General features: G+C 37.4%; 4 protein-coding genes across 6 annotated transcripts; 2 read left to right on the forward strand and 2 right to left on the reverse strand.

Annotated features, from left to right (window-relative positions):
* Positions 1–7,013: 7,013 nt before the first annotated feature.
* Positions 7,014–17,835, reverse strand: LOC123763607 (transmembrane protein 126A). 3 transcript variants are annotated; one of them, XM_045750824.2, is made up of 6 exons: positions 17,706–17,835; positions 16,578–16,699; positions 14,662–14,833; positions 13,112–13,240; positions 11,512–11,634; positions 7,014–7,270 (listed from the first exon to the last, which is right to left on the reverse strand). In XM_045750824.2, exons 1-6 carry the CDS (start codon positions 17,709–17,711, stop codon positions 7,163–7,165), a joined length of 660 nt encoding a protein of 219 aa, XP_045606780.2. In that variant the 5' UTR covers positions 17,712–17,835; the 3' UTR covers positions 7,014–7,162. The 3 variants fall into 3 exon arrangements, with proteins under 3 accessions (XP_045606780.2, XP_045606781.1, XP_045606779.2); XM_045750825.2 differs by having other exon boundaries at positions 17,660–17,798; XM_045750823.2 differs by having other exon boundaries at positions 17,688–17,726.
* Positions 17,836–20,095: 2,260 nt separating this feature from the next.
* Positions 20,096–34,347, forward strand: LOC123763609 (uncharacterized). The gene is made up of 5 exons (XM_045750826.2): positions 20,096–20,344; positions 23,763–23,928; positions 27,760–33,217; positions 33,339–33,446; positions 33,851–34,347. The coding sequence occupies exons 1-5, from the start codon at positions 20,319–20,321 to the stop codon at positions 34,000–34,002; spliced, it is 5,910 nt and encodes a 1,969-aa protein (XP_045606782.2). The 5' UTR covers positions 20,096–20,318; the 3' UTR covers positions 34,003–34,347.
* Positions 34,348–48,396: 14,049 nt separating this feature from the next.
* Positions 48,397–49,343, reverse strand: LOC138352209 (zinc finger protein 154-like). The gene is made up of 2 exons (XM_069304488.1): positions 48,650–49,343; positions 48,397–48,506 (listed from the first exon to the last, which is right to left on the reverse strand). Exons 1-2 carry the CDS (start codon positions 49,341–49,343, stop codon positions 48,397–48,399), a joined length of 804 nt encoding a protein of 267 aa, XP_069160589.1.
* A 2,004-nt stretch (positions 49,344–51,347) lies between these two features.
* On the forward strand, positions 51,348–67,081 carry Ufl1 (UFM1 specific ligase 1). The gene is made up of 12 exons (XM_045750827.2): positions 51,348–51,506; positions 52,178–52,323; positions 53,643–53,884; positions 55,668–55,857; positions 56,897–57,046; positions 58,618–58,793; positions 59,058–59,276; positions 61,906–62,403; positions 62,684–62,824; positions 63,710–63,876; positions 65,134–65,345; positions 66,575–67,081. Exons 1-12 carry the CDS (start codon positions 51,427–51,429, stop codon positions 66,727–66,729), a joined length of 2,376 nt encoding a protein of 791 aa, XP_045606783.2. The 5' UTR covers positions 51,348–51,426; the 3' UTR covers positions 66,730–67,081.
* Positions 67,082–72,089: the final 5,008 nt, after the last annotated feature.

Here is a 72,089-nt window from a genome sequence, read left to right on the forward strand (position 1 = left end):
TCCACACAGTACCTAGCGTACCGTTATATCCACACAGAACATCTCACTGTTGTATCCACACAGTACCTAGTTCCAAATACCAGCACTACACAAACGCACGCGACACCCACACTGGTACACGGCTGACTGATGCCTCCATTTCTACACAACCATCATCACCCCACACAACACTCCCCACCCCCCACACAACACCTCCCCACCCACCACACAACACTCCCCACCCCCACACAACACTCCCCACCCCCCACACAACACTCCCCACCCCCCACACAACACTCCCCACCCCCCACACAACACTCCCCACCACACCCAACACAAGAACACTGTGATTGAAATAAGTTTATTGTGGTATAAATACACACAAAGGGATGAGGTGGCTCAATCTATTCTCCTCCTCCCCCCGTTCAGTACAACGTGTTCCTAAACAATCAACATACAGTATTACCCAACATTCTGGTTGATAAACATATACATTATTCTTGAAGAAATTCACAAGGGCCGTGACGAGGGTTCGAACCTACGTCACGGCCCTTGTGGATTTGTTCATTTGATGCATGCGCTATTGTGATTTTTGTGTGTATATATACACTTCTTCCTTTACACATGCAGTATGATACGGTGATTGTATAGTGTGGCAGACTATTATGAAGACATGTTTGGTCGTAGTACTATGCTTTCTGGAATATAGACTAATGCACCAGGCTATCATTCAGTATAGATATTTTAAAATATAATGAGTGACCCGCTATACTGTAACTATCCCTCTCCCTTATGTCATCCGTCCGTCGGCTGCTCCAGTAAACCTAACCATATCATTTTGTTTACTAAAAACTATTCTTATGCTATACGCTACCAATCCTTATCCGCTCGGTTACTAAAATTATTATAATTATTATTAAAACTAGCCCAACAGGTCCTCACAATAATGTCATCATTTGGTAGCAATAATATAATACTTCAGCAAAACACGACAAAGAATTTAGTAATAATGAAGTGTTAAACCGTAAACCTCAAATTTATTTTTTTATATAGAAATGTAATTACAACTGATGGGAAGAAGGTAATCAAATGTTTACAAAGTTAATATATAAACCAAATGAATTACCATCATTTAAGAGTAAATATTAAGAAAATCGGCCCCTTAGGCCTTATAAACCCAACATAGCCTCATAAACAACAGACATTTAGACCTAAGGCCTTTAGTAACTTTTTAAAGTGGACACCCGCCTCAATTAAAATGTTTTAGAATAGTTATAATGTTTCATCGCTAATTTATTTTTCATTTTTTTAAGTGAGTAGAGAAGCTAAGTACTCCAATGTGGTGGTACACAGCCTACAACCTGCAGCTCAAAGAAAATTTCCCCTATTAAGGGTTCACGGCCAAGCGAATATTTTATAATATCATTGGACATCTGTATAATATGCATTTTGAAGGCTAACACACACACACACTTACATTGCATTAATGACATTATGTAATCATAACTTCAGTGGTAAGAGACAGTAAAGCTGCAGTCTTTAAGGTCCTCAGTGGCCGAATGGGCGCCAAATCTAGACAAATCGGAATATTAATAATACTCGATTGATCGTTATCATACCGCCAAACGTCATATTCTCATTTTTTTCATTTTTTATTGGCACTAATACACACTGTCAGGATAGATAAGATTAGCTTAGGTTAATTATATACATATAATCCTATTTCAGTAATGGGGCGGCTGGCAGCGCTGCACGAGACGTCACTATTAAGTCACCCAAGTCATTATTGTCGCTGCTTTCAGCCTTAATATATATACTCTGGTTACGTTGTGTCAGGCTATAACGTCACTGTATATTGTGTCCAAATTGTGGTGAGCTTAACAAACGGCAATTTCCTCACTGTCTGGTTAGCCCCTCCTCTGGAGGGTTTCACGTCACAAAAATGATGCACAAACTTGCCCGAACCTAACTTAACCGCGGACCTACTAATGGAAAACGCAACAGCCTGTCAATTTTAGCGAGCCGCTGTGATTTATAGTGCATCACATATTGGCCGTTGTGGATTTATACGTCAAAATGCGATGTATTATTCGAGAGGACAGCCCGGCCTCAACCAGTAAAACTGCTAATGCCTAAAAAAACATAACTTTGCACTCGTCATGCAATCAATAATTATATTTATTAGTACATTTCCAGTTATGTAGTTTAACTTAATCTAAATTACTGTAGATTTATTTATTAATACCAAGGAACTAACAACTTGTTAGCACCCCTAACACATCGTATGTTGACGTATAACTCCCCAGCGTCAATGTAAGGTGTATTAAAAATCATACCGGCTCGCAAAAATTGACGTGATGTCCCGTTTTCTATTCGTGGGTCCTCGGTTAGGTTAGGTTCGGGCAATGTAGTACATCATTCTGGTGACGTTGTGAGCGCTGGAGAGGACTGGCTGAACAAGTAGCAAGAACGCGGCCAACAGACACCAGGATTAGATACAGAATTGTCTCAGAACCGCTGACCATTCCCAAGATGTAACCCCACAATAGTGGCATAACTCCCGGATACCTGTTAGCATGCTAGGTGAACAAAGCCATTAGGTGAAAGAAGAATAGCATCAGTGAAAAGTTAACGCTCCCCGCTTAGGTGAAAGTTAACACGCCCAACCATTTCTGTCCCGCCCGGGAATCGAACCCGGGACCCCTGATTGTAAGTTGAAAACGAAGTCAACTGTACTAAGATTGAGACCCTAGATCAAAGTTGAACCCTTGAACTGAGATAAGTCATAATTACGAGAACATACTAAATAAAATTGAACTTCATTTCGACGAAGGAAAGAAAACTGAGCAGATATGATCAAAACTTAGAAAATAGAGAAAGTTAGACCGGTTAACAATAGAGAGACAAGAACAAGGGTACACAGGTGGATACTAACTGGCCAAAAAGGAGTTAACAAATGTGAGAACTTCAGCTTTTTGAAAGTGAAGAAATAAAAAGAGAGCCGACAGTGAAGTAATGCAGGCAACATACGTGACTTCCAGATTATATATATATACACCGGAACCCGAGGGGGTTAAGGAGCAAGTTCACAAATAGTGTAATAGAATAATGAACAAGATTGAGCGGCAAAATGACGTAGTTTGGACAAACACAGCCTGAGGATGCCTCACGCCCTGTTGGCCAAGGCTGCCACCCACACACACAAGAGCCGTTTTCGTTCAGTTTAGCGTTGTGTGTGTAACCAAAAAAAATATATTATCTGCAATATAAGTTTAAAGTAATGCTGTTTATTGTTGTTGTTTAAGATTTCGCTACCTGGAACAAAGTTCCAAGTAGCACGGGCTATGGTGAGCCCGCAGGTACTTAAAAAGTAATGCTTATTCAAATTGTATATATAATAAAGCCTAGGAAAGGTTAGATCATATTTTGTTTCCGTTGACAATTATCTGTACATAGATGAAGCATAGATTTTAGAGCGTGCGATTCGAACAGAAAGTTCAACTATAATTAGTTGTGCAACCCGTCCTCATCAACAGCTGTGAGTTAGTTGACCCAGTTGTGGTGTTGTTCATTCATAAACATGTGGATTGTTCTCTTTGTTTATAGGAAGGACGATAGATAAGATCCTTCCTAAGTAATAGGAAGTAGACAAGGATAAACTGGCCTGAAACTAAGAGATTAGATAAGCCAAACATAAGGATGTACAGAAACATTTGTTGAGTATAAAAGTTGTAAAAAACTGGAATGAGCTAAATAACAAGGTAGTCTGGAACCATTGCATTAGCTTGTAGACGACTAGCAATGCTGGGCCCAAGAGCTAAGTCCAGCATGCCCAATGAGGAAGTGTAATTAGGCGAGTACTATAGATGAGGGCCAAATATGGTAACGAGAACACCTGAATATCACATATGAGTATTATAACACCTGAATAGAACATTATGAGTATTATAACACATGAGTATTATAACATCAGAATATGATAGCATTTTAGCATGATAATTCCAAAATATAATAACATCAGACCATTATAACACCAGAATATAATAACGCCTGAGCATGATTACACCTGAGCCTTATAACACCTGAATATAATACCACATGAGTATGATTACACCTGAATATGATAACGTGATAACAGTACGTTTAGTACCGAGTACTCACTTCACCCTACTCCCTTCAGTAGTTCTCACTTCACCCTTCAGTAGTTCCCCCTACTCCCTCTCCTAAAGGAATACTTTACTCGCGCGAGATACTCCAAGACGGGTGAGGTTGTCGTTAAGACATGTCATATATATTCTCCGAATCATCCTCACCTCTTTGAATAAACTGAGGCACGAACTGCGAATTTTAATATAAATGTATAATTATTATTAGTTATTAATATACTGTGCATATCTCAGGAACTTATCATGCATGTTGGTTGTTACAATATCTCCATTTCATACAGGTAAAGATCCTCCTATAAATCAATATTCACCCTAACCATTTAAAACAAATTTATATATTAAATGTGAATCACTGTTAGGTTAAGCATGATTAGGTCTGGCCAGCAATTGGTTTGGTGACCGAGCGTACAGCCGTTGCGATGGCTACAGCTGGGACCTCGGTAAGCCTAATGCTTCCTGGTCCCCCCCCCCCCCGGCCAACGCAATAATACCAGAATTCCATATATATCTTGCACCAGTTGTACATCAAACAAAATATAACTCGCTTATATACTTCTGTTAACGTCAAATTTGTTAAAATGCTTTCAGACAATATAAATCAATGAAAACCTGTAACAATGTACACAATTTCGTCCTCATATTGTTATTTGTCCAGTCACATTGAAATTACTTAATTTGGCTCTGATTAAGCCTTTCTTTGTATCATAAATCTGAAATGTTATATTAGGCTTCAGACAACCATTGATTTTTATGTTGAACAACGTCGACTAACGTAAGTACTGTTATAACCAACGTCTTTACTTCAAAAGCATTAAAATCTATATAGGTCTTTTCACGGGTAATGTTCTCCTAGCACTGAAGGCTAAATTATGCCAGCAAAAGATTTCCTCTGCACCGGGAATTTTATTATTATTATTTTCTACCACAGACGTGGCCACACATTTACAATGCTAACCAGCATATATACATTTTCTTCTGTCCTCCATGGACAGGGTGAGAGATTTGTCAAACATACAGTTCAGAGATTTATTGAACAACCACAGAAGGTGATCGTAGTGGAGGAGGGGAGTTTTTTTCTTTAATCGTTTCGACTCAGTTGGCATTATACTATTTAATAATACGTAATACAGCAATTTGCAGGCACCGCCCGCAACCTGTTTGTAGGGCGGTGACTGTGTCTGATGCCCATCTGTGGAGTGTACACCTGTGGAGAGGTGCGGGGGGAGAACACCTGTGAGGGCGCTCCCCTCGGGAAGGAACCTTCACCCACATCTGGTGTGCACCTGTATACCGAGCTCATCCACTCAGGGCTGTGCCAGATGGAGCCCAGTCGAACAGTTAGAAAGGCTTCACAATCACATTCAAACTGTGACACATACGAGCGCACTCCCAATCACATGTTCGTAACTGGAACCTGGCACTACTTTTTGTATATAATCATTTTTCATGTCATATCCAATCATATGTTATTTCCACAATGTATCAACATCTTGGAGTTCATGCCGGTATATATATGCATCTTGTCTTGAATCCTTTAAAAATGTACTATATTTAAATCTATCCAACACTTCACAAACTTTTATGCTTGAAATTTGTATGTCTGCATTTATATGGAGGAAAAGAATGTGTATGAAGAAAAAAAGAAAATATACGATATCAACTTGTCCTCTAAATAAGAGCGTCGCATTTTGACGTATACTCTACTTAAGGCCAAAAATTGTCATACTAGAAAATAGTAGCGGCTCGCGAAATTGACGTAATGTCCCGTTTTCCGTTTTGGGCACCTCTGGTAGGCTAGAATAAGGGCACTTTAATACGACAGTTTCTTGACGTTGGGAAACCTTAGGAGGACGGGCTGCGTGTATATATAGGTTCGATGACTCGATCGACAGATCGACAGGTTTGCTCCAAAACAAAGGAATATTTCCCTTCACACTTGGTACAGCGGGATAGTACATTCCCAATAGTATACTGGGATAATACTCTCAGGGATGAATATAACAATGCTCAACTTAGATATTCCATCTACTGATTAGAGCACAGCACTCGTCATACATATTTTTGTTGTATTAACACATTTAGGTACATCTGCATTTGTGCAACTACCCTAGACTATATGAAGGGGAGTACGGAGTGTGTCAAAAACTAGCTACGTGACGCTAAAAATCCCATCACACAGGATGGAGCAAAAAAAAAAAAAAAAAAAAAAAAAAAAAAAAAAAAAAAAAAAAAAAAACAACACACAAAACAACTCTATGGACCCTCACACCATATTTCGCTTGCGAATGAGGTTTTAAATTCAGTATAGTAATGAGCTTTTTTTTTTTTAGTACAGTACTGTTAGTTATTCTTTTCAACTCTCAAGAAGTTTGTATCTTAGTTTTCCTTCCCTAAAGTGCCTGTTAGATATGCACAATTAAGTAATTTACCTGGCTTCTAAAACATTCCATTGTCTACTCTGTATGGAAGTAGGTTGGCTTCACTATGGGTAGATAGTTGGCTTCACCTCGAATATTATGGAAAGATGATTGGCTTCACCATGTATACTATGGAAAGGTGGTTGCCTATAGAAAGGCTATACTACAGAAAGGTGATTGTGGAAGTAATAAGGGATGCATTTTTTCTTGCAATGACTATTAAATGTACTGTATAGGCCAAGGAAAGATGCGACCTCCAGATTATTCACTTTTTATAGAACCAAGAACCACCTAAGTGGTTGCAAGGACAGGGTAATGGGGAATGGAACTATTAAAATAAGACCAAGTGAAAATTTAGTGGTAAAAAACTGGCAAAGTTACTGTTTAGCATATTATATTGGTTGAATGTTGTGGAGCTCAAATACGAATGATGAGGACAAGGAATTCCATCTTCATACAAAGAAATTTTATTTACATACACTGTACAGGAATTAATGCTAAATCACAATATATAAAGCCACACTATAAAAGCGTAAGTTAATTATCATTCACATTTCTCAAAGTTCACGACCATTTTAAAAATCAATATGAAATATTTGTCTACCCCTTTCGATGTCTTGCCACAGCCTCTTCCATCTTGGACAGTTTTGACATTACAGTGAAAATGTTGTGAGCTTCCCAATGTGTCCACGCTGTGCCAACTATAACCTGATCAAAATCAAATCAACAATATAAAACATGAAAAGTAGTACAAGAAATTTTAGAAATAACAATTCTGCATTAAAAGCTGCAGAAGAGTGAATGGAGCAAATCTTACCTACTGACTAGCATATAGGTGGACCATATATTGATAATGCATTCTAGTAATGCGCAACATTATTCAGCTTGACAATATATACAAGGTGATATGATTGGGATTAAAGATTGTACAGTACAGTACTTCATACATTCAATTTCACATGAAAGAAGAAGTAAAAATAATAAGCACAATGGAACAACTAGATATCTTTCCATTGCATGAGAGCAATTAAGAAAGATATCCTTGGGCTGATAAACATTAAGCACTGAATGTAGTGAAATGCCCTTTACTGGTAGGAACCCAGTAGCTCTAGTACTGCCTAGCTACACAAGACTTCTTGGACCCAAACATGCCTACCTGCATCAATGATGGAAAGTGTGGAGAAAGAAACTGCTCATGAAAGACAAAAGTGTGGGCAAAGAAAGGAATTGTTTACATTCCAAACCATACCATCTCATTTGTGAGACATGGTTGAGGTAGTATTATGACTTGGAAACATTTGGCTGCCACTGGAACTAGCTCACTTGTCTTTACTCATGATGTGACTGCTTACAGTAGCAGCAACATGTCTTTTGAGGTGTACATAAACAGCACATCTGCTCAGATTCAAGAATCTGTCTATAGACACTTGTTTTTCCCTACATTTTAACACTTGTCTGTAGTGAGACATCACATTATCTCACTATGAATGATCTCTTGTTTTTCCTCTATCGTCATCCTCACAACTATTTTCTTAGATTGAACATTACCACTGACTTTCTTGGAACCCATGACGTGATATATAATAACTTTTATGTTCAGAAACCAAAAAAAGCACAAAAACAATGAAATTCTTCACAAAGAATCCAAGCGCGATCATCACTAGGCGGGAGACACTGGTAAATAGAAGCGCCATGCTCGCAGTGGACCCGTATGTGCATAAACAAACTACGACCACCGAGGCAAGCTACGACTACCGAATCGAATTTCTCGTAGAAATTTACCATGAGAACCGAAAACTACGAGAACAGGGGCATACGAGAACCGAGGTTCCACTGCACTAAATATGATGACTACGAATATGTTAATGGGTTCAATTACTTTTGGTTGCCTAAAATGAAGAAACTATGCATAGAAAGGGCTGTAATTCCTACACACAAACCAACAGAAATTTATACAAATTCCCTTATATTAATATGGAAAGTCTGCATTTTAACCTCACGGACATTATATTATTTTGAATTCAATTTATTGGAGCACAGAGCCAAGAAAACCTTGTGTCACTGTTCAAATACTAATGGATTAACTTACACAAATAGGGAAAGGGGGGGGGGGAGAAGGAAACTATCAGGGGAGAGTGCTAAGCCATTGAAATTATATAGCACTTTGAAGGGATCAGGATAAGGATTTGAGATAAGATAAAGGGAAGGAATGGTACCCAATCACTTGGATAGTCGGGGATTGAACGGTGATCTGCATGAAGTGAGACCGTCACTCTACTGTCCAGTTCAAGTGGTTGGGAAGGAAGGGAAGAGAGCAAGTGTTTTTCTTGTCTGAAATTCAATAATTAAAAATTTAATTTGAGATTGTCATCACAAATGAAGAAAGTCTTCAGTTGAACATTCTGGATGTTCAGCGAGTGAAATTGTTGCAACAAACTATGTACACTAACGAGTTAGTGAATTCATGCACATTTTTTGCAAGAGTTCATGAATCCTGAACCATTTTGCAATGTGTAATGAAATTAACCAGGCACTCAAGAAGCTTCAAAATGAGATTTGTGTTTATAAGAGCAAATGCACAGCAGACTCTGCTTTGCAAGCCTGAAATGTTGTGGAATGCTAGAAGAATGTTCTACAAGCTGCAGCCACAAGATGTGAAAACAGAAATATAGTCAGTCTAAAATAGAACAGCAAGTACATGGAAATAATGAAATATGAAGATACTATAGTACAATACATGGATGTGGATATATATATATATATATATATATATATATATATATATACAGAGCACCACTTGGTTTCCGAACCCCTTGGGGACGAGACCCGTCGGTTAACATGTAAGTTCGTATACGAGAAATAGAGGGGAAAAAATAAACTAGAAATGTAAAAAGAAATTTTTCCGAAAAATTTATGAAAAAAACTCTAGGGGAAAAAATCGTCAGGTTCATGGCGTAAATGCGATCCGTGTTTTGTTTGTACTCATCAATAAGTGAAGTCCTGATCCGCTTTATAAAAGTCCTTAATTGTTCCTAACTGATTATTAAGACGTCTGGCAAACATCCTCTGGATGTTTCCTGCCAGCCTGCAGGCACATCCTGCCTAAAATATACGATGATGTACTGTACATTTAAGAAACAAATCTGGGTCACAGGTCTGTGGAGTGTGGCTAGGCTTACGGAGTCAGCCGGTCCCTCCCCCACCACCAACACACCTCCCCCTCTCCCCCCACCACCGACACACCTCCCCCTCTCCCCCCACCACCGACACACCTCCCCCTCTCCCCCCACCACCGACACACCTCCCCCTCTCCCCCCACCACCGACACACCTCCCCCTCTCCCCCCACCACCGACACACCTCCCCCTCTCCCCCCACCACCGACACACCACCCCCCACCCCCCACCCCAAACCCATACACACACACACACACACACTCTCAAAGGTCACGTGGTTCACAGTTCACTTCAACACCCATATATCGCTTCCTGCCTGCCTGCCTCCTTCCCAGCCTGCCAGCCTGCCTCCTTCCCAGCCTGCCTCCTTCCCAGCCTGCCAGCCTGCCAGCCTGCCTCCTTCCCAGCCTGCCTCCTTCCCAGCCTGCCTCCTTCCCAGCCTGCCTCCTTCCCAGCCTGCCTCCTTCCCAGCCTGCCTCCTTCCCAGCCTGCCTCCTTCCCAGCCTGCCTCCTTCCCAGCCTGCCAGCCTGCCTCCTTCCCAGCCTGCCAGCCTGCTTCCTTCCCAGCCTGCCTGCCTGCCTCCTTCCCAGCCTGCCAGCCTGCTTCCTTCCCAGCCTGCCTCCTTCCCAGCCTGCCTCCTTCCCAGCCTGCCAGCCTGCCTCCTTCCCAGCCTGCCAGCCAGCCTGCCTGCCAGCCTGCTTCCTTTCCAGCCAGCCTGCCTCCCCCCCTGCCATCATGCTAACGGGTAGTGTGTGTTAGGCTTATCTTCGGGAATGAGCCGGTCTCACCCCCACCACCAACAAACCACCCGCCCCCCCCTACATCCCATCTCTCAAGGTCACGCGGTTCAACCGCGTGACTACCACTCACTCCCTGCCTGCAAGCTAGCCTGCCTGCCTTCCTGCCTGTCTGCCTGCCTGTGCCTGCCTGCCTGCCTGTGCCTGCCAGCCTGCCTTTCCCTCCCTAATTCTCACTACTTCCATCCCTTCCTGCCTACCTCCTAGCATCTCTCCCTGCCTCCCCCTCCCTCTTAGCATCTCTCCCTACCTCCTAACATCTCTCCATACCTCCCCCTCCCTCCTAGCATCTCTCTCCCCCCCTCTCTCACTGATTCTCCCCCCCCCCCTCATTCATACTGCCTCCCACCTCAGCTCCATCGTCCATCCACCCACCAGTCAGCCATCACTGACGCAATGCGTGCATTTGGAGCCAACATGGTGCACAGATGTTTCTTGATTGTGCAGATATGTAAAACAAAAGCACAGAATGAACATTCCAGCCTTATGGCAATTCAAAATAATAGGAATAATAGGCCGTGAATCTGTGAAGTCACAGTGGGCAAACTGGACCATCGCCCACCCACCACCACAAGCCGGCGTGACGCTTGGTGGACCCCTTCCTACCCGAACTTTGTTCGGGTAGCATGACTCCCCAACCCCAATCGGGAAACTGGAAGTTTCGGATAACTAAAGTTCGGAAACCAAGTGGTGCTCTGTATATATATATATATATATATACACACACACACACACACACATACCATATTCAAAATATGGTACTTCATCTTAAAACAATAATTTACTAGAAAGCTGTAAATAATGTATCACAAACTGTTTAAAGTTTGCAATTCTTACCATAATAGATTTCATTCTTTTGCAAAAGTTGCCTAATAGGCTTTAAAGTAATTAAATACAATCAAATTAAAACCTAGAATATTACATATGATCAATAATATACTGAGTTACACATCTATCATATTATTACAGAACTTACTTGTAATCCAGCAAGAATATAAAGCTTTGAAAGTAATGGCCGGGTCATTCTGAATACTTCCTTCAACAGTGCTTTTGGTTCGAAGACACTCGGTAGGGCATATGTGTACAGTCTTGTGGCAAACTGTAATATACAAAATTAAAAGACAAGTAATTTGTGAGTGTAAAACTACTTGGAAATCATGCCATGTTGATCAAAGGAGCTTTTTAATCTTGGAATAAATTATATTCTTAAGGGGCTTGAAGCAATGAAATCAGCAAATTTTTTTAAAAAGTTAAAGATGATATAGTAAGACATACCAAGGAATGTGGCAGCACTTTGGTGCAAACTTATATCTTTATGATATATATATATGGTATATTGTATATACAGTACATTGAAAAGATATAATTATAAAATTATTAAGTCTATGTCTAAGTTTGTACGAGTGTGAATTATTGGACATACAAAATGCTGACCTTGGTAAACTTAATTGCACTCATTGCAATCACCTACCTAGCCTGATGTTCACACCTACACTAGATGAAATAATCCCCTAACGAATGATATCCTTTTGTCTGAAGGGAATCACTCATCCAGCAAACCCAATCAACTTTTTTGTTGTTTTTCAGGCACTCAACTTTTCCAGAAATATCAACTTAAGAATGAGTGATGAATATAATGGTACAGCATGTCTGCAAGATATAATAAAACAACTCATCAGCAGAGAAAGCAAAGACCCTTCCAACTCAATATTTGAAATTATAAAGGAACTACTGTCATAAAGAGATGGCTTAATAACAGGCATGTTGAGTCCTATTGATGCCAGATCTATGTTGCATGAACTGTGTGTTTGGAGTGTTTTTGATCAAGAATAGCTTCTCACCCTAATTTTGTGGTATAAATTATGTAAATATCTGTCTTACTACTCTAATGGTAAACTACACTTTGTTTTTCCAATATACATCACCTTTCAAAATTGAAGCTATATGTTACTCACTTTATACCAAAAATATAAGTGTGATTTAAACTGCTACACACACCTGTTTAGTCCAGCTATAATTGTGCTGATTTGTAAAAGTAATTACAAATAAAGTGTCTGAATCTGAATCCAAATAATGCAAAACATGGGGAGGTGTCTGCTCCGCCCATCTCTCTAGGTGATCCAAAGTGAGGGCCACACACATTCATTGTTGAACTGATGCTCACCATCTTAAGTCGATGCTGTTGACAGGGTCGTATTATGTGACCTGGATGATGGTGAATGGCGGCTCCTTGTCCTGCTCTTCAGTTAAATTCTCACCTCTTTATCCCATCACCAATCATGTCTCACTATGTCCACTTTCACCATCTCTCATGAATAATCAATCTACCTCTTGTTTTTACGAGTCACTAATTATCATATTATACTCTCAGTACAGTATGACTACACCATTTTCCCATAAAATTTGTATAAAACAATGCAATCCTTTCATTATATACTATTAGTTAATGTCCTAACAAGCATCATGTAAAAGGGGGCAACAAGTTAATTTTGGAGTACAGTACAGTCATGTATAATTAAAATGAAACTATATGCAACAACAAATGCTTTAACAATGTTGTGTTTTGTGGCACTGACCTGAAATGAAGCAAGTGGTGCTAGCACCAGTGGATATAAAATGCCAGCAAACAGCTGTACTGCTCCTCCTCTCAGCTCTAAACACACTGGGCATTGAAACTTTTGAAGAAGCAATGGGCGCTGAACAAACTGTGGATGCAGAAATTATCTCTATCAATAATTATTGAACATATATGATTCTTTAATTATACATTACACAATATGGCGAGAGAAAAAAACATACCCCATCTACGAATTTTTCCTATAAGTTTATTTCATAATGACAACTCGCGCCCCACTAACACAACTGCCTATATAGTATAGCGAGATGAAAATTATATAGCAATAGTAACTTAAAGCACAAACTATGAGGTAGTACAGAAAAAATGATCATGTATTGGAAAGGGCAAATAGCACAAGAGAAAGAGGGAGATGAAGGTGGGATGACAGTAATAGGGCTTGTTATCCACTTAATTGTGCAGAGTGCCTTAATATGGCACTCTGAGGGTTGAACATTCTTTTTAATTAGGTCATATTTTAATGTCTTTTTTAATGTTTTCACCACTTTTTGTGATTTGAAATGGAAATCGTTAAGTCTGGACACATTTTCACATTAACATTAGCTGAACTTTTATAAAAACAACAAAAATATGTCCTTAATAACTGCACCAGAGATGCAATGGTGATGCACTCTTGATGCAGAGATGCATTAAGAAGTACTCTTACTACTGCATCTGCACCAGGTCGGGGCATGACAGCTGAGTAGACAGCGCTTCAGAGTCATAGTCCTGAGGTTCCGGGTTAGATCCCCGGTGGAGGCGGAAACAAAATGTCACAGGCGGTATTAGTAAACTGAGGCATGGTCGCCCGTGCCACCAGGAACTATGCGCTTGGTCGACCCATACGTGTATCAACAAAGTCACAAGATGAGGCAAAGTTTGTAACCCGATTCAAATTTTCCTAAGAAATTGATTTCGTAACCAGAAAAATTTGTAAAGAGGGACGTTCTCTACCCAAGGTTCCACTGTTCAGTACTGGTTGTTTCTAATTTTGGGCAGATTTTGGACAATTGAATTTTGCCGAGTCCCCAAAGGCATATTGGTTCTACCATAAATGGATTTGTGGATGCTGTTGCTAAGAAGGCCATTCATGCCAATCCCTCTCCCATAAAGAGATTCCTGTTTCAGATTTCTGCCCAGTCATATCACAATCCATGACCATTGGCACGATCACTGGTCAGGTATTGCAGATGAAAAAGGGTCCCGGTAGAAGTCGGGTTTGTTCTTGACTCGCAATAATCTATAATTCGAACCCATAATCAAGAATTATGGGTTCGAATCCCAGCAGTACAGAAATGGACAACAAATACACTCAATTTATGGCTAAATCATGGAAGGACAATGAATCTAATTTTATAAATTAGTATCTATTACATAGCAATCTTTGGAAAATACCATTCTACTTTAGAAAATTTTAACTCATAAGAAATCAAGTCTTAAATAAGATGAAGTCTCGTTGCTCCTGAGTAAATAATAATAATAATAAAAAAAAAAAGAACTCCAATGTCTTACATGATGGTGCAATACTGAACCAGCTATGGCAGGCAGGAACACCACAGGTATAAGGGTAGGAATGAAGGCTTGACTCCTCAGCTTGACTGCTTTCCTGTAGTGAGCGTTGATATATGCAGCAGTACAACTGTTGATAGCTGATAATCCAAACACATAATTCTTCAGTGCAAATCTGTGCAATAAAAGTGTGTTAATCAAATACTGTATTTATTATGCTACATGTTTCCTGTTTTATTTAATAAGAGAGAAAAAATATATACCAGTACAGTATAATGCTGCAAGAAACTTTGATTTATATATAAATATACAGTATCATATGGTACAGAACACTTCAACATAAAATAAAAGCATTACTGTATCTTAGTATGTAAATCAGTATTAACCCCCTAACTGTGCACCCTAAATTAGGTCAATTTCTTCATATGCATAAAAAAAATGTATATACAAAAACATTAATTTCTGATGAAGGGAAAATCATAAACAAAAATTCTAACAATTTTAGTTTGGCTGTATTGAGGTGAAGAAACATTGAAAGATTAAAATTCTGAGAATTAATTTTCATGTTAACTACAGTACTGTACTCTATTTGTAATTGATTTCTCATCACTAATATCTTCCAGGTCCATAGAAGTCCTTGAAATTTTGCAAGGCATTATCAATGATTCCTATGAAGCGACCATACGAGTCATAAATACTCATACTCCGCCCATGTGAAACAGAAACAAGCAACACTTAGTGGGCCAGCCAGAGGCTTAAAGCCCACGCAGGAATATCCCTAAAAAAAAAAAAAAAAAAAAAAAAAAAAAGGTTCCTACCATGGGTATAGATGAATTTATGCATGGCACCATGTCAGGTGCATGTCATGATGTGCCTGACATGATGCCAATTTTTGTTTACTAATTCCCAGAAAGGAAGCTAAAGCTTCCAGGATTGTTACAATATGGCAAACAATTGCAAGAGGTTTCTAGTGTTGAACAATGTTCACATAGAATCTTTTACCTTTGAACATTACGGATACGTGAAAATCTCCCACAAGTTTTTTTTTTTTTTTCAGGGATATTCCTGCGTGGGCCCTAAACCTCTGGCTGGCCCACTAAGTGTTGCTTGTTTCTGTTTTACTTGGGTGGAGTATGAGTATTTATGACTCGTATGGTCGCTTCAGTAAGATTTTGTCCCATATGTTTAACAACATCTTCTGCTCTGTTGAATCTAAGTTGAAATCTTAATGGGTTTGTAACTGTGTTAGATAACGTTCCAGTGGTCTGTCAGGGCATTTCTCCACAGTGCTGACATTTCCTCTCATCTTCCAGAACCTGTAAGCCTATTGCCCATGCACATGGGTATCCAAGCCTGATGCAATGTAAGTGTACTTCTGTTGCTCTACTGCTCCTTTTCAACAAACTAAGTGGTTCGTAGTTGGTTGAATTCTTGTACCAACCCGCAGATCCTGATGTTGCAACTGCTGTGTTGTAATCACTGTACATCTTTTGCATTGCTCTGTTTCTAATGAGTGGCACACCAGACTACAATGCTTGAGACAGCAGTAGTTAGAGGATTAAACAGAATATTGCATATAAAGTGGTGTGTAGCTATTTTTATCTTATACTGTATTCTAAGAAATATAATCAACGCTGGTCTATAAACTATTGATTACATTTCTGTAGATTATATGTGCAAATATTTACAAAATTAAAAACAATATTAAAAAATTAGAGATGTCATATCTTGATAATTATAAGGCTTTATAAGCAAAACCCATTTTTTATAGTGAAAAAAGTCATATGACAAACATGTCAAAATATATGACATATATCGTTTGTGAACTCTTTTCATCATTTGACGTAAGCCATCATCTAGGGATAATATTGAAAAAGAATTAATTCTTATAAAGCCACTGACATGTATAGAATACTTACACATCTGATGCTGGCTTCCATTCATTTATAATTATTAATGCTTCATTAAGGGATTCCATTTCAGCACCACTAAAATTTTTATGATCAAGTGTTGCTGTAATTGTTGTGGTGTCATCCTGGACCTATCAAAGGGAACAAATTTATAAAATATGAAAGTGGATTACTATCACATGGACTCAAAAGTGTGAATATAAAAGTGGTTACAATAAGCCACCTTGTCTGTCATGCTTATTGTAATGAAGTGTAAAGAGGAAATAAATACAAGTAACCTCAAAAATCAACACTAAACTCACCCAGACAATACAAGCATTTGGCATCCTTCTTATCTGTGTACTTAAATGAAATCCATAACACTGTGCACAAATTATTAAACCCCTTTCCCCCTTTCTAACAACAAACAATCATTTCATACAGTCGGGGCTCATTCTCGATACACAAACGAGAATTCCAGGTTCAAATCCCGGAAGACACATAAAGGGCGCATTGGGCGGGAACATTCAAATGAAGTTTTATTAATATAAATTTCTTTCGAAGAACACACTAAGCATTATACAAGGCTGCAGGTTCCTCACCCCTGATTTGTACCTTTCTTTACAATTAACAAAGAAATTTTGTTAAAATACCCCTGTTCGATTTAGCCACACACACCATATTATCCATTTGTCATCCTTGGCAGCTTAAACTAAACTGCTGTCATCCTGACAAGTCTTGGAGATGTAATATGAATACTAAGTAGCTTTGGTGTAGAAAGTAGAAGTAGAAAGAAAAGAAAGACTAAGAAAAGAAGACTAAAAGAATACACACACCAAAAGAATAGGGGTGGTAGGAGAAGGAAATATCAAAGTGTTCAGAGAGGATCCACAAGGTCTTCTCTGAGTACTCTATTTTCTTCTCCGAGGCTATGGGTCCCCTGCACTAGCACCAGAGGTGGTACCCCTTCTAGGCATAATAATAATAATAATAATAATAATAATAATAATAATAATAATAATAATAATAATAATAAAATCAAATCTACCACGAAGCCGGGTACACCTCTCGGTGTATATATAATTCAGATAGATAATTAATTAATTAATTACACAGATAATATATCCCGTAGCTGTGTACGTAATTATTATACTCTACCGCCATGTCTGATAGAGCAAGTCAATCTTAGAATTATGTGAAGGAGAGCCCGGGACGCCGTCGGTTGAGTGTGAACCCACGTCAAACATTAGCCATCAAACCCTCGCTAGCAAACACTAGCCAGCAAGCACCAGTCTGTGGTTGGGCACGTTTGCTGTCACCTAATGTTTCTGTTCACCTTGGAGTATGTGGGTATTACACGTAAGTTAGGAAACTGTTATAAGTTGCATCCCTTTAGAAGGTAAATAGTTGACTTAAAGGAACCTCGATAAGCTTATATAAGTTCAGGCTTTATGTCCCCGACAACGGGAATTTCTTAATGTTCACAGTGAGTGTTAGCTGGAAATATTCGCAAGAAATATTTACGGTAAGTGTTAGGGGTTCAATTCAAGTTCAAGTATATTTGAGCTACTTGAAATAATAAAATGCATCACAAAAGTAGCTTATAATAAGTCCCTCAAGAGGATAACATTTTCATAACTACATAAAAAATAATCATATTTTACATCACAAATACATTTACATTAATTCAATGATTGTCACATTACAAAATATTTTTAAATAATGTTAATATTACATTCTTTGTTCAAAATGTTTGAACTTCGTAAGAATTGTCTATACAGTACCATTATCACACATTCATACAGTATGGTGAGTACACTACAAACTTCTTTTTCTTTATATTGTTCAGGCAATTTACATACCATCACTATCACATACAACATAGTAATGGTATGTGAGCTTGCGGCATACTACAAGAATGTAAAACATCAATGCTACATTCTCTCACAAACCCAATGTACCTTCTTGTATATATATTAATAAATAAATAACATAATTTACAGCCTGCGTTGAAGAGACAATGTCAGTTAATAAGCGAGGTCCAATAACAATGATGTCCTAAATGCCAAAACTTTGTTAACTTTTAAAGTAAAGATGAAAAAGCTCATCAAAGCAAATGGGAGGACCTTCGACAAGCCGCCGGCTTCCTGTCCTCGTCGAGGCCACTAGTGTTAGTGGCTCTCAGGTAAAGTCACGTGAACAATATATATGCAATGTCCTGATCAACACTCCACGTCGTGCCTCTCTGTCTTTACCTACCGAGCCTTCACAATTAACATGAAGTGTTTAAATTAAGTATTTTTAAAATTATACAATTATATATTAACCTTTAACTGTCCTGTCTCTTACATACTCCTTTTCTTTTGCATGAAAACAATCACCACCTCTGCGTTACATTCCTTCTATGGTGGTGTTAATGGTTTCTTAGGCAATGTAATACATTCCTGCACTACATCATATTTTGCAACACTATAAATTAAAGTTCTCATATATCCACTCTTGTTATACCTTAAAATGCATTGATTATTTCTGCCCACATTGTGAAATATGTTAATTAATTTAATACCTCCCCCACCTCTCAATAGTCTGATCACCAAGGTTACATTTACAGAAGCTTAATCCAGTATGTAAATTCAATTCCAGCCTCGTTATCTCAATTATAGCATTTCTTGGCCATCCTAAAATTATTTACGTGTCATTGATTTGCACCTTCTCCAACATAGTCAACCTTTACCAACAAAATGACAGGTGTATTATAATCGATGAGTGATCTCTCGTTAGTACTTATGTATAACAGGCGTCGCACAGGAACTCTCTCTTCCTTACCACAACAGGGCCAAGACTTTCAAATATTGTAATTTCTTCCGGCACTGACCCTATAGATGGTTCAACTCAGCTTCTAAACTCTCATGGATGTATCTTTTCATCCGATGCTTCTGTTCTCCTAGCAGTAATTAGGTACCCGGGAGCTAGGCAACTGTTATGGGGTTGCATCGCGGGAAGGGTCAGTAGTTCGACCTTGGGAAGATCTCAATGCAAGTCTATATTATATAAGCCTGTATGTATACACACACAGGCTTTCTGTCCCCGTCTAAATTTATTAAATAGTTTGCAGAGCTGGAAATGTTCGCTGGAAGTGTTCGCTGCGACGATCAAATCTTCTAATATTTACAAAGTGTATCGGTAATATACACCTTGTGTACAAGCAATTATTCGAATACATTTGTTCTTTTGCAGGACTTTTATTCATATTAAATGCTAAAATATAAGTTTTTTAAACATAATAATAGTAATTGTTTCTATATATTCCAATTTTCTTAAAAAAAATAATATATTATCACTAGTTTGTGATTTGGATATAAGTTAGATACTGTGTCTCAATCCCTGACACTAAGTTTGTTGGCGTAAATATTTGTCATTTTTTTTACATAATTTATTTTTAATAAATAATAGGATTTGCTAAAGAAGTAATTAGTTACCTAAATTTTACACATACTTAAACCAATGGAAAAATATAACTAGTTTACTTAAATAAAAAATAAGCAAAGTGATCACAAACGAACACATTGATGGCTACAACATTTGTTTTTCAAGAGCAGAAGACAATAGCAACAGGAGGGAGTGGACACAGTCTCCACCTGCTATAGAGAAGGAGGAGGCAGTGCAACTTGTGAGACGCGACGCTGACGCCAGTGATGAAACTTCACTACCTGTTGCCTAAGAGGCGTGTTGTAGATACTTGTCTCCAAACCTTGTAACTAGCAGGTAGCCATGGATTTACAGACGGAACACACAAGGTGACTAAATGGCATTACATGAATGCAGAACTTTATAATTTTAAATGTACGAGATTTGTTTGTATTGACCTGCAGCAGAATGCTTAAAGAGTATTCGGCTTGCATCTAATTAGTCCTGAAGTTTCATGCCCGAGCAGAGTGGGATGTTTGGGCATGTTCCTTACTAGCCTGGTCACCTACCAGTAGACAGGTGCCTGGGGGTTAGTGAGCAGTACAATAATACAGTAATAATCATTTAAAATAATAACAATTTGAAACTAATTTAACAATTTAAACAAATTTTACTTTACACTTTAATATAGTTGTCACTGTGGTGGAATATGATTTGCTATGTCATTACTTGCTGTAATTTGAAACTACTAATATTTGTTGTGTCTTTAAATTCACCTGACAGTCACTAGGCTTGATGTGGACAGGATACTGGGAATCGCTTCTTGAAGCATTAACAAAGACATCAAATATTAATCTTCAGCTTTATTTTGCCTTGTTAGGCCCCATTTAGATTATGTGGTTCAGTTTGGTTACATACAGCCCCACTCCTGTGCCAGGTAAGTCCACTATGGACTCACCACAGTCCGTGCTACTTGGAAATTTGTTCTGAGTAGCTGAATCTAAAACAGCAACAACAACAAATCAGTTTGGCCTGTTAAGGGAGGGATTAAAATTGGAGTGTAATCTTTGTTTCCAAACCACTATTTACCCAGATGAGGAGTCACAATAACGTGGCTGAACAAATGTTGACCAAACCACATACTGGAAAGTGAAGAGACAACGACGTTTCGGTCCGTCCTGGACCATTATCAAGTCGATGTGTTTTTAAATGATGACCGAAACATAGTCGTCTCTTCACTTTCTAGTGTGTGGTCTGGTCAAACACTATTTACCCAGGTCTTTCCTGAATCTAAACTTATCCAATTTATATCCATTGTTTTGTGTTGATAAATTTAAAATGTTATTAATATCCCCCTTGTTATACACATTCATCCACTTGTACATTTCAGTCATGTTACCTGTAATGTCACCACCTCCAGATCTTTAGCTCCTGCCATTGCATTGCTCTTCAACAAATCACTTGAACTCCAAACCTTTCCAGGTATTCTAAAAAAAGCGAGAGTAACCCCTGTCCACAAATGTGGGGATCCCACTGATGTTGACAACTTCAGACTTATATCAATTCTGCCAAACTTGTCAAAAATATTTGAAAAACTAATCTACAAGCAGCTTTACTCTTATCTAGCCAAACTCAATATACTTAGCTCTTGTCAATATGGTTTCAGACCCCAAAAAAGCACTAACGATGCACTTATTAGTATGATTAACTTGATACATGCAGCTCTTGATAAAAATAAGTTCCCTGTTGGGTTATTTGTGGACCTGCGTAAAGCTTTTGACTCTGTCAACCACCAAAACCTTTTTCTTAAATTACAACATTATGGAGTCAGAGGTACCCTGCAATACCTTAAGTCTTACCTTACTGACAGGCTCCAGTATGTTTCTGTGAATAATTCAATTTCTCCCACCCTGTGGGAGCCGGTCGGCCGAGCGGACAGCACGTGGACTTGTGATCCTGTGGTCCTGGGTTCGATCCCAGGCGCCGGCGAGAAACAATGGGCAAAGTTTTTCACCCTATGCCCCTGTTACCTAGCAGTAAAATAGGTACCTGGGTGTTAGTCAGCTGTCACGGGCTGCTTCCTGGGGTGGAGGCCTGGTCGAGGACCGGGCCGCGGGGACACTAAAGCCCCGAAATCATCTCCAGATAACCTCCAGATAACCCTACCCATCAACACTGGTGTTCCCCCAGGGCAGCATACTTGGCCCTCTCCTCTTTCTCATCTACATTAATGAACTTCCAAATGCCTCCCAACATCTCAAACCAATTCTGTTTGCTGACAACACGACCTTCATTTACTCCAGTCCTGACCCCCTTGCTCTAAATGTCACAGTGAATACTGAGCTAAATAAAGTCCATCACTGGCTAACTGCCACCAAACTCACCCTCAATATTGACAAAACTTTCTATATTTTGTTTGGCAATAAATCCTCAAATCAAATAAATCTCAGGATTAACAATACCCAAATTTGTAACAAAGTAGATGGCAAATTCCATGGCGTTCTCATTGACCGCAAACTGAATTTCCAGGGACACATTTTAAATATATAAAAAAAAGTTTCAAAAACTGTTGGCATTCTTCCTAAGATCAGATATGTACTTCGCCCTGCCCTGGTGACACACTATTACTCTCTCATCTATCCATATCTCAACTATGGTATTTGTGCTTGGGGTTCTACTATCCAAAATCATTTACATCCTCTAATTACTCCACACAAAGCTGCTATTAGGACAATATCTAACTCTGGCCCCAGACATCACTCGGTACCCTTACTCAAATCTCTGAATATGTTAGATATTAAGTCACTGCACATCCTCTCATGTGTATTTTATATATATAAAACGCTGAACTGTAATGTCAATCCTTACCTTAATAGCTTCCTAGAAGGTTGTAACAGATCCCATGAGCACCACACCAGAAACAAATACCTATTTGATATTCCAAGAGTACGACTTAATCAAACTAGAAATGCTTTACAAATCAAGGGACCTAGAATGTGAAATGACCATCCCAATTATGTTAAAGACATAACCAGTTTAAGATAAAAACTAAGTACTACCTAATTAACCCCATGTAACCTACCTCACCCCCAAAATGTCAACCCATGTGTACTATTTTAAACAATGCTGTTTGTTGACCAAATTGTATTTTTGCTTTTTTTCTGTCATGTTTCCCCCCTTTTTTCATTTTTTTTATTTTTTCTCAACACAATTTATACTGTACTTTAATCTCAATTAGTATTAAGTTTTAGTCTTAGTGTTTTTCCTGGCCGAAACGCTTTGCGTAATAGTGGCTTTAGGCATTGTATGTACCAGCTCTATCTATAAATCCATCAACTTTTTGTATCTCACCTTGTATGTATGTACTTTACCTGAATAAATATTTGTATTTTGTAATGCTTTGCCATTCTAGATAATGTAAATTAAGCTTTTTCAATCTCTTAACATGGAAGGTTTCTAATTTGCAAAATTAACTTTGTCATCCTATGCTGAATGCATTCTAGTGTATTTATGTCCATTATGTAGTATGGCGTCAAACTGAACTGTATAGTCTAGATGGGGCCTAACAAGACTAAGATTTAGCTGAAGAATAACACCGGGTGTTTTAATGCTAAATTACATGGTAAAATAATAGATCTGGGATTGCCGGAGTGTTCAGGTTAAACATACAGTATATGAAAGAGTAAATAGGAGCTGCCTCATATGAGCCAATAGGCCTTCTGCAGTTTTCGTTATTCTTAAGTTGTTCTTATATTTATGATTTTCGGACATCTTCATTTACGAATAATCAATATCTTCATTTTTCAGATTGAACATGGAAGACTACAGGATTCTTCACCAGCTAGGGTTAGGATCCTATGGCTCTGCACATCTAGCTCTTCACATTCCCTCAGATACAAAGTGTGTTATTAAAGAAATTAATATCTCTCATATGTCGCCCAAGGAAATTGAAGAAGCTAGGCGAGAAGTCAAGGTAAGCATTTCTGGAATACCTGTACCAGTACAGTTGTCTTATCTTTGATCTTTCTGATTTCTTATTTATCTTTGTGCTGGCCCTTACTAACTACCTGATGCATAGGCTCTAGTGCCACAGTGACATTCACAAAACTACAAGACTTGGACATGTGTAAGCTTTCCAAACACAAAGATCAAAATCTGGTGTGCTCATTGAGGTGAGGGGAAGCATTGTAGTCAATGGAAGGTCACTTCTGTTGCTTTTTTTTCCTATGAGGGTAGATGTTCCAGATAGACTCGTTTATAGATTCTTTGGGTTTAGTTCACAATGCACTTTACATTTGAGAAGAGTCCAAAGTTCTAGTGAATGTCCTCTTCCAGTTACATCTGATATCGAAGAATTTGAGAGACGTTTGGTTGCCCTCAGGTGAAACTCTTTGCCTTGGTGTGGAATCCTATATTATTTCACTTTTCTGAGGAGCCTCTTGGCTCCCTGAACCCATCTCAGTTCCCACTACTAAGCACAGCCATAAGAGTCCTGTAAGGCCTCCTGAGGAATAGAGCCAGAATCTGGCCCCCCTTTCCCCCTCTCACAAAGGCACAGGGAGCAAGGAATTGTTACAATCACACCTCACTGAGAAAACTTCCTGAAAGTATGTGAAGCAATACAAACAACTGCAAAGGTCACAGAAAACAAAGCACCAACACAGCCAAATGACTCCATAAACGTTTCATTCAAACCAAAGTGATTCATTCAAAACTAGCTTGAACCCCCTAGTGATAATAGCTACCAATAGATGGTACCCTGGAAGCTCCATGCTCCCACCCAAACAATGAATGGGGAGGTCACTTCAATCCTTCCCCTTTTAAAGCTTAATTCTTCATGCAGCTTGGCTTATGGCTTCTCAAGGTGTAGTTCTCCATATGGTTCACATGCTAGACATGTCCAACATTCACAAGGATGGTTTATCTTGTTTCCATTCCATTTTCACGTAGTGTACCATTGATGATGCATTCTTCCATTGGCTCTATGAGGCATTCGGCTGCACTGAGGTGGCCTTCGCATCAGCGTGGAATTGGCAGCTTCCCTCATGCATAGTTTCATTTCCCGATTGCATGGGTCTCATGGTAGTTATTTTGGCTGGACTGGTTAAAGTGTTGGTCCTTTTGTCGTTCCCCTCTGCCTTCCCAGGTTTAGTTGTTGTTCTGGATGTTGTCAAGGCTAGAGACATGTCCTCAGGCAAGGCAGTCCTCCTGGCTCAGTCATGGTTTCCAGCTCTTTTGGTCCCGTTTCTGAAGCTTGGATTTTTTCTCGTAGCTCTGCCTCTACAGCAGAAAGACACAGTGACATATCTTGCTAGTTTGCCCTTCTCTGCTAATATATATATGTCTGGAGTACCTGGTGCAAGTTTACCTCCATTTGTTTGGTGTGCAGGTGGCCGAGTGGTTGGGTGTCCCACCTGCATCTTTTGTTGTGGCAACAGTACGGAGTTTCCTAGCTCTCTCTTTACTTTTTTTTCTTTTTTAGTCTTCTGTGTCTGTTCCTGTAGTTTTGGCTTTGTCTACAACCTAGACTCTGATTGGTTTCCAAGGGGGGGTGAAAACAGATGGGAAAAAATAACACTAGACAGAATGAAGTTAATGTAGAAGAGGTATAGACACATCAGGAGGAACTGGATGAAACAAAAGCAGTAGGACTAGACCCAGATATCACCATGGTTACTGAAAGAAGCTGCAGGGATCTTGTTACTCATTAACTACAGTATTGTTAATGGGTAACATTAGAGATGGGAGAGCTACCACAAATCTTGGAAAAAGACAAGTGTAGTTGCAATATTCAAGAAAGGAGGACGGCTATAAATCACTAAACTATAGAGTAATGCCATTAACATGGATTCCATGTAAAATACTAGAAAAAGTCTTCAGAAAAAGGATTGTAGAACATTTGGTGAGTAAATCTTCTAAAAGAGGCACAACTTGGCTTCTGAGAGGGAAAGTTGTGCTCAAGAAACTTAACTGAATTCTATGGCATGGTCACCAAAATATGACAAGAGAAGGAAGGATGGTTAGACTGCATCTTCCTAGACTACCAAAAGAGCTTTTGATACACTTCTTTAGTTTTCTTAATGAAGGTGATTGTAACAATTCCCTGCTTCCTTTGCCTCTGAGAGGGGGTTGGGGGGCTGTGAGGTTCTGGCTATGGTCCCTGGTAGTCCATACAGGACTCCTATGGCTGATGTGACACAAAGGTGGGACACCATCTCTGCAAGATAGCTTGAAGGAGTCACTGAGGCCTTACCAGAAAGTTGCATTTCATAATATTCAACACTGGTTTTTCCAATTGGGAGGTACTTGAAGTTGGTGATTCTTCCTGTACTGGAATTGGGGAAACTTCCTTTATCTCTTTTCTCTAGTCCAGCTCCTCTCTTTGCTGGTCACATAGGAAACCTTTACTGGTCAATTCATTCTGCTGGCTCATCTGTGGCTGGTTAATCCCTGCTTTCCAACCCTTCTTGTTCATTGTCCCTGTCCTTATCTGGAGGAATCAATTCTATCATCTGATCTTTGCATTTGGATGTATTTTAATGGTTTAAACTGTCACCTTTGTCATGGAGGCTCTTTATGGCGTGCAGTCTCATGCCCAGTACTGTTTTGCTCCATTTAGTCACCTCAAAGCAGTGATTCTTCCATTTTTCATACCTACTAATTATTTTGTAGTGATATATATTTCTTATTTGTGAGACTTATGACTACACCTGAAGCTTTCTGTTGAGTTTTTTATTCTGTGGCTCTTTCTATGTTTGATGCTATTTTCTTTTCTCTATATCCCCAAATTATTATGGCTCGACTCAATCTTTACTGTGCTGTACTATTATTTTTTATTACCAATTTCTTGTTTATATTAACTCACTTGGCTTTGTAGATTAATTCATTTTCTCTGGACACTTGAGCAAAGGTTAGTTGAATTTCTGCCTTATATTTATCTATCCCCATTGTGATCAACATCAGATTTGTTACAAATTTCCTTGCTCGGTTGAGTTTCCTTGCCAGATTATTTACATTAAGTGGCGTCTAGATTTGATCTAGCATTTTCTACCGTTTTTCTCTTCCAAAATTATTTGTTTTCTCTCCCCAAAACTTGCTGTTAGATTTCATGAAGGGATTTTCCTTTGTGTACCCTGCTATACCTGCTGTCCCCTCAGTCTGGCAGAATACTGTTTTTCAGACTTGGCTAGCTGCTGCTTTCATAAATGCAACTTTTCTTCCCCAATTACCATTACTGTATCCTTCAATAAGGAGTCCTTTTTAAATTAATACGTTCTCTAAATTCACAATTCTGACTTAAAAAAATTACTTCATTAGTACTAATTATTGTCTTGTAAAATTATTTTAAATATTATTGATAAAATTACTAATTATTATTGTAAAATCTGCAAATACAGTATGAGAAAATCTTTGGAGAAAGATAGTGGGATCGAAACAGTATTCTGGGATTTTCCCGACACCATTCTACTTCAAAAAACTTTCTTATTAATATATCACATTGTGTTTTCATTGTGTGTATGCAAATATTTATACACACAAGTACATTTATATACATATATATTTATCGGGACCAAAGAGCCAGAGCTCAACCTCCGTAAACACAACTAGGTGAGTACAGTATGCTGTATGAGATATGTTGAGTCACAAAAGCACTCGAGTATTTCGTGTTTCATTTTTGTTTGCGTTGTACATTTTCATGTATAAGTACTGCATATTTATATGTAATGTATATATTTATTTATTTATATACATGATATATAAAACAAAGTAAACTTCTAATTATAATATCCTATTATGGTTACAGGTCTTGTCAAGCTTGTCACATCCATATATCACTCAGTTCCGAGCCTCCTGTGAAGAAGATGGTCGTTTAATGATAGCCATGGACTATTGTGGTGGTGGAGACCTTCATACCATTATTTCCAGTAGAAAAGGCGTCCTTTTTCCTGAAGACAGAATTCTTGATTGGTTTGTACAACTTTGTCTGGCCGTAAAATACATACACGATCGGAAAATACTCCATCGTGATATCAAATCACAAAACATTTTTCTGACAGATGATGGCAAGATTCGGCTTGGAGACTTTGGCATTGCCAAAGTTTTGAATAGTACTTCAGATCTGGCAAGAACTTGCATTGGCACACCATATTATTTATCACCAGAAATGTGTGAAAATAAACCATACAACAATAAAAGTGATATTTGGGCTTTAGGATGTGTTTTGTATGAGATGATAACACTTAAACATGCATTTGAGGCTAATAATATGAAGGCACTCATTCTCAAAATAGTTAAAGGCATATACCAACCTGTTTCTACCCGTTATAGCAGAGATCTTCGTTTGCTACTTGGACAAATATTTCAGCGAGAGCCACAAGTTAGACCATCTATATCTGTTATCCTCCGTAAAACATTTATTTTGAAAAAAGTTCCTCGCTTTATTTCTGGATGTGAAGAAGAAGAATTGATGGCCTCTTTGATGAAGCGCAAGTGTGCTTTGCCAGCCTCGGCACGTAATGTCCCAGTAATGAAACGTCCAAGTGATATAACTGATCCCTCGGTTAAATATGGAGTGAGTCAGTCCTTCAGTAAAAGGGTTACACAAAGGTCTCCAACAAAATGTACCTCAAAAGTTTATAAACAAGCTGTTTCCGCAGGAAAGAAGTCATCTGGAGTTCCCTATGTTAGGGCACCAAAGCTTACTCAAGAACATCGGAAGAAATTCCAAAGTGAGAATAGTCTTTTAGTGAAGGATAAAGTTAAAGCCAAGCCACAGGAAAATAATGATGGCAGATCTCAAAGAAGATCTAAGTCAGTACCTCTTCCGCTCAAACAAAGTAATTCAAAACCCCAGAACCATTATGTTAAAAAGAAGGCACCCTCACCTGTGAAATTAAAATTGATGTTAGATAGGGCTGGGATTAAGAAGAATGGTTTGTATCAAAACAAAATTGAAATTGATAAGAGAGCATGTAACTTAAAAAATCATGAATCCAATAATTCACCTGGAGCTGAAGGCTGGCTTGTTGATGAGTTTTTATCAAAGAAATTACAAGCTGCATACAATGACCGAAAGCTTGCAGAGGCACTGCTGCCACCAGATACATCAGAGAGTGAATCTGCCACATTTGACAGTGGTATTCCGACTAGATTTAAGTCTGTAGCCAAGGTTGATGAGAAAGAAAATAAAATACAAAATGACATGTGTTGGGTTAGTAAGGATCTTTGTGCTTGCAAATTATCCAAGTTAAGTAGAAAAATGGAAAATAAAGCTGTTCTGCATTTGCACAATGATCAAAGCCAAGTGGATCAATTTCTGGATAACATTTCACCCGATGAACAGCTGCAAGAGAAAAATAGAAAGGACGTTAAAGAGTTGGCAAACAAAACGCTCAAACAGCATGGTGTCAATGGCAGTGATGATGATGATGATGATGATGACTTGCCTGTTTTACCAGCAGAAAAAGTGAGGGCGTTAATACATGAGAAAATTAAGAAATTGTTGCAAGAACGCTCTGAGAAGATGAATCAAATGGTCTTAGAGCGGCGCCAGTGGGCATATCAGAGAGAGAAGCTTGAGTCTACAACTGCAAAAGATGAAGAAGGATTGGAATTTCTTGGAAATATGATCAAATGTAATGTAAACTACAATATAGGAGGAGAGCAAGATTTGGAGCTTAATAAAGGTTCTATTAGTTCTAAGTTTCCAGACGAGAGTAAAATTCACTTGGCTGGTTCCAAAAGTATAGTCGAGACAGTTTATAGCACATGTGCAAATGTTAGTACGACATCTGCAAATGAATCTCCGTTAAATGTGCTGATGAATAAAACTGAATATAGGGGGCCTGATGATGAAATTTGTAGTGCTGGATCAACAAAACCAAAGCATCAGATAAGAGAATGCATAATGCCTCCAGATTTTAGGGAGAGATGTGTAGAACAAATTCCAAATGAGATGCTATCTAATGCAGTTGAAGAATGGGTAAAAGTAGGAAACTTGTCTGGAAATCTTGCACAAAATCAAAGTAAGCAACATAATCAAATTACCTTGAAAAGTAATTCCTTGATTAATGGGCTCATTGAAACTATAGATGAAATGACTTTTGAAAAGAAATACCAATTTTCCCAACTAAATGTTTGCAAATGTAAACCAGAGAGCAGTGATGTCGATCTGTATGAAATTACAAGTAAGGGATCTGTTACATCGAGTCCAAATATTTCAGAATTATCAACAAATGTCACTTCAATTGATATTAATGAAGGGACCACAGATAAACATAGCACAGGTACTTCTTATAGCTTGCCAAACTCTCACTGTGTAACTCCAACCAAACGTTCACACTGGGGAAGTGCCATTACATCTGGTCTTGAAAACTCTCCATTAGAATCTACTGGGTCGAAAATGGAATCTACTTCCTCATCAGACCTAGTAGTTGTGTATAAGGAAGTAGGGGAACGTAAGCAATGGATAAAGAACTGTAAGGATATTATCAATGTGCTTTCTGAAGCCAAGATTATAGAAAGTCCAGTGTTTCAAAAAACTGTCAAGAAATGTGAATGTGAAGTGGATGCCAAGGAAGCATTAAATAATGAAATGGGCATCTCTAACAGTAAATGTTCTGTCAACCCAAACAAATCGGCAGTATTGAATTCAACTTTCACTGTTACTTTAAAGGAATGTGTTGGTGACTGTAAAGATTATAAAAGTAATTGCATCTCAGATTCTTTTCCTAATGCTATAATTATAAGTAACAAGACTTCTTCAGTAGAGAACAATCATTTAATAAAAACGCCATCCTCATTAAATATAACATTTGAAATAGGAAATCAGGAAGCTTGTAATAATAACCACAAAATGCCAAACTATACCAACGAAGAGCTCTGCAGACCAAATTTTGTAGAGACAGCATGTAGTGGAGCACAGATAAGTGATATGAGCTGTGTTGAAAACATTGATTTGGATAAAACATTGATTCTTGAAGTCGGAAATGAAGAACGTCCAAACACTAATAATTATACTGTAGAAAATAAAGACAACAGAGCTGGAAATCAACTGTCAACAACTTTAACAGGTGAGAAAATTCAAAGTATGGAGGCAATAGAAACTATTCCCCCATCAGCTGATGACACTGTGAAACCTTTAGATGAAACTTTTACAGTTGAGGACAATATGGCTGATATAACTTATATAATTCCTAGTGAGCCAAGTAATAATTCACATAAAAAAGCAAAAGGTGGCTTGCTTGGAATGTTGCGTTTACATATGTCACCACGACCAAAGAAAAAATATGTCATTGCAGATGGTGTTTCCAGATCGGGAGAAGATAAGTTGAAACGGAAGATGTCCGATTCATTATTAGGTATAACTAAGGTCTGGAATACACCAGTTACAAAACAAAAGAAAAGTAAGTGTGGACTTACTGGAATGTTGCAAAAACTGCCTTGCCGACAGGATGTAAACTTGGAAAGTACTGAAGCTGTAGAAAAAGGTACACTTGAAATTACCGAGATTTGTGAAAAGTCCACCGGTGATAGTGAATCAAAAGAAAATTGTTCAGTTGTGTTGGATACAAAGAAATTTGGAATCAAAGAATACAGTAAAACTAATAGTTCTATGAAAAACTATAAGCCTGATTTAGCTTCTTCAGAACCTACTAACAGAGTAAGAGAAAACAATGAAATGAGCAGGAAATTGGACAAAGACAATTTGTTATTGCATGAAACAACTGGAAGTGAGGGATTTGTTGAAGTTCTAAAAAGAGAGAGACTCGTCTTGAAGGAATTTCCAGGGATTGATCAAGGTAATGATACTGATGACAAATTGAGAACTAAAGATGATCAGTCTTTTGAAGGAGCACAGATATCGGTAATTATTCAGGATAATGACTCTTTGGTACCTGTTATAGAAGAAAAAGTTGAGCCAGGCTTTGATTTTGTACAAACTAACGTTCAAGGGACGGAGCTATGTACATCCATTGCAAATAGTAACAATAATGATTTAAATAATGCAGAAATAAATTTGAGTATTATAAATAGTAAAACTGATGCACCATCAATCTGCCTTAATAATGTATCAAGTGATAGTGGTTTAGGTACACAGACGACAGATTTCACTTGCATTACAGCTGATAATGAAGCTAGTGATGTGGAAAGCGTGCTTAATTATTCTTTGGAAAAATGTGATCAAACTTCTCCATGCCAAACCCAGTCCAGTGAAATAAATAACTTAGCAGATTATGCATCATCAGGTGTAGATGAAGAAATTTATTCTGAAGTTATGATGAAAAAGGCACCCAAAATGCAATTCTTTGAGAAAGGTATTTCCTTACCAGCCTTAAAAGCTAATAAAATATCAATGACTACAGATGATTATTCAAATGAAATGGAAGATTCTATACATTGTGCTAAGGACATTGCTCACACAATTTTACTAGATGTTTTTGAGAGAGCAAGAGAACAAGTCTCAGTTAATGACACAAGGGAGAGGTATCGTGACATCAGCCCAATAACCCCAAGGAGTATTCACATTAATATGAATTGTTCTGGTGAGATTAAAGATCAAAACTTGAACCAGCATGAAAATGAGGACTTGCTATATCATAGTAAGTTGTGTACATCAAGTCTAGGCACTTTACAAAGCAAAGAATGTAAAAATGATGAAGTGGACATGCAGAAAATAGATGATACACTACCAAACTGGAAAATGAAGAATAACCGGAGAATAGATTATGAAGGTTCAATAGTAACAAGTAGCCCAGCTAGACCGAGACCTACACGGTTGTGTATTGGTTCCAACAATAATGCTAACCTCATTGCTGACTTAATGTATTTATCCAGCTTACAAACATTAGAGTGTGAAGAAACTGAGGAGAGCTATGTAGAAAGTTTTTTTAAGAGCCAGGAGGATGAATCAAAACCAACTCTAAAAGAAAACTACATGCTAAGTGAAGGATCAACATCAGTACCGGTACCACAAAACAATATGCAGCATCAGTGTTCCCAGAGCAATATTAATGTCCAAAGCAAAGATCTCCCAGAAATAAGTGATGCTCATCTTGGAGCTAGAGCCAAGACTTGCATATTAACAGATGATTGTAATAAGGATAATAATAATAGTGCATCGGATGAAGAGAGTGAGGATTTTGCAAACTTGCGTCAATCGATGGAACTCCTCCTTGGCTCAAGAGAACAACGCAGAGAGTCGGACTGTAAATCCATCATTTCATTATGGACTGGTGCTTCATCAGAATTATGGCACTTGGGTATGTAAACTTTGGTTGATATGTATATGAAGTAACACTAACATAATTTACACACAGTACTAAAAACTGGAAATATTGTATCTTGTAAAATTAGTTTTTTAATTCTCTTGTTAATTTTCAGATGATGATGGAGGTGTGGTATCGGGTGGTGGTGGTGGAGTGTATGGGTGGATTGAAGAGCAGAGAGCTAAGCTGGAGGATATACTTGGTCTGGAGCTTTTCATGAGAGGTTAGAAATTAATGATCTTTTAATATTTGGTATTTTTATGAATGCAGCCTTAATTATCATTAATAGAAGCATCATTAGAAAGATGATGTAACTTAAGGTAAGGCACCAAAATTAGCATTAAGTTTACAAGCCTACGGAAAACAATGTTTAATATTCACACAGAAATCACAATAACATGATTTATCAAATCAACAAATCCACAAGGGCTTTGGCAAGGGTTTGAACCTATGTGTTAGATGTTGAGATCATGCAAATTTTTATATGTTGCTGCAAATATGTTGTAACATCTGTTGTGCATTAAATGCACTACACCTACTTAATAGTGCTTTACTTTTTCACAAATTAATCATTGAAAGCAATACGGTTTGGTTGCATGATAGTTGTAACATGACCATTGCTTGCAGCATATCATCACTTGGAGGAAGCCCAGGAGCGGGAAGGATGTGTGGTTGGTGAGGCTGTTACTCGGGTAGAAGAAATGCTGGGAAGAGAGAACTGTCACATGGCCTATGACATCCTTCAACTTGTGGTATCAGAGGCTGTGTATCATAACTGAAAGTAGTCAAGAGGATGGTTTTCATCTAGAATATTTCTCACATTATTAGAAGATAAGTAAGTAAAGAAAGTGCTTACCGTGAAGTGAAACTATTGTGGATTGAGAACAAAAAATTGCTTAGTCATGTATCCCTGATTTAAAATAACAAAGGCTGAAAGAGTTCTTAAAAGAAAGGTATTGCTACTGTAATTAATATTTCATGAAGAGTGTAGTATTTCATTAATAAATTTTATTTGGTAGATGAATAACCATTATGATTTTGATGAGCTGTGGAATCAAGGTAGATCTGCACAACACTACTTTATATATTGCTCTTGATACACAAATAAAGAATCAGGAACTCTCTCAAGTGTTCATAAAATCCTTGGTTGACTATAGTAATTATCTACAGATTTCTATTTTAATATGAATGTCTTGAGTTAAGGGTCATGATGATCTGTAGGTACCATTTGTCATAATGGGCATGATCTCCGACAGCCATAAACTACTAATGTCCGTACGAATCTGTTTAAATTTAGTTAGATTTTTATTTAGTTTAGTTAAAACCTTAGCATGGTATCTGACTGTTAGGAGACGATCATTAGTTGCAATTTAAACCACTTTCAGGTCTGCCTTCCTTCACAAAAAAAAAAATGGAATTACGTATATGCAGAAGCTGGAAAACTTTGAAACAAAAATAGAATAATTTTATGTCTGTGATATTTTAGCCCACTATTTTAAATTACTGTACAGTATTTTAAATTTTGTCACATAGTCATTCATAGTGTTCTTTAATGCACTTGAACCCTTTATGCTTGATGTTTTATATGCGCTTGTTTTTATTGACTTCCATTAGAGCTTTCTCTCTCAAATTTTAAATTAATCATTTTATTTTTCTTCCATTTGTATGCAGTATTCATATCATATTTGGTCCATGCATTCTTGCATTATGAACTTGACACCAGGTTCACCATTGCATTAGCCACTTGTATACAGAATATCTTTAGAATGTCTTAAGAATACCTTAACAGGTTCTTATTGACATTATTTTGATTCTTAAACTCTTGAAAGTGTGTCATGAACTAGTTGTTGAAGTATTTAATAAATTTCCATTTATCATGATTTTGAATGCAAGAAGTGGCTTGTGTAGTGAAAATAAGTAAGCACGATGGAAATGACAATAGCAATGAGGCCAAGTGATGCCATCACTTACCTATCATGTTACATTTAGCACCATATTACAGCTGCTGTTTTTTAGCTGGTGGCCCTAAGAAATAATGATTCAAAGTGATGCTCATGTAGGTTTTAGTCATGTATAATTATACAGGTATATGATGAGCACAAAATAAATTTTTGTCATGGTGTAAAATCACGTATCTGAAGAGTCTGGAACTCTGGAAATGCCACCCTACAAAAAGCAGAGTACCGTACGCTTTAGATTTTGGTATTGCTGGTTTTTAAGGGTTCATTAGACAATATAAGCAATACAATATTACAAATTTTGTTGGATTCATACTATAACAAAACCTAATTTTGTGTAAACAGTGCCATTTAAAATTCTTATTATACTATATGGCGAAGTACAGTAGTTGTGCTTCAATATTGACCTAACCTAGTGAACAAAAATGTTTTATCTAGTCATAGTGAATGAACGGATTCCTAAATGTGTATAAATTTATATTTTTAGCATAATAAACATAATCTATTTTAGTCATTCCCAGTATGCTATATAATATATATATATATATATATGTATATATATATATATATTATATATATATATATATATATATATATATATATATATATATATATATATATATATATATATATATAATACAGTATATATATAATTTTATATAAATGTAGTCATGTGATTGTAATTGATCATTAAGATACAGGTAAAAGTTTTGAGGTTTTATATTTAATCAAACAAAAGCAGTTTATTCCATGCATATAGACTTGAAATATAAGCTTAAAGATAACCTTTATATTAATACTGCCAAAGATATCCAGTTTTGTACATTGAGGGATTGTGCCAACAGTAGGCCTATATCCTATGATGAAATTTTTTTACTTTGATTTAAAACTATTATTTTATATGCAGGATATTAGGTAAATACACTGATGACATAAGTACTGTAATTATCACACCCAATATATCCTTCTGGTCATGACAAAACCTTGGCTACCCTTTCTATCTGTCTCATTATCTTACTGTATTAAGAATTTTAATGTATTCCATACATAAATCTTGAGGCTTCCCAGTATCACCTTAAGATTTAAATTTTCTTTTAATTTGAATTGTATATGGTTGTATTGTAGTACAGAAAAATATAATAGAATATACTGTGTTTATAATGTATTAAGATAAATCACACTGGATCACTACTCTAATTATCAACATTTCATGAAACCTGCAGAGGTATTGGAGAATCATTAAACATTAATTTTATAATAAAAGCACTACTACAATAACCCCTTAACTGCGTTGCCTCCAAATGACACCCCCCCCCCCCCTAGTGTGCAGGAAATAAATTATCTGGAAAAAATTCTTTTGATTTTTTAAAGTGTCAAAAACCCTTCCCTCAGTATGGGTGTGTAAAAAAAAAAATCGAAATTGTGCTTGCTTTGGCTGCTATGGGGTCCATAAGTCGGCGTGTGACGTCATCATTCCCCGTTCGCCCGTGACGTACGCTCCTGGGGCCAGTAGGGCGCCCGGGGCGGGGCGCGCGAGTTGCCGGGAATATATTAATGTTCATTTTTGTGCACAGTTCCAAATACATTTTATTTGTTTTTACGTGCTAATCCTATGTATAATGAACACGTACACTATATTATGGCAGTAAAACATCCGTACTGTCCGAAGACACTGTGTTACGTGCATGACACTTGTGTACACACATGCTGCACATATTTACTATATCATGCTAATTTATGTATATATACAATCTATTTACACACTATACACTGTCACACACTATATACATTCACCATCAACACATTCAGAACACCACGAGTGAGAGCAGCCACACCCAGCCAGTCTCCCTCACTCCAACATCTTACTCGCTAACATTGATCCTCCCACCATACTGTTATTGTTCTTATTACACTATTTACACATGTTATATATACCTATCTACATGTTTTATTTACCAGAACTATGCAAGTAAGCCGGTATTGTGTCCAAACAGTACAGTTGCCACCATACACTGCATGAAAAACCACACAGCAGACAGCAGACGACGCTACGATTACGACGTCACCTCCCTCACCAAAATAGCTCCTCTCAACATTCTCCTGTTGCTGTTATTACACTATATACACACACTATATATACCCATGTACATATGTGTTGCCCATAGCGAACCACTAAGCTAGTATGGTGAGCAAAATAAAGAGTGGCTGCCACACACACACACAGTGAGGCTACCTCAATTCTCTCCCTCACCCACCAATTTTTCCTCCTTCCACAATATTACACACAACGCTAATTATATCCACAATCCTGCTATTATCACAATCCTGGTCACTAATTCCTGTAAATGAATAATTTACCACACGTTTATTTTGGAAAGGAAACTAAGAAGGTATTTGAAGATTCCTAGATGGACGAAATAATGCTGTGGTGCTGTGGCTAGCTTTGTGAACATCGTGAACAGCATTGAATCACTGATATTTGAACATTGTACCCAGTCATTATCACACTCGGGCTCTTCTATAATACTATCATGGCTAAATAATACAAGTTATATATATATTTTTAAAGATGGCGTCAGTTTACAAGAGCCCTGAGGAAGCTGATGTGAACCCCATGTAGCCGCATGAGTTTTGAATGGAACGTGAAAAATACAAATACCCGGAGACGCATTGCGCAAACCAGACGTGAGCCTGCAGGCACGTTGTGCAATTTAAGGGTTAAGTTCATACTTAATTGCAAGTTAAGTGGTTATTGCAAATTGCAAAGCATCGTAAATTATTTTTAATTTATTTTGTCCAATATTCAACTTGAAGCACAGGGTTAAAAACCTCAGTGTATGGCAAAAAAATATGCTCAAAGTCACCCTGGTTTATATATTAATTCCTTGATCCATTTAAAATATATGTAAAAATATATTCTTGTTTAATACATTCCAATAAATACCAATTCCATTGAATCCTTAATCAGTTAATCCTCAAAATGAGGCTGTCATCTAAATTTTCACCCCTGACGGAAGAAAAAACAACAACTTATGAACAGTATATATCTGTTGAAAAGTGTGGCAGTCTACATTTCTTCTAGATTTTGTCATCATTATGTTGTAATGAAATAGGAAAAAACAGGACCACAAAAATAGGAAACTGCTTAAAGTCTATTGGCCAATATGAGGCAGCTCCTATTTATATCAACTTGCTCATTTATATCATATCTGTGTAAGTGTTTAATCTTAAAATAATCTTGCAATTCTGTGTCAATGTTACCTGGTGATGTGTTCCATAAATCGACTACAGTACTCTATTTCCAAACCAGTATTTACTTCTGTGGGAGTACCTCCTGTTTCTAGCCCTAAGCGGTGAAAGGGCAATGACTGACAAGTGAGTATCCCAGTTTTGGAGCTTTCCTTCACCATATGGGGTTCGCACCCCTGTGTCTTTGGGTTGGTTTGTCTTCCAACTGAGGCCTCCTCTGGCCAGGCATCTGTGCTTGCCATGATCTGCTCAAAGGATATTATTAGGTGGGGAGTTTGGGGCAGTACACGAGTCGAATGATAACACAGGTGTCTTAGGACCTTAGCTCAGTGTGGACAGAAACCTCGCATAGAGCAAAAGGGCAATCTACTGTCTCGTGTTTAAATTTTTTTATATTAAAATTTTTATTTATGCCTTTCATTCCATTTATACTTCAATCATGTTACCCCTGACTCTTCGTCTTTCAAGAGAGTGTTATATAAACATTCGCAACATAAATACACAGCTATAATCACAGTGCTGTATGGAATGAAATTATATAATAATTGTACTGATGGCTTACATTGTTTGGGAGAAATGATATCATCAAACAACATACTTGAATATGGTACATACAATACTTTGCTTTTATTTTCACACTTTCTTGTGAGTTTGAACATTATAATTCAGATTCAGCTTTGTGTGCTGTTGTGCTTATTGTCACAACTTTGAGGGCGTGTTGTGTGCAGTGAATCACTTAAACCGGCAATGAACACCCAATGCTTATAACAACGTCCTGTCATCAATGCTTGGAGTGCTGAGTACATGCTCTTAGTTGTCACGCACAGTTGGTATTTGGTAAATTGTGTTGCTTTTGGCAGTTAGGTGTTGCAGCACCCAATAGGATTAGATGTGTTTTTGCTCTTGAGGTAATTTTTAAGTATGTCCAGTAACCATTTTATTTTTAAACATCATTTTTAATGGTCTTGCATGTTACTACTACTGTATAGTATATTTGGGTAGTTGCACTTATTGTACTAATGTATGTTTCATACAGTTACTAATGTATGACACAATTATTTCACGCATTGTTTTCTCAGATTTATTAGTTTTTTCTATAGTTCAGTATTTTTGTATTTATTATAAAATGTGAGAAATTATAATATTAAAATATCAGATCTATTTTGATACATATCTTGTACATCCGTACACACTTTGCAGTTGAAAGACATTATCCAAAAAAATTAATCAAATTTTATGTAGAATTTAAGAATTGCATTCTAGTATTCAAGCATATAATGTAGGTACAGGAATAATGTAGGCATGCTGTAGCACAGTATTAAATAATTATTATTAAATCTAGGCTTTAATTGTGCTCTGAATGTTGCTAAAGGTACCCACATAATTTGGAACTAGTACAGTATTGAAAGGGTTTCAGTTCTCATGACTAAAACTTTCTCTCGTATTTGTCCTGTGAAAGTCAGATAGAAAATCTGTTTATATAGATAAATTAGTTATACAGTATTTACATCTACATTAGATATGATATCATGTTACCTGTTGTTACTTAATGTATACTGTAGGTATTGAATTATTATTCTGCATGTTTGAAATGAAACAGAGTTGCTGTATGCAGTAGAGAGTGTGTATGAGGCACGGAATGCTGTAAGTCCATCTGTGATGGAGTATGTAATCATTCAAATGTCGCCAAATTGGCTCTATTGGAGCTGAATATAGAAAGGTTTGATTGTGCTAGCAAGCCAAGACATTGGTTTGTAACATGTAATTTTGCACTGGTGTGGTAAATGTTTCAGATAATTTCTGGAATTTTATAACTAGCACAATTTTTCATTATTAGGTAACACATAAGCTCAAAGACCAATAAAATATATTTGTGTTCTAGTCAGATTATACTATTAAGACTGATTGATGGTTTCAGAGGTACAGTGTACCTGCATAATTTTCATTCGAAGTCAGTCAGGGAACTTGGTTAATAAGCACCAGGACTGACCAATCCTTATAGACGATCATTGGTGCGGTGGTCACGGTACTGTGTACGTTTAGGGGTGATCCTGGACGGCATGGGTTCGAATCCTGACCGTGTCAAAGATTTCTTAGTCATCTATGGCTTGCGCGTTCATGCAGCTTTCTCACACACACACACATACATACATATACAGTACATATATATATATATATATATATATATATATATATATATATATATATATATATATATATATATATATATATATATATATATATATATATATATATTATTAAATATGACCGAAAAAGTAAGATTAATAATTCTAACACGAATTTTCTCAATCTTTCGTACATTACGCTTCACTGTTGGAGGTAAATCAAAAATCAATTCTCCAAAATTCATTTTTATTTCTAGTCTGACGCGACACGGGCGCGTTTCGTAAAACTTATTACATTTTCAAAGACTTTAGTTCACAAATACACAACTGATTAGAACTTACGTATCTCCGATTTTATATCTACATTTGAGTGAGGTGGGAGGGGTGATGTGGCATTAACACAAGACAGAAACAAGAGGGGATATTAATAGGGTATTAAAAGTATCAACACAAGACAGAACACAAACAATGGGTATTGAATAGAAGTGTTTGTAGAAAGCCTATTGGTCCATATTTCTTGATGCTTCTATATTGGAGCGGAGTCTTGAGGTGGGTAGAATATAGTTGTGCAATAATTGGCTGTTGATTGCTGGTGTTGACTTCTTGATGTGTAGTGCCTCGCAAACGTCAAGCCGCCTGCTATCGCTGTATCTATCGATGATTTCTGTGTTGTTTACTAGGATTTCTCTGGCGATGGTTTGGTTGTGGGAAGAGATTATATGTTCCTTAATGGAGCCCTGTTGCTTATGCATCGTTAAACGCCTAGAAAGAGATGTTGTTGTCTTGCCTATATACTGGGTTTTTTGGAGCTTACAGTCCCCAAGTGGGCATTTGAAGGCATAGACGACGTTAGTCTCTTTTAAAGCGTTCTGTTTTGTGTCTGGAGAGTTTCTCATGAGTAGGCTGGCCGTTTTTCTGGTTTTATAGTAAATCGTCAGTTGTATCCTCTGATTTTTGTCTGTAGGGATAACGTTTCTATTAACAATATCTTTCAGGACCCTTTTCTCCGTTTTATGAGCTGTGGAAAAGAAGTTCCTGTAAAATAGTCTAATAACGCCAAGAAATCAGGAACAGGAACTTCTTTTCCACAGCTCATAAAACGGAGGAAAGGGTCCTGAAAGATATTGTTAATAGAAACGTTATCCCTACAGACAAAAATCAGAGGATACAACTGACGATTTACTATAAAACCAGAAAAACGGCCAGCCTACTCATGAGAAACTCTCCAGACACAAAACAGAACGCTTTAAAAGAGACTAACGTCGTCTATGCCTTCAAATGCCCACTTGGGGACTGTAAGCTCCAAAAAACCCAGTATATAGGCAAGACAACAACATCTCTTTCTAGGCGTTTAACGATGCATAAGCAACAGGGCTCCATTAAGGAACATATAATCTCTTCCCACAACCAAACCATCGCCAGAGAAATCCTAGTAAACAACACAGAAATCATCGATAGATACAGCGATAGCAGGCGGCTTGACGTTTGCGAGGCACTACACATCAAGAAGTCAACACCAGCAATCAACAGCCAATTATTGCACAACTATATTCTACCCACCTCAAGACTCCGCTCCAATATAGAAGCATCAAGAAATATGGACCAATAGGCTTTCTACAAACACTTCTATTCAATACCCATTGTTTGTGTTCTGTCTTGTGTTGATACTTTTAATACCCTATTAATATCCCCTCTTGTTTCTGTCTTGTGTTAATGCCACATCACCCCTCCCACCTCACTCAAATGTAGATATAAAATCGGAGATACGTAAGTTCTAATCAGTTGTGTATTTGTGAACTAAAGTCTTTGAAAATGTAATAAGTTTTACGAAACGCGCCCGTGTCGCGTCAGACTAGAAATAAAAATGAATTTTGGAGAATTGATTTTTGATTTACCTCCAACAGTGAAGCGTAATGTACGAAAGATTGAGAAAATTCGTGTTAGAATTATTAATCTTACTTTTTCGGTCATATTTAATAATATATGTCTACAGGAAAGACTGCTACCAAAATATACTAATATATATATATATATATATATATATTATTAAATATGACCGAAAAAGTAAGATTAATAATTCTAACACGAATTTGCTCAATATTTCTTATGTTTCTTTTCACTGTCGATGGTAATTGAAAAATCAATTCTCCAAAATTCATTTTTATTTCTAGTTTTGACGCGATACTTGAACGCGTTTCGTAATAACTTATTACATTTTCAAAGACTTTAGTTTACACACACAACTATAACCTGCAAACACTAAACAGAGTTCTACAATGCTATAATTTAAACAGCTTTCATCTTATATACCCGCATTTGGGTGAGGTAATATGTTACAACAGTTTTGGATGAGGTGAACTGACGGCCAAAACCGTCGGTAATTTCAAAGCATTATATGACAAAGAGTGCTGGGAAGACGGGACACCACGAGCGTAGCTCTCATCCTGTAACTACACTTAGGTAATTACACTCTCTCTCACTCACTCACACTGTATAAGAGAGATAGAAAGATATATAGTGAGATAAAGAAAGATAGAGAGCACACACCAAAAAAATGAGATGATGATGCTTGTAAGTTTTATTACTGAATTGGGCATTTGGAATGATGTACATAATGACACAAACGTTCTTTAAAAGTTCAGGGCTTAAATCAAAACAATTAAATAGGTATAACAAAAATTAGTGAAGAAAATAAATAGTGTATTGGTATGGTATTTTATATATATATATATATATATATATATATATATATATATATATATATATATATATATATATATATATAAAATACTATATCTTTTATTTAGCCTTGAATAAGGCCATATCACAGCATGTAATGTTATAGTCAGTGATTCATATTAACAATGTCGGAGTTCATCTCCCAATGTGTCTTGTCATTTTATATTAAATGGCTAACCTTTTATCTGCACACTAAATTCTATTTTGAGAAGTTATGCTTTGTTACACCTGGTCCTGAAAATCTCGGTGTTAAATTTGATCAAGACCAATTTAGACCATTTAGATTTTGTAATATACAGTATCAGGTTATGATGTACAAAAATACTGATATTACTGATGTACTCTTTATTATTCTACACAAGAGTGATATAGAATTTTTCTTTCAATAGGAACATTAAAATGTTATAATGTTAAATTGTGATTTATTTACCCACATGAATACCCCCTCCCTGTCCGGCTTGTTGATGCCGTGAGGGGGGCTTGGTGGGCGGCTGCCGGAGTGTGATGCTCCATGGGACAGTTCTCTGTCCTTTTGTGGCCTTATACTAATGCTGCTGTTCTCACTAATTTTGCTGGACAACTTTTCATTTTCCTTTTGTTTCGTTTTTCTCCCCCCCCCCCCTTCTCCTTTTTGATTGTCATTTCCCGCTGACCTTGTGCCTGTTTTGATCATTATTTTGGCGCTCGGTTGTTTGAGGAGACATACTCTTGCACCCGTAGAACTATAGTACCCTACCTCGAGAGCGAAGGGAACTTTTATTGTCAATCCTCCTTTCATCACTGAACTCGATCTCGACGGACTGACGGTTCTTAAGGTGGCGTTTGTGGGGCGTATACTACCTTCATATGTTCAGACCCCAATCCACACACAGTAAGTAATATTGCAAATAACAAAATAAAAAGAGTTCACTCATGGATGTTAGCCAACAACTCTCACTAAACAGAGAAAAGACCTACACCATTTCATTTGGAGGTAAATCATCAAACTATTTTTGCCATCAGATAGACAATGTCAACATTAGCATTAAAAATGATGATAAATTCCTTAGCCTATTTAAATAAGTCTAGTCTCATAATCAGGAGACTAGACTTATTATTTGTTTATTTATATACAAGAAGGTACTTTGGGTTTATGAGAATACATCCCGCCAAACACACACCGAAACTACGACGTTGGTACAACGTTCGAACAAGTTTTAACACTTCCTAACCAGTTATAACAACCAATATAGCAAGTTGTAACAATGTTCTAATACGTCATAAACACGTTAAGCCAAGATGTAACAACTTTATTACAAGTTGTAACAAGCGGAAAATAGGGACAGTTTCGGTTTGTGTTTCCAGGGCATAGCACTGATGTTTTACATTCTTGCAAAGCCACTAACATGCATAGCATTTCGGGCAAGTTCTTAATCTAACAAGTAATTTTAAGTAGGAAATTTGTAGCAAAATTTGAAGAATATTAACAGGTACATTGTAAGAAAATTTGAAGAAAATTAATGGGTACATTGTAGCAAAATTTGAGGATTATCAACAGGTACATTGTAGCATAATTTGAGGATTATTAATAGGTACTTTGTAGTAAAATTTGCTTTCAACATAACAACCATGATACAAGTTGATAGCAGTGATTACAATGGTGAAGTTGTATGGCTTAGGCACTTATGTTGGGCGAGTGGGTAGTACAAGTTTGTGAGAGTTTGAAGCACCAGGTTGGAAACTATGAGAATGAAATTAGGTACTTTTTGGTTTCACTTTTTAATAATACATAGGTTCGATAGTTTTTTAATTCATTAGGGAGTGAGTTCCATAAACCAGGTCCCATTATTTGCATAGAGTGTTTGCACATATTTAGTTTGACTCTGGGGATATCAAAGAGATATTTATTTCTGGTGTGGTAATTATGGGATCTATAATATGTCAAGAAAAAGTTTCAGATCAGGACCAATATACAGCAATTGTTGATATACTCCCAAAAATCAGATATTATGTTTCCCACTCTGCTCTCCTTTTGATATACTACTCCCTAATCTATCCCTATCTGGTTACCTGGTTGATGGGGTTCTGGGAGTTCTACTCCCCAAGCCCGGCCCGAGGCCAGGCTTGACTTATGAGAGTTTGGTCCACCAGGCTGTTGCTTGGAGCGGCCCGCAGGCCCACATACCCACCACAGCCCGGTTGGTCCGGCACTCCTTGGAGGAATAAATCTAGTTTCCTCTTGAAATGATGGTATCATTTGGTATCTGTGCATAAGGTTCAACCACTGCAAATTAATGCAAGCCCATCATCACGCAGCAAAAATCTTCTATCAGAACTATAACAAACTATGTCTTTATAAAACACACAGACCTTCTGTTTAAATCCCTAAACATGCTAAATATTACTCACGCCACACATATTCTCTTGTGCTATTAAAATGTTCAAACCCTTATTCCTAAATGCTAATGCTGACCTGTTATCAATACTTGATACTAATACTGATCTCAAACTCTTGCTTGATTGATGTAACAGAACCCATGAGCACCACACCAGAACCCATGAGCACCACACCAGAACCCATGAGCACCACACCAGAAATAAATATATCTTTGATATAATTGACAGAAAATATTATTTGATTGACAGTAAGGCTAATGTAATTGCCAGTGAGGCTAATACAGTATAACTGATAGTCATGCTAATGTAACTGCCAGTCAGGGTAATATAATTGACAGTCAATCAGGCTAATGAAATTGCCAGACAATTATAGTGTAACCGATATAATTAGGTAAGCGAAATTAGGTAAGTTTTTGACTGTTATTAATGCCAGTCTACTATGAAATTTTAAGAAATACTGTATATATATTTCTAATCAAGAGAAGTAAAGCTAAAAAAAAAAAAAAAAAATAGGCTTAACCAAAAAAATTTAAAATTATTATCTGTTTGCATAGGAATGTGATGAGGTAATTTCTTGATTAATATACATTTCTCCTACCATTAAAAAGGTCTCATCTTGAGCATGTCTTGATACCGGGTTGATGTGGTTCTGGGAATTCTTCTACTTTCCAAGCCCGGCCCGAGGCCCACATACCCACCACAGCCCGGTTGGTCCGGCACTCCTTGGAGGAAACAATCTAGTTTCCTCTTGAAGATGTCCACGGTTGTTTCGGCAATATTTCTTATGCGCACTGGGAGGGTGTTGAACATCTGTCGACCTCTGATGTCTATACAGTGTTCTCTGATTGTGCCTATGGCACCCCTGCTCTTTACGGGTTCTATTCTGCATTTTCTTCCATATCATTCATCCCAGTAAGTACGTTGTTATTTTACTGTGTAGATTTGGTACTTGGCCCTCCAGTATCTTCCACGTGTATATTATTTGATATCTCTCGTCTTCTTTCTAGTGAGTACATTTGGAGGGCTTTGAGACGATCCCAATAATATAGATGCTTTATTGCGTCTATGTATGCCGTATATGTTCTCTGTATTCCCTCTATTTCAGCACTCTCTCCTGCTCTGAAGTGGGAAGTGAGTACTGAGCATTACTCAAGATGTGACAACACAAGTGGCTTGAAGAGCACAACCATTGTGATGGGATCTCTGGATTTGAAAGTTCTCATAATCCATCCGATCATTTTTCTGCTGACACAATATTTGCTTGGTTATGCTCCCTAAACATTAGGTCATCAGACATCATTATTCCCAAATCTTTTACATGCTGTTTTCCTACTATGGGCACATTTGATTGTGTTTTGTACCCTGTATTATGTTTAAGATCCTCATATTTACCATACCCGAGTACCTGGAATTTATCACTGTTAAACATCATGCTATTTTCTGTTGCCCAGTCAAAAACTTTATTAATATCTGCTTGTAGTTTTTCAATGTCTTCAGCCGAGGTAATTTTCATGCTGATTTTTGTGTCATCTGCAAAGGATGATACGAAGCTGTGACTTGTATTTTTGTCTTTATCTGATATGAGAATAAGGAAAAGCAGTGGTACAAGGACTGTACCCTGAGGTACAGAGCTTTTAACTGCACTTGGACCCGATTTTATGCGATTTGACTGTTACTCGTCGAGTCCTGTTTGACAGAAAACTGAGTATCCAGCGTCCTACTTTACCAGTTATTCCCATTGACCTCATTTTGTGTGCTGTCACTCCATGGTCACATTTATCGAAAGCCTTTGTGAAGTCCGTGTATACCCCATCAGCTGATTTTCTTCTAATGCTTCAGTGACTTTGTCGTAGTGATCAAGTAGCTGTGAGAGGCATGACCTTCCCGCTCGAAATCCATGTTGGCCTGGGTTGTGTAGGTCATTGGTCTCCATGAAATTGATGACCTGACTCCTAATCACTCTCTCAAATACTTTTATTATGTGGAACGTTAGTGCAACTGGTCTATAATTCTTTGGCAATGCTTTCCTCCTGGGGGGTAGAAATAGCCTAAGCTACTCTATCCCTTTGAGATGTATTTATTGCTTATCTCAATAAACATACTTGAACTTGAACTTTGCTTTCCTCCCTCCCTTGTGTTGAGGGGCTATGTCTGTTACTTTAAGTGCATCTGGTATCTCTTCCATGTCCAAGCTCTTCCTCCACACTATTCTGAATGCCTGTGCTACCGGCACCTTGCATTTCTTTATAAATATTGAATTCCATGAATCTGGACCCGGAGCCAAGTGCATGGGCATGTTTTCAATTTCTCTTTCAAAGTCTAGTATGCTCGTGTTGATATCAGTTATATTTACAGGGGTTTGGATATCACACAAAGAAATTGTCTGGATCTTCCACTTTCATATTGTCTATTTGAGTACTAAACATGTCCTCATACTGCATTTTTTAGAATTTCACTAATTTCTTTGTCATCCTCCTTGTATGAACCTTCACTCGTACGAATAGGTCCATTACTGGCAGTGGTTTTACCTTTTGATTTCGCATGTGAAGAAGTATTTTGAATTTTTCTTTATTTCCTAAATTGCTTTCTGTTCTAACTGCCTTTCTTCAGTTTGATATGAGTGTTTCCATTTTCGCTTGTTTTCTTCAATCTCCCTATTTAAATTATTCCTTCTTTGACGGGAAAGTCGTGTCTGCTTAAGCATATTCATTATTTTTTCCTTCTTTTATAGTGTCGCCTGCATTCTCTTTCTACGTTGAATCTCTTTCTGGCTTTCCTCAAAGGAACATTTTTCAGACAGACGATACAATTCCGAAGTCAGTTTTTCAATTCCTTCTGTAGGACATGTATTACTTAGAACAGTTTCTTAAACGATGTTCTTCACCAGCTCCAATAAGTTAATGTAAGTTAATGTACTAACATGTGTCTCATTATACTTCAACATTCTCTCAATCATCTCCCACACGTTAGTGTATCACCTGTATGTATCATCCTGTGTTTCTTCATATTTCCAAGACGACTGAATCTCTTTCCACACTCTATACACTCATGAGGTTTGTGACCAGAATGCACTGACATGTGACACATTATATCACCACGTGTTTTAAATTTTTTGCCACACTCGGCACATTCAAAAGGTCTTTTATCCGTATGTACCACCCTGTGTCTCTTCATACTTCCAAGGAGACTGAATTTCTTCCCACACTCTGGACACTCGTGAGGTTTGTGACCTGAATGCACTAACATGTGCATCTTCATACCTCCAAGACGACTGAATCTCTTCTCACATTCTGGACACTCGTGAGTTTTATGACCTGAATGCACTAACATGTGCTTCCTCATATCGATAAGACCAATGAATCTCTTCCCACACTCTGGACACTCATGAGGTTTATGACCTGAATGCACTAACATATGCTTCCTCATACCTCGAAGACAACTGAATCTCTTTCCACACACTATACACTCATGAGGTTTGTGACCAGAATGCACTGACATGTGACATATTATACTACCACGTGTTTTAAATTTTCTGCCACACTCGGCACATTCAAAAGGTCTTTTATCCATATGTACCACCCTGTGTTCCTTCATACTTCCAAGGCGACTGAATTTCTTCCCACACTCTGGACATTCGTGAGGTTTGTGACCTGAATGCACTAACATGTGCATCTTCATACCTCCAAGACGACTGAATCTCTTCCCACACTCTGGACACTCATGAGGTTTATGACCTGAATGCACTAACATGTGCTTCCTCATTTCGTCAAGATGACTGAATCTCTTCCCACACTCAGGACACTCATGAGGTTTATGACCTGAATGCACTAACATGTGCCTCCTCATATTGTAAAGACGACTGAATCTCTTCCCACACTCTGGACACTCATGAGGTTTATGACCTGAATGCACTAACATGTGGTTCCTCATACCTCGAAGACAACTGAATCTCTTTCCACACACTATACACTCATGAGGTTTGTGACCAGAATGCACTGACATGTGACATATTATACTACCACGTGTTTTAAATTTTCTGCCACACTCGGCACATTCAAAAGGTCTTTTATCCGTATGTACCACCCTGTGTTCCTTCATACTTGCAAGGAGACTGAATCTCTTCCCACACTCTGGACACTCATGAAGTTTGTGACCAGAATGCACTGACATGGATATTATATCACTACGCGTTTTAAATTTTTTGCCACACTCGGCACATTCAAAAGGTCTTTTATTCGTAATGTACCACCCTGTGTCCTTTCATACTTCCCAGCTGACTAAATCTTTTCCCACACTCTGGACACTCGTGACCCTTCATCTTCTTTATGATAGGTGCAGTTTGTGTGAAGATTTTCTCCTCTGGATGTCAAGGTCCTGCGTCAATGTTGACGATTAGGCAAGGATTAGTGTTGTTTCTTAAGACTTCATGTGAGCACTTGGTGGTCAATGGTCGTGGTTCCTCTTTAAGATTTTTGAGAGATATATACAAGAGTTGTCACATTCTTGTACAGCCACTAGTACGCGTAGCGTTTCGGGCAGGTCCCTGGAATACGATCCCCGCCGCGAAGAATCAGTCTCCGCGAAGAATCAGTAAGCAGTCTCCGTGGTGTAGTGGTAAGACACTCGCCTGGCGTTACGCGAGCGCTATGTCATGGGTTCGTATCCTGGCCGGGGAGGATTTACTGGGCGCAATTCCTTAACTGTAGCCTCTGTTTAACGCAACAGTAAAATGTGTACTTGGATGAAAAAACGATTCTTCGCGGCAGGGGATCGTATTCCAGGGACCATAGGATTAAGGATTTGCCCGAAACGCTACGCGTACTAGTGGCTGTACAAGAATGTAACAACTCTTGTATATATCTCAAAAAAAAAAAAAAAAAAAAAAAAAAAGAATCGTTGTTACAACCAAGTACACATTTTACTCTTGCGTTAAACAGAGGCTACAGTTAAGGATTTGCGCCCAGTAAATCCTCCCCGGCCAGGATACGAACCCATGACATAGCGCTCGCGGAACGCCAGGCGAGTGTCTTACCACTACACCACGGAGACTGGTGTAGGTGGTTTATGATAGGTGCAGATTGATAAAGATTAAGCCACCCAAGAGGTGACACGGGCATGAATAGCCCGTAATAAGCGCATGTTTCATGAATAGGCGGAGTTTGTGTCAAGGTTTTATACTCCTGTCTGGTCACTCATCAGCAGCAAATTGGCGCCTGCTGCGCATACAAGCGTTCCATTTTTTTATTTCTGGTTCCATTTTTTTTCCTACTTATTTTTTGCTTATACTAGTTGTCTACATTTATCACCTATATTTTGCTCATCTTTTCCAGTTAAAGAATATACTTGAAACTCTTTTTTTAGATAATACCATACGATTATATACTTTTTTGAAGGAATGAGTAGTTCCATTTGCCGGCGGATTGTTCAACCTACACAGCACATAGCTAGTAGGTTGGTTTTATGCCCCAACATCGATTAAAGATATTTACATAATTTAAATTAGTCCCATGATAAAGGCGGTGATATGAGCCGGGGGGGGGGGTGGGAGGGGTGTGGAGGTTGCCACATCCTCTAATGTAGCCGGCGCTCTCTTCCTCTTTCATTAACCCTTGCAGTTCTCCACTATTAAATAATTTTAATAATTTATTATATGATAACTTGACATTTTAATGAAAAAATAAGCACAGGATAGTGGAGTGTGTGGTGATGGTGGATATTAAGATGATATCGGGAGGAAGGTGTGGCGGTGGTCAACATGTCGTCAGCTGACTGGGAGGAGGTGAAGAGGCTCGCTGCTGACTTCCAGCGGGCCCAGCTCGCCTCTACTGTCCAGAAGTACGCTACCCGCGCCTCTCACCCTCCACCTATACATAGATAGTGATAAACTATATAGACATAGTGCTGGAGACTACGTATAAATGAATGCCATATGCCACACAGGCCGCCGTCTGCCCCGTTGACGTGAAAGTTTCAGGTCAACTCTCCACATTTTCCGACCCGCTTCTTTTCCGGACCGGTCCATGATAACTTCACCTTTATCTAGCCGTATACGAGTGTGGATAGGTGGGGAAGGATATTGTAATTTGAAAAACGGGTGACACGATACTGATGATTTGTTGGTGGTTTAGCTATCATAAACTAATTTACTCAAAGGTGGTTTATTTTCATTTCCCAGGTGGATTTTAAGATTAGTTTTATACTTAAATAATATAAAAAAAAATTGTGAATCGAGAACAGAGCTGACTGTCTTGGTACAGAAATAACTTGAATTTAAGGTCACTTGAACCATATTTTCTGTTAAAAAATGGTGACAAAAGAATTTGTAATGGGTTTTATTTTAATTTTTTTTATAACACGGGTAAAGAAAAGGTGTCTTACTTATTAGAAATGTAATAAAGGAGTATTTCAAATTTATATTCTTTATGGCTGCATTTTTTACTTTCAATGGGGTTGGCCATAAAAGTGTTTTTAAGAAGTTTTTTTTTCTAATGATAAGTTCATTACAGATTATCTGAACGCAACTGTATTGAAATAATCAACAAATTAGTGGAACTTAATTTGCTAGATATCTACCACACTAATGATGGCAAGGAATATATTACTCCAGCTCAGCTTACCAAGGAGATTCAAGATGAAATTTTCCTTCATGGAGGTAAGTTCGTGATTGAATTTTTTGCTTTAGTTTGTGAACTAAATATATAAAACTCGTCAAAGATGATAGGACATTAACTTTATTGCTTGAAATGACCATTTCTCACTGATGGGGCTACATTTTGCCAGAAGTATCCCGGTGACCCACACCAGCATAAACTTACCTGGAAACTTTTTTTTTATCACCTACCAATCCTTCTGACATTTATTCTTATAATAAACGCATTTAAAACCCAAAATAGAAAGTCATATTGAAATGCAGACCATGATTTCTCCCCTAAAATCTGCACTTTTGTTCTTGCCATCCATTTCTTTACTTGATAAAGCATTTGACATACTGTAGAGCACTTAAAAACAAAGTACAGTTTGTAAGAACCGAATCATTATTATTACAGAGAAATCCCACTAACGTCACGTGTTACATCACGTTAGTGTGATTTCTCTGTGTATTTCAAAGAGGAGCGTCAGAGGTGAACATTCCTAGAAGACAGAAGCAAAGTGCATGGAGGGGGGGGGGAATTGTGTGTGACACCCTGGTTCGGCTTCAGTGGAAGCCTTGGGGACCCTTGAGGGTTCAGTAGAACCCCAGGTTGCTGTCCTTTTAACCATGTTGTAGCCTAGTTGTCTAGGGTGTGTGCCTGGGAGTACCCAGTGCATAGGTTGGAATCCTCATCACGGTTCCTACAGATTTTCTCATTATTATCATTATAATCAGTATCATTACAGTACTATTGTTAGTGCATAACGAAATGACTCGTCAGACAAATAATTGACCAATACCTAATTTACCAATGGTATACAAAATAGTATATTGTATAGTCAACTATGTTCATACATGACTATGCTGAATATTGTATACTAATTGCCTGCCAGTATGGCTGGAGATCCTAATGAAGTACAAACGACAACGTAATTAAACTACTTGATTTAATCTACTGAGTGCTTGACAAGAAGGAATACCCAATGATTTCATTATTGGGTTAAAAAAAACTTTTTGATATGGTACCCATTGGTCAAAACAACCTCCCACTCAAATTTCAACACTTAATGTTTAAAAAGTGTTTTAATGTTAAAATACTTATTACAGTAATCTGAATTTTCATTTCTGTAGAAAAATATAAATAAATCGCTACTTTTGCTTGTCTTCTAGTAGAAAATCATTTTACAAGCAACACTTAGTGGGCCAGCCAGAGGCTTAGGGCCCGTGCAGGAATATCCCTGCAAAAAAAAAAAAAAAAAAAAATCTTAATGTGGTACTTATTGTAGTGAATTTGTATGAATATTTTTCACTGTACATGCATTTGTTTGTTTTTTTTTCAGGGCGGGTGAACTTGGTAGATCTGGTGGATGTGTTATCAGTTGACCACAGTGTAATAGAAAAACGAGCATCAATTTTAGCTCACTCTGACTCCAGCATATGCTTTGTCCTTGGCCAACTGATTACACATGATTACCTCGATGTCATCGCAGAGGAGATCAATGAGAAGCTCCAACAAGAAGGTTCAACAACAATAGCAGACCTTGTCAAGCAATATGAATTGCCTGGAGACTTTATGTTGGAGGTGGGAACTTTTTTTTTTTATAAGTTATCGTATAGCAAAGCATATTTATAGTACAGTAGTTGATTGAACATTATCAACAAAGAAAGTCTTTAGAATGATCATTTGTTTTTTACTTTGAAAGGTTAAGATTAGTGCTGTTGCTTTTTTAAATTATTTATTAGATACAAATAAATTAGCATTTCATATACAGGTCTACAATTAAATAAATGAATGTGTGTGTGTGTGGTTCCCTTAATTTGCATAAATGGATCGGGGTGTAGGGTAATGGATCAGGTTGTGGGGTAATGAATCAGGGAACAGAAGAGGGAAAGATTGGTGAGAAAAAAAGAGGGAGAGTGGGTAATTGTAGAAAATCCAACATGGCCAGCTGGCAGGCACTTTCAACCATGTGGTAGTCTATCACCGCAGCTGCAGGAATGGAGCGATTACAAAGCAGCAGAAGAATAACCAATATCATCTTGCAGCTGCTCAGAGAACAAGAGAACCTCAACCAAACAGGTGTGAGCCTGTTAATCACTGCAGTCAATGCTGAATTAAATTGGGCTTTTGGATGCCATCCTTGTGTAGAAGGGCAGGAACAAACAGCATTTCTGACTGCTGCAAAGGTAAAGCTCCTAAGAAAGACATGGAAAAACTGGGGCAGCTTCCTTTCTAAGTGTCGATGTATAACAAAAAAGTTGAAAGTTGTCCAAGGAAAATGAGGGTATGTCTGTCAGCCAGAATGAAACTGGGATCTCGTACTACAGCAGGAAGCATTAGGGTCCACTTCGGATGCATGGTCTTGGTTACACAACAGAAACTGAAGCAAATCCCATCAGGCCAAACCCAGGAGCAGGTGAAACTTACAAAACTTGCAGGTGGGGGGTATTCGGGACCTTGAAATGTACCCATGAGATAGCAGAGGTGGTGTGCTGCATATACAGTACTGGGATGGTGGGTATAAGAAAATATCTGAATTTACCCAAGGGCCACCATCTCTTTAGTGGCCTCAAAAAAAAAAAAAAAAAATCCTCTGGGTCAGTAACCAAACACCAATGGGGGTCTCAAATGGCATCCAAGGACCCCCCCTCCCAAATTCCAGACACACTCTCCTGCCACAGGACGAGGACTGGGAACGGTGCCTACATCCCCCTCCAGAGCTCTGACACTGAAGAAGGAAACGATTGGGCATCAATAAGGGAAGCCCTCGTACCATAGAAGGGCAAATCTTCAGGCACATCCCAAAGAAACAACGAAGCTGAGGAAGGAATAGTAGGCTTTACAGTTTGTCAAATTCCCAGGGAAAAGCAGCCCCCTGAAGACACTTCCACCAACACCAGACACTTTGATGCCAAGATAAGATGCTCGAAATCCCATAAAACAGTGTGGGGGATTAGCAGGGATGCCATCCACTGCATTGCTACAGTAGGGGTGGCTGCAGTGCATGAGAGGGATGAGTTAGTGATGTGTTAAGAAAGGATAGTTGTAAATTATATTCAGCTAGATATTTACATTGTACACTATCCCTGGGATATTTCCAGTATGGTATGTCTCTCTTGATAAGTTTTTAATGTTGATAATTAAAAAATTAGGGCAAAGGACTACACAGTTTGATGCAGTTTGTTTGCTCTTGGTGTTTGTTAGTATCTGTGATGTTTGATATAGTTTTTCATAGATTTTGCATAATACCGTTACCATTTTGTTTCATTCAAGTCTTGTTTCCAATACATTTTTCAAAGCAATAAGGATTATTGGGGGGGGGGGGAAAAGGACCAGTTTCTGTAATACAGTAGTTTGTCAACAGGTTGTTGTGGAGCGTCTAGGCACCATTATCCATGGCCAGCAAGATACCCACGATCGGACTGTGATATTTACCGATGCCTTTGTGGCAAGACACAAAGCTCACGTCAGAGGTGTCTTGTGTGCCATCACACGCCCTACACAGGTGTCTGTTATCATTATGCAACATGGTTTCCAGCAAAGACTATTCTTCAGTAAGTAGCACTGCACAGTATAGTATATATTATAATAAATTTTTTTATCAAAAATATATTATAAATACAGTATAGTTAAAATAATAGCTTAATTGTTCAAATGTTGAGTTTCGCATAATCCGCGTTACCCCATTTCCTACTTTCATGAGATGGAGGGGGCATCATCCCAGAGAAAATAGTGTAGCAATATTTTTTCTTAGGTTATTTTAAAGACCCTGTACATGTACAAAGGGCATGCACAAGTTGGATGATAAAAGACTGCAAATTGAGAGAAAATGGAACAAAAGGCTATCAATGAAAGCTAGAACTGCAATAAAGTCTAATAAATGTATGGAAATTCTTGGATACTGTATGGGTTGTCAGCCTGTGGAATGCACTGGAAGAGGTTGTTGGCTACTTCCATCCACTTCTTTAATTTTGGCCAGATACAAAAAAAAAAAAAAAAAAAAAATTGAACATCAGGTAGGTTAAATTAAACACGTCAGGTACAAGTCTGTTAGGAGGGAAACAGACCTAGATTCCACTGCCATGTTAGTCACTGGTAGGTAAACGCTGCCACCACATCCACGTACACCTCATGTAGGCCCCCTCATTCCTATCCTTACAGTAGCCTGTGTTTATTAGACCAGTTTAAACTTGTATCCTTAGTTATTATTTGGTAGTTGAAAGTATTGCATTCCCAGTGCTCGTTGTGCCACTGTTATCTCAAGATATTCCATCCCATCAATATTTCTCTTGATTGGCTATAACGACAACATGTCTATACAGTAGTTTATACTGAAGGCAATATTTGTGAATGTAGTTTTTCAGTGTACTAGTATTTTAATCTTTGTTAATGACAGTATTTAATAGTTGATATAATACAGCATTTATATTTACAAAAATTTGGCAATCATAATAACAAGGTTCATCAGATTCAGGTATCTATGATTCATGTGAATTATATCAAGTTTTAGCTAATTGGTGTAATTTTTATGTAAAATTAATATTGGCTTGTTTTGCCCAATATTTGTATTTTTTTTTTTTTTTTTTACTGCAGATGTTGCTGAAAAATTAATTGCGACTGGACGGGTACCTGGCGTTCTAACAGGAAACCGACAAATTCATAGGGCAATGTACATACCCAGCATTTATTCACGTACTCAGAATGAGTGGGTCGACAACTTCTTGAAGCAAAATGGGTATTTAGGTAAGTGAATTTTGTATAATTTGAGTTAAAGAAAGTTGTCGCATATTGGTGTTAAACAGGGAAACACAAGTGTTATTGTGCATGTTATTTGATAAACAATCTAGTGTAGTATTACAGTCTTTGAAGACATTATTATTTTATAATTACTGAGTGCAAATAACAAATAAGGTAGTCATACTTATTCAATAAGTCAACTGCACAAAATAGCTAACAACATTTTTTGTTTTATTTTTGAGGAAGATGCTTTGAAGATAAGATGCTCAAAATCCTTTAAAACAGTGGGGGTTGCCACCCACTGCAGTACTACGGTGGTGGTGGCAACAGTGGTAGCTTCATTTATCTTTGGCACAGACACCACCAGGACACTAGAAAGTTAAGCTTCAGGGGTAACTTTTGCCCAATGGGCACATGTCATTGCAAATTGTTTTGTTCCCTGACTAAGGGACTGGAAGCGGTGGAGAGCATATTTCACTCTAATACTGAGAGAAACCACTTGCTATAACACATAGAAAGTACTTTAAAGCACAAACGTACTTTTAAAATATTACTGGTAGTACAATACTGAGATTGCTAAGCATCATTCAGAACAACCGAAGCACCCACTAACCTACTACTACCCCAGTTGTCAGCAGGTGATACATAGCCCTATATAACCGGGTCAGGGGAGGTGGTCATCCTCACTTTGAAGTTTACTGTCACACCTGTTACATTGCCACTGGAGAGATCGGACATTTATGTTTAGTGAGATGGGTTTTGGGGATTCTAAAGGCAGGGCATTGGTTGCCTTTTGGTATAAGTTGGACATTAGTGCCCAAAAACTGAATTGGTCTTATTGGTTGGTGCCCTCTCGTGTCTTGTCCCAATTTGAGCTAGATGATGCCTTCCCTTCCCTGCAAGTGTGTTTTCAGGTCCCTATTTGGGATCTAGATTCACCTTCTCTTTGCAAGTTTAAACAGGTCACCTATTTGCCTTCTCAGGCTTGGTCAATCTTGCTTAAATTCTTGCTCGGGGAAGAGCATTTTTGTAAATGAATCTGAATTCTTTTGATGCCACTTCATGGTTGCAGTCCTGGGTTCCACTTAACTAATAGACAATCCATTGCTCTCCTTGAAGAAATCGACTTGGTTCTGTAGTCGGCATTCTGTATTGGAAAGAGGTTGCCTTGATCTTTACTGTTGCCATGGTGGTACACAAGGCTGCCTGGCAGGAGGTTCCTCTTATTGTACTACTCTTGAAATGTTCTCGGTGCAAATGTGTGTAGGTGTCTCTCTGGTGGATTCTTCCTGGTCTGCTACTGTGACAGTATCAAATATTTTGCCTAATCTGTTCATGCTGCTCCAAGATGAGTGACGGATTTCTATGCTGCACATCATGTGTTTTAACGTGCCTTAAAATTCCTGATTGGGTTTTCTTTGGTTACATCGAGTTTTAGGCACAATAGTCTGTTTTAGGTTTATTGGCACTTTGCTGCATTTTATATTCATTATGTTTCCAAGAAAATTAACCATTAGATAAGTATGTGCTATGTGGCACACTGTATATATATTTTATACTGTATTTTTATTATGCAGAGTTTGAAGCCTTGCGTCGACTGGACATTGTTGATCCCGAGGGGCATATCCGTCGGCACTATAAGAACGAAGATTTAACCTTTGTTGGTGATGTTTGTGTGGGACCAAGTCTCATTGATCAGATTGATGCTGCTATTGATGATGCCTTGGTTTCTGGGGGTTGGGTGGATATCTATGTGAGTATCTATGTGAATATGTACTTACTTGAACTTTGAATCGGCAGATATTTTTTAACAGTAGTACTTATGAATATAGTATTTGGAAAATTTAAAAAGTTAATGTCTGTACACTATTTGAAAAATGGGTTGCTATTAAAAGTAGAGAAAAATTTGACATGGAGGAACACTTATTAACCATTAATTTTAGTAATAACATGTACTAATATATTTATAAATAGTCTTGATTTAACTGATATTTTCTTCTAATTGTGTGTTGGATAGCCTCTGTTGCCTACCGTATTCAGCCCAGAGGAGGGAAATCAGTTGGTGGATATTGCCCTGAAGCGTCGCCAAGATAAAAAATCCACAGCAAGTGCAAGGGTGTTCTGTGACACTGTTGTTATTAGTGACCAGCTTTTGACAAAACTGTCCAACCATCTACAACAGTTGATGCCAAAGAAAGCCAAGGAAGCAATAGAGAAGGGAGCCTTTAAACAACAGGTGGGTAAAATATTAGCGTTTAGTCATCATTACAGGACTTGGGTACTACTGCATGGCTTTAGCTTTTAGCACTAAATGATGGTTGATGCCAAATAACAATATTATTTTTTTTAATAACCTGCAGAATCTATTCTGTATAGTATCCAAGCTTGGAGCAGAATGTTCCTGCCTCTCAATTGTTGGATCACTATGTAACCCAGTGGGTGATTTGTAGCTCGGTTATTACCACAGCTGGCTCGTGACCAATTGCACTCGAGTAATATGTCTAGCCAGGGAAAGATGTTTTGGCACATTTCTTATGCCTGATGCTTCTGTTCACCTAGAAGTGAATACGTACCCCGGGAGTTGGGCAACTGTTGTGGGTTGCATCTAGGAAGTCAGTTATTGGCCCAGGGGAACCTTAATGAGCCTCATAGGCTTCCTGTCCCTGACAGTGGAAAACCAATTATATGGTCTCGGATGCAATGGAAGACAAGTGAAATGGTGGTGTGACATACTCGGGTTTCCAAACGCTTTCAACAAATGTGAACACTATACAGTATAGTGTAATAGAGGTGTATTGATACCAATATTTTAAACGATACCAACTTGTGTGCAGGTTTCCAAGCCTATTGGGCTCTATTACATTACATATATGGAGTCTATTACCACCACTTCAGTTTATAATGCATTCTATTTGTTCACTACTTTGATACTGAAAAGATTTTTTAATCTCTGTGGTTCATTTAGTTATTCAGTTTGTGCCCCGTTGTTTATGTACTACCTCTTCTCTGCTCTGTCAGTGCTGCTAAGAATTTTAAATGTCATGTCTTTCCTTACTCTTCTGTCTTCTAGTCATGTGTGATATGTTTTGTTTAGCCTTACCTCTTAACTCATCCCTCTGAGGAGAGATGATTGGTTACTGATCCTAAACTGTTCATTCATGTTCATCCAGAAGTAATTGGAGACCTGGATACAAGTCAATGGACTGTATCGTCCCTTGAAGATGATGCAAGAATTAGTACAAGTACGCTGTTAACTCTTATCACTGAGTACACTGGAAACTTTCTAACTGTTGAAAACCAAAGTCTTCCAGTGGTCTACAGAAATCAATATTATGTTCAGTGAATTAAATTTCCAACTTTTTGTGCTATAGTAAAAAATGTTTAAATTATAACTGGAACTGTGTAAAAAAAAAAAAAATGCAGTTAAACCACACTATAGTGAAATGAAGAAAGAAAAAGATCAAATTGTATCAATGTTGGAAGGTCTTGCATTTAAAGAATGCATTAAAGCAACTATCATACCACAAGGAAAAACGTTTGACTGAGTAATGAGAATCTTTCAAACTAGGCCAAATCAATGATGATACTATTAAGATGCCAGTACTAGAGTGGAACACAGTTGCACATTAACCACTCTATGGCTGGAAAAGTTGCTTTCCAGGAAAACATGCAGTCAATGTTTACTGCCAGAATTCCCCCAATAAAACACACAAATTATTGGGAACACTTAATATCCCTTAAATTTTATTTCCCTTAAATGTAGGTGATATAGTTCATGATCTTCAAATTAAAGTTATTACATTGAGTGGGTCCAAATCTGCACACCAAAATAATTCCCAAAGAGACTAGAAGGCATGACAGTGTCCAAAATTAGCCCCAATGAAAGTAAAGGCTCAATAAGTACACTTGGACACAATTCTGTAAACATCAAGGGCTCAGGGCTTTTTAACACCATCCCTCTAAATACATGAGGCATGACTAACAGACTTTGTTCAAGAGGGACCAGATTGACACCTCTGAAGGATACTTGATCACGTGGGAAAAGGGTTCCTACATGTGACTGTGAGCAGTGGCTACCAGCAGAAGGCCTGCTCTGAGACTGGGTCATGGGAACCCTGGTAATCAGAATGACCTCAAGGTAGACAAGGTATATTATTGGATTTTCCCCTTTCTAATCTTTGTTGGTAATAATAATGGTGATAATCATCTTTATTTCTGGGGTCTGATTCCACAAGCTGTAAGAGTTGTGGAACATAACGGTGACATAAGCACAAATTGCTGCATGGAAAAAAAAAAAGTTCATTAAGCTATCCTTAATAAATAAACCGCCCGCACATCCAAGTGAAGATCTCAGAAAAGTGTTAAGTGTCTTTGCTCACATCAGTTCTTGAATCAACAACAGACTACCGATGGTGGTGATGGCAAATTTCTGGTAATGGAATATTAAGGGTGTGTGTGTGTGTGTGTGGGGAGGGGAGGTTCATGTTCTCCATTACCATGCATTCTTTTGGATTTTGTTTCTTAGTTTTAGTGCTGTAGTATTTGACAAATCATTAATTTGTCAAATCGGCTAAATCATTAGTATTTCTGATATTACAGGAACCTAAGTAGTAGATATGTATGTCCATTCATTACTCTTTTTCCCTCCAGGACTCTATTTATGGACTGAAGTCATTCATACAAATTAAACAAGCCTTGTTACTGACAATGGATTTTATTAAATGTGCTCACAATTTGGTAATTACTGTATTGGAGACACTTGTGTTCATATTTGCTAGTATATTTTCTTAGTATATAAAATTTTCAATTTTGTAACCACTTAATTATTTTTTTATTTTTTTTGTATTTTTTTGTATTGCTTTCAGGTTGGCACTGGGAGACTTAAGCAGCAGGATGAAGATACCGGTAAGAGTAAAAAGGATGACAGAAGAAAGAAGGCTGCAACTGGCAAGGCAGGAGGTGGCACCCAAGGTCGTGAGACTAAGACCAAAGCTACCAAGAACAAATATAAAACAAGGAAGGGGCCTGCTCAAGATTCTGACTCCGATGATGATAACAGTGCCCAGCAGCATATTGGTGGGCATGGTGGTAATGCTTCCCATGTAGAGTTCCTCTCCTTAGAAGACTTGCAAACAGAAATTACAAACTTCTCAGAATTGACAGACTGCCCTGAAGAACTGGTGGAAGAGCTAACAAATGATTTGCATCGTCCATTAACTAGACAGTTTCAGGAAGTTGCTAAATCTATTTTCCTGGCAACTGTAGCAGTTGGAGGTGATGCACGGAGAAAGACCCATCAGCAGCTACAGGAAAAAGTGTCGGCTTTGCTCACTACGATCAAGCTGGCAGAGAAGAGTATTAAGGTTAGAAAAAGCAGAGCAACTTTCACTGAAGCTATCTTTCATCAAAAGAACATTCTTATAGTTACCTGATCCTTCACCCTTTACCTTGTGTAGTGATCTTTAATCACTTCATTATACTTATGCTGTACTTGCAACACACATTTGATTTCTCCTAATTTTAAATTAGAATCACATTTTTGTCACATTGTTTTTGTTAATATGGTTATTTGGCCTAACTTGATTTAAGATATTTATAATCAGTTGTGTGATTAAAATATGAGAAAATGCTATTTGTTTGCAGGTATTTGATGAAGAGAAGCAGATGCAGTTGAGGAAGCACTTGCTGAAAACTCAGTGCTCTGAGCTCATGAATGAACTAGTTCTTTACCTTGCCGATGACAGTCTTATAGACATAGCTCGGGACAAGGAAATCACCCCTGAGGTAATCCTGGTTTTTTATCATTTATCCTTAAGTGCGTATGAGATGAGAACATGATCTTGTGTAGCCATTTATATGTTAACTTATTTCCTTGTTTAGTATTGTCTACTTCATCAAACCTTTAAACAACCTAACTGAACTATTTTAAGTTATTCCCGAAATGCTTCGTGTACTAGTGACCTTATTAATATGCATATGTACTTTGTAATTATTAAGGCATTATCATATTCTGCATATTTTCAATAACAATTATTATTATTATTATTATTATTATTATTATTATTATTATTAAATACTCAGATAAGCAAAAGGAAATTAAAGGAAAAGCTAATGCATGCTCCCTCTTGTTTTACATTGTCAAGTGCGCATTCATAAATAACACACGTGCAGCAGAATAACGTGACTAGTTTAGTAGTCGGCACCAAACCTAACACTGCTTGATGCAGTTACTAGTACAATTGCCTTAAATTTTATAATGTGATTTTAGAAAGTTATTTGTCAAAATCTATAATTTAAGTGATGGTTCAACATTCACTTCACTTGTCTGGGGCCTGATTCATGAAGCAGTTACTTGTACTTGCGAACGTGTACATCTTTTCTCAATCTTTGGCGGATTTGGTTACATTTATTAAACAGTTTACAAGCATGAAAACTTCCCAGTCAACAGTCGTTATTGTTATAAACAGCCTCCTGGTGCTTCGGAGCTCATTAACTGTTTAATAATTGTAAACAAATCCGCCAAAGATTGACAAAAGATGTACAGGTTCGTAAGTGCTTGCGTAACTGCTTTGTGAATATGGGCCCTGGCCTTTAATTCTAATGTTATTTCAAAGTACTATTTGTACAGTAAAATTATTGATGAAATCTAACTAAAGCTGCTTTATACAGATTCGTGTAAAGATTATTAAGAAATTATCTGAAGACATGACTGAGCCACTGCTTAATGCCCATAAGACGCTTATTGGCTGTAGCTTGGAGGAATTCTTTGATGTCATTGATGATGCTATTGCAGTCACAGGGATCATGCTGAAGAAGAAGGACAATAAGAAGGATCGGTAAGTTGTGGCTTTCTCTACTTGTATAATGGGCTACTAATCCTTCATATTGACAAGGGGCATAAAATTGTAATTTACTTTTAATAATTTTCTGCCTGAATGATTAAAAACAGATGTATCACTTTTGCCAAGCTGTTAGAACAAATTCCCTGTAGCACTGAAACATTCTTCTGGTGAATGTTATCAATTATTACATAACTACAAACGGGTAACAGCAAACACAAACACTCGGGGTAACAGATGTTTAATACATTCAATAAATATATTTTTTAATAAATAACAATTTTTTGGGTACAGTGTATCGAAAATGCTGACAGCGAGTGCATTCAGCCTTGTTAATGTGAATCATATATGTTGACTAACTCTCGTTAGTGTGAAGCCCACACATTCAACTTGACTGTGCAAGTGTGAACCACAAACCATGTTTATGGAATTTTAGTAGTAAAGAACAAAGTACTGTACATAGTGTTCTTAATTTTTTCCGTGTATCTCGTCCCAAATTTTTTGGGAGTAGGACTTGCCTGAACTAATGGATTAGGTAGAGTATATATAGCAATGAGCCACACACCAGGATTTATACTTGTGGTTGTATTTGAACATTCTTAACCCTGTGGTTTGTTTTAGGCAGGTTTTAGAGTACACCTCTTGCATTGTATTTCAGTCAGATTTGTGTAAGATAAATGAGTTAGCGAGTTTCTTAAATGTGTGTGATAGTTGTTACTTGGTAAATATGTACCTTAATTTATGACAGGTCAGGTGTCACTTTACTTTGAAATATCTGTTCTTACACCAGTTTTCCATCTTGTTTGGGTTGGTGCCTCCCTATTCCATTAAGATAAGATAATGATCACATACATGAACACTTCACTTGTACAAAATGTACTACTGAGTATTGATGATTATCCTTAAAGCTTATGTGTACAGTTAAAATTAATATTATTTCGTTGATATGGGTTAGAATGTCTGCCTTGGTCTTCATGTGGAAAATATTGTAATTGAACATGAATTGGTTAATACTCTTCTTAATGGAGAAGTAAAATTGTACTATAATTAGTTTTCTTGTAGATTTTAATACACATATGGGAAGCTGCTTTTGTTTAATTTCTTGTTAATGTTGTTTATAATCTGTAAATTATTATTTTTTTGTTGGGGTGGAGGGACAAAGTAATGTAACTTTTTACAAATTTAAATATTATTAGGTAAGATTTCTTGTTTGATACAATACTTCACGCTACTCATTAGTATATCTTTTTGCAGACAAGTGTTGTTGAACCATCGGAGTGGTCTTCTGGAGCAGCTTGATGGATCTATTGATGCCCCAATAACGCTTCATCTGGCCTGCCTTGTGCTCTTCCAATCTGTAACAGGGAACATGTTGCATGCATCGGGCAAGTTTGTGCCACATATCTTGGCATACATAAAGAATCAAATACCAGCGGATAAGTTTACTATACTGCAGGAGTATCAAGGTAAGCTAGATTGTATTATAAACATAATTTAGTTTATATTGCGTGCAGTGTATATATACAGTAGACTCCTTATTTTATGCAAACCTCTTTCCACACGAGATAAAATTTGAGTCCATTACTGCAAACCATTTCATGCGGTTCATGTTCAATTTTATGTGAACATGTATTACATGTGATTATAGTTTTATCACATAAATATTCTGAGGACTAAATCTTGACAAATCAAAAGAGAAGCAATAGCCAGCATCCAAGGCTGTAATGTGAGAAACTTGTCTCCACCAAGCCAGATCTGCCAATACTCATGGATGAATTGTTGTAGTGGAGAGAAATGTCTGTTGTGTGTCTTGCTGCTCTTATGGCAAACCTCACTTTACAATATTGTTTTCAAATTGTTAGCTAAATGTCACTTGCTGTATGCCTAAAATGTAAGTTGGATTTAGTGCTATGCATTGTTTACTCCAGCCAGTATTGTAATGATGTGTATAAGTTGCTACAATGAAGTTTCTGACTGATAATGACAATGTCAATGTGCCGTGTTGTTTTTGTGTGACACTTATGTAATTAATGTACTATACTTTTTATGCAAACTTTACTAATTATAAATGTGCAACCATTTATGAATGAAGTCGATTGTGAAAAGCCAAATGTTACTTTGAGTACTTATTTTTCCTATGTATCTCGTCTGTCTTCTTCCAGTAAATGCCTCCTCAACCCAATAAAGATGGCGGAATGATGATAGGTGCCATCAAAATATCTCCCCCCCCCCCCCCCCCCAAGTAGCACATATGTTTATTTTATGTATTTTTACCTCTCCTCACATTTTCTACACATTACAGTACCTGTACTGTACTGTATTTATATACAACTTGTTCATTTTATTGTACTGTACTGTTTATTGTACCTGTACTGTATTTATATACAACTTGTTCATTTTATTGAACTTTATTATGTGCATTGTTCCTAATTTTAGTTTTAACAGTAAACTTTAGATTCGCTTTTATTAAAATAAATAAAAGGGGGGTACCGTGACTTGGTATTAGTAGTGAGACTACATTATATTATTATAAAGGGGTGAAGTCATCACAATTTTCCTTTGCCACAGAGAATAACTTTCTTTTCCAAAGAGACTGTAATACTTCAGTATGAGATAATCATGCGTTTAGAAGATACAAATTTGTATATACTGTAATTAACAAATCTTATTTTAATAACGCTTTGTATCATTACAGATTTGGTTATTAAATCTCTAACAACAAAGGGTGACTTGGAGGCCGATAGTGAAGTGAAACTTAGACTTGAAGCTCTGACACCACTTGTCAAGGAAGTAGCCATCACCTTCAAGAAAGTAACTGCTGGTTCACACAACATAGAAGACAAAGTGTAATACATTTCCTGTTTTATTTTTTTTGTCAAATGTAAAGTTGTATTGGGTATCAATCTTGGTTGCAATTAGTTGACAAGTAAATTGAACCCATGAAGCACACTACCTGGATATATTCTTAAAATAATCTAGGGTCAGGAATATTTTCCTATAAAATTTTTGGCTTCACATTTGGGTACAAATTTAAAGCCAAAAGTTCTGCAGATTTCTTTGGGAAGATTGGGAATTATGTACAGGTGTATGGGTTGCTTTCTAAATAAAGATGTAGGAGGAGGAATAGATTTTTGTTAAAATCTTGATTTTTATACCAAAGTCTTAAATTGGAATAAACTAATTATTTTTTTTGCAAACCTAATTTTCGTTTCCATGACACACCTTGTTTAATCCTCGCATAATCACATGACTTAATATTACAAAGTGCAATACATAATCTGCTGCAATTAAATTCAATGTGAATTCCTCTGAATTGGTAATAAGTTAATCATATGTATTGTTTTACTGCCAGAACTTCAGAATTTATTTTACACATTTCTACCCTTGGATATGGATGAGCAAACATCACCGCTTTCCCAAATTCTGATCTATAAGACATTTAATGAGTATATTATTTTTAGGAAATATAACTAAGATAATACATTGTTCCTATGCAAATAACTGAGCTCACTGGTGATAATTAGGGAACTTTCCCTCTGTTTTTGAAGTACAGTATAATCACGACATGAAGGAATATTTTTCAGTGATGGTCCCTCAATATCTTCCCTGTACAATACAGCTCTTGTACAATTGAAATGTCAAGGGGGTCCTGGTGGAACAGTTGGGTTTGTTCCCAGTGCACAATCTAGAATTCCGGGTTCAAATCCCGGGTGGAACAGAAATGATTTGGCATATTTTCTTTCACCTAATGTACCTGTTCACCTAGCAGTAAGTAGATAGGAGTTACTCGGCTTGTTGTGGGGTTGCATCCTGGTCGGGATCAGTAATTTGACCTGGGGAGGGGGGAGAACTCGATATAAACCTAATGTGTGTGAATACACTCTGGCATCCTGTCCCCTGACACAATGAATTAAATTGAATTATTTGCAGTATTAACAGGCCTCTAGAATTTTGAAGGCCTTTGGAATAATTTGGTGAGCTAGCAAGTGATTTTGAGTTGATCTTGTTTCCTTAGATCAATGCCAAACAAAATAAAATCACCCAGAAAGTAAAGCTGAAGAAAAACAAACCATGTACATTTTATTAGAAACAATTAAAAAAAAGCCATTTTTTTTTTTTTTTACACCCTGGTGAATTAGCATTTCTTCTGACCTGGTTGTCCTGTAGGGGTGTGGTCATGCTTAAAATGAATTTTGTTCCCATGTGCTTCCCAATTGTGTTTATACTCCCCATCTTGCTTGTCTTTTGTTGATTCATTTGTCCCGTGTTTGTTTCAGAGTTGCCTTCCCTGATGTAAGGTTGCATTTCCTTCATTGTTAAAATGTTTGGCTAAGATTCAGACTGGGGTTTTTGGCATCGAACCAAGTGTTACATGTTGAATGTTTCCCATCCATAGGAGGTCTGTGTTCTATTAGGCACATTTCCAGTTGCAGAGTTCCTCCTTTCCTGAGCCCTGGGTTTCTGACATTATCCCACAGATCAGACCCTATTTCTCTGTTCCATTATTAATCCTTTGAGCCACTGATGGAAGTATGCATTTGAGGAGTTATTGAAGACCAGTTAAGTAATCAAGCATTGAATAAATGAAATGTCCATTTCTGGGTGGCCTCAATTTGCTCTGCTGAGCTTTACATGTTCTGTACTCGGCTTGTTTCCCCCATTGTGAAGAATTTTCCCCAGCCCATCCCCAATCCTTATTTGAAGTGCTATATAGTTGTAATGGCTTGGGACTTTTCCCTGATAGGTCCCTTCCCCATTGGGATCAGGTGCGTCTTGGGAGCAGCACGTGAGTGAGGAGGCAGGCAGGATGGACTCCTGGGTGACCTGAGCTGCCACCTAGTGGTGTGCTTTGGTAATATTGCATGGCTTATTTACACGAGATAAAATAATGCTTCCCTTGTGGTGTATCTTTTCTCTAATCAAAAAAGGTACAGTAGTTTATTTTGCTATGGCTGTACTTTCTTGGCAGTTTTACCTGCTCTTGGATTGATTTCAGATCCCCGTGCTCCCTCACCTCTATGAGCACAGTAGGTTCAGGTCCTGGTGTTCAGTATGCCTGTGTAAGTTCAGAGGCCTGGTAGTCTTGTGTGTGTCTTTGTGGCATCAGAGCCAGTGCACTAGGAAGCTACTGATTAGTGGAGCATTTCTTGCAGCTCCTACCTTAAAGTTCTTGGTATTTGAAATTGAAGCAAAGTTTCAGCATTATATAACCTTTAAGTGATGTCATTCTCCGTGTACTTGCAGGTAGGCATGCAAAAATCAATATTGTTAATACAGTATGGATTCAGTACTGTATATATAATATTTTATTGTTGTGTATTGTGCATGCACCTGCTTGATGCTGTTGTCCAGAATATAACAAGATGACCCTTGACCAATTTACTGATGATTAAAAGTTCACCTAGTACAGAATTTTTCAGTCTCATTAAAATATTGTAATGATATAATTTGTGATATTTAAAAAAAAAATACTGTAAAAAACAAAACATTAATTTAGTAGACAGCTGCCTGAATGGGTACTCCCATTTTGGCTGACAAATACAGTACAGTGAAACCCCTTAAAATTAAACTACTGTATTATTCTGGACCTTATTTGAATTTGGGAAAAATTTGGTTATTTTGCCTGCTTTGATTCTGAATCGTATATTTTTTGGTTCATATAAAAATGAACTAAATTTGTAAATTTTTATAATTGTCCAACATGTGTGTATAGCAATGGGAAACCTGTCTCACCAGTACATGAATAGCATGTGTACAGTAGTGTGTGTGAATCAAAGTTTAGGGTTAAAAGTTTAAATGGGGGCTATAATGGATGTTTACTTATGTCTCCTACAAGTTCAGTACAGAAATATAGATCTTATTACTCATATATGACAGATTATATATGACAAATATTACTAATATACTGATACATACATACATACATTATATATATATATATATATATATATATATATATATATATATATATATATATATTATACATATATATTATATACATATATATATATAATATATATATATTATATACATATATATATAATATATATATATATATATATATATATATATATATATATATATATATATATATATATATATAATATAAAAATATAAGTACAGTACACACACACACTTTTCAATAATGTAGGTTTTTAAATGTAGAATAAAGTTTGTCCATTTCTGTTTGATCCACGCTGATGTGTTTTACTTTATGAAGATAATTAGGATGATTAAATACATTGTTTTTGCTTTCAGAGAAATATTAGATACAAGAGCATTCATCGTAAATATGGAATTTGTTTGGTGCTGTATTATTCTTATTCTAACGTATTTTCAGATACAGTATTTCTAACTGGAGTTTTACTTCGTTGTGATTGTTCACAATGATTATAATTTTGCTCATGAACTCCTGACACACCTCATATTTCCTTTAATCTTTGCAGTGTCTTCACTGTTACGTCTTTAGTACTTGCTGTACTTGAAATCTCAAAACATTTCAAGTCATTCCATGCCAATAGTCTTTGGATTGTCAAGCTTGATACAATAGATTAAAATCACATGTGTTATATTTTAGTAGAATATGTTCTGAAATATACTATAGCAATGTCTCCGTGGTGTAGTGGTAAGACACTTGCCTGGCGTTCCGTGAGCGCTATGTCATGGGTTCGTATCCTGGCCAGGGAGGATTTACTGGGCGCAATTCCTTAACTGTAGCCTCTGTTTAACGCAACAGTAAAATGTGTACTTGGATGAAAAAACGATTCTTCGTGGCGGGGATTGTATTCCAGGGACCTGCCCAAAACGCTACGCGTACTAGTGGCTGTACAAGAATGTAACAACTCTTGTATATATCTCAAATGAAAAAATTGCATTGTGAATATGATTTTGCCAGTATGGGAAGAGTGCCCATAGAATGCTATAGTTTATTCTATGAACTACAATGTTAAGTTCATCTATGCAGATGTTGAAATGTTAGGAAGCTGCAAGAGAAAAAAATATGGTAAAAGTTGAGAATTTTCCAGAAAGCATGGCAAACTGGCATTGTGCCACATAATTTGGAAGAAATAGATGATTGTATCTTTTTATAAAGTAAAACTCTTCTTAGAATTTACAATTGCACTAACTTTATGCATGCTCAATTCTCTCCAAAGTTTCTATCAATTCACTTTTATTTACTTTCTGCAAGATCATGAACAAAATCATTATACTAGCTGGCTGGCACTCGTGGGCCGCCTGAACTACCATCTGGTAGTGAGTGTGGTGTCAACTAGCAGTTGGACCTAGAACACAAATGTGTGCGCAGTTTGATGGTTTCCTGCACTACCTTCTGGAAGTTTTCTCATTTGGTACTGTGGTGATATTGTATCCCCGAACTACGAGGGGGCGGGGGTGCAGATTCTTGTCTTGGTTTCTGGTAGGTGCTCTAGATCTAGATCCTAAGAGCCTGGAATGGTACCTAAGGTTTAAATGTTCCAGGTAGACATCCACCAAGGAACCCACCAGAAAAGGGATTTCGTTACATTTGGTGCTGGATTTTTCTGAATATAGGCGCAGCACGAATGATTTTTTTACTTGAATAATACATCACAGTTTTTGTTAAATTCCAATGTTTATATTTCTTGAAATAGAATTTTCTTTCCTTCATAGCCTTTCAGTATCCAACATTTGAAAAATTTGAATAAGTCGTATGATTTAATAACATTTGTAGTTTGACAAGTACAGTTCTCTATCAAGAATGAGTACAGAAAGTTTGTTAAAATTCAAACCTGTGCTTGTAATTAATTTACATATTTGCGTATTATATACAAGAATGCAAAATCAATGCTATATACTCTAATAAACTCATCAAAGTGTTTGGAAAACTTGTAGACCACAAAATTTTGTCTAGTTATGACTGAGCTGGGGAAAGAAGATTATAACAAACACAGTACAAATTATTGTCAAACACTCGGAGAAAGATAAGGTTAGATGTTGTGATTTGCAACATGTTAGTACAGAATATGAATATTATAACAAACTGCTATCCCCATGCAATAAATACTTGTAGACTAATCAGTGGTTTGAGTGTTGTCACTTGGGGTCAAGCACATTACATTGATGAAGTTTTTCCACGATTTGGAAAAATGGTGTGTCGACTATACTCTCTAATACCCCCTAGTTAACTTGTGCTCTTCACCTCCTACATAGATTTAGCTGAAGTAGTAGTA

Source organism: Procambarus clarkii, chromosome 52, assembly GCF_040958095.1.
Source record: "Procambarus clarkii isolate CNS0578487 chromosome 52, FALCON_Pclarkii_2.0, whole genome shotgun sequence".
Classification (NCBI taxonomy): domain Eukaryota; kingdom Metazoa; phylum Arthropoda; class Malacostraca; order Decapoda; family Cambaridae; genus Procambarus; species Procambarus clarkii.

Coding starts and splice junctions, on each gene's coding strand:
- LOC123763607 (XM_045750823.2), bottom strand. CDS start 17,711: ATGGCGGTAGAGTATAATAATTAC. Junction 14,834..16,577: donor TGGAAGCCAGCATCAGATGT/GTAAGTATTCTA, acceptor TTTATTGCACAG/ATTTGCACTGAAGAATTATG. Junction 7,271..11,511: donor ATATTCTTGCTGGATTACAA/GTAAGTTCTGTA, acceptor GATTTTGATCAG/GTTATAGTTGGCACAGCGTG.
- LOC123763609 (XM_045750826.2), top strand. CDS start 20,319: ATGGATTTACAGACGGAACACACAAG. Junction 33,218..33,338: donor ATCAGAATTATGGCACTTGG/GTATGTAAACTT, acceptor GTTAATTTTCAG/ATGATGATGGAGGTGTGGTA. Junction 33,447..33,850: donor TCTGGAGCTTTTCATGAGAG/GTTAGAAATTAA, acceptor CATTGCTTGCAG/CATATCATCACTTGGAGGAA.
- LOC138352209 (XM_069304488.1), bottom strand. CDS start 49,343: ATGCACATGTTAGTGCATTCAGGTCACAAACCTCACGAATGTCCAGAG. Junction 48,507..48,649: donor ACACAGGATGATACATACAG/GTGATACACTAA, acceptor CATGTCCTACAG/AAGGAATTGAAAAACTGACT.
- Ufl1 (XM_045750827.2), top strand. CDS start 51,427: ATGTCGTCAGCTGACTGGGAGGAGGTGAAGAGGCTCGCTGCTGACTTC. Junction 55,858..56,896: donor CCAGCAAAGACTATTCTTCA/GTAAGTAGCACT, acceptor TTTTTACTGCAG/ATGTTGCTGAAAAATTAATT. Junction 57,047..58,617: donor GAAGCAAAATGGGTATTTAG/GTAAGTGAATTT, acceptor TTTATTATGCAG/AGTTTGAAGCCTTGCGTCGA.